This window comes from Anopheles coustani, chromosome 3 (genome assembly GCF_943734705.1).
Source record: "Anopheles coustani chromosome 3, idAnoCousDA_361_x.2, whole genome shotgun sequence".
NCBI lineage: Eukaryota > Metazoa > Arthropoda > Insecta > Diptera > Culicidae > Anopheles > Anopheles coustani.
The window spans coordinates 91,370,428-91,429,377 of NC_071288.1; the positions used below are offsets into that span (position 1 = coordinate 91,370,428).

Sequence of the window (58,950 nt, forward strand, 5' to 3'; positions counted from 1 at the left end):
CAGTGCAAGTGCGTTCCAATAAAAAATGTTGGACATAGTCCCCTTTAGCTATCGCACACATCCATCCGGGGGGCTTTCGACACACCCTTGCACAACAAAGTTTACATGCGTGATGTCAAAATCAGCTGACGGTAAGAACAAAAAATCACCATTATCACACAATTGTTGGAGTTCGTACTCAAGTTAAACTGTCTGCTTATTGCGCAAATCTATTACACCGTTTGGCATTTTTTCTTGTAAACCTTTAGAACTTGAGCACGTAGAGGTATGAACCATTCAAAGTTGGCACGTTCGAGATTAGCGCCTAAAGGTCGCTAGTACAGACGCGGTTATGAACGAAAACGCGCTCCACGTTAGTGAGGCACATTTAAAAGGCTAACTTCAAAAAGTACCTTAAAACCACACTCGTCAACGGTTAGTGATCGAGTCCAAGAAACACCGAAGAGTACTGGCGACAGAAAAAAAAACCACAGACTCTCAACACGACACAAAAACGATAGCGATCCTCCCGGCGAACACACGACGATCTGCGCGGTTCGAAGAACTGAGCCAGACTGACGCGATCGCGAACGCGCCCGCGCACACATCGACCGATCGCAGCTGCACTCGGCGGTTCCGCCGCCGCGTGTGCTCTTTTCACACACTCACACACACGCGGGCAGGCGCGAGCATCGCGAACCAACACGCGCAGACGGCGGAGATAACACACAAAGGGACGCGAATATGTGGCCGTTCCGCCAAAAAGGGTTACGCCGTTTCGGCCCGTAGCAGAGCGGTAGGGTGTGGGGGTTAGCTGAGAGGCAAGGAAAATTAACCGGCCATCCGAACTGATCACCTGCGCTCTGCCCATATAGACAGAACAACCAACGAAGAAAGAAACAATTCCAGTGCGGGGGATCGTTTTGATACAACACATCCGAATAGGAACAGGTTATGCTTTCCCAATGTGGTCGTATGTAAGGGGGTGCTGTAATCGACCGTCTGTGCAGCACTGTAATAGAGGAAGGAGCTCAGTCAAATTGTATACAGAAATAAGGGACCCCATACCCAATGCCGGGGCAAAACGTTGCGAGTATGTTCATAATGAATTTTACAATTTCCAAATTACATCCCCAGTTAGCATTTCTTTTTTCGGCTTATTATTACGTAATAATAAGGTATTACAAGAGTTTAAAAAAGAATAAATCTTTTAAAGCCTCAACGAAATCTCTCAAACCGTCATGAAATCGGCTGCTAGTACACAACTATGGGACTGAGAAAAATTATTAGTTTACTGAAGAGGTTGCAACTACCCCCTATTCCCCTATACGCAAGTAAACCATCCTATCTGCATTACCAACAAAAGTGTGTGTATGTCCGTGCATTGACACGCAACAGCACATCGCTGACGATATTGTGTGCCCGCGTGATACACATTATTTTCTTATTGCTTAGACGACAGACATTGGAGCATGTGCGGAGAGAAATGTTTCTAATTTCACACCCCCCTGGGCCAGAGAACACGAAGCTGGGCTAAGCTGGAATAGGCCGACAGTCCTACGATTTTATACATCATCTTCGACAATGAATTCTTTTTACACGAATCCGTTCCTGTTCCTGTTCCAGATACCGTTTGGCAAGACGAAGATCTTCCTCTCACACTGCCCGGCAACACGCGTTCGAAGTGATAATTATGGATTTAAGAGATACCGGATCGAAAGACACCACTTACTAATTAGCGAGGTTATTCATTCGATTTCTTATCTCTTTTTACACGTTTCGTTCTCAATACAACAAAAAGCACAATCATCAAGCATAAATTAGCCAAATTAGAGGTGAAAGAAGTAAAAGGGGGCAAATGTGAATTATTTTCTTTTTTGCTACAAAGGCCCGGTACGTCTATATTCATTTTATGCCGTGAGTACATAATGAATGATTCGGCGCAAAAAAAACACAATCCCAAAAATGAAAGTTTGTCTTCAACACGAAACAGATGAATTGTTGTCTTCATGAGGGTATGGTTATTTTTGCAAAAAAAAAACTGTTGTATCTGCGTTAGATTTTTGTAATGGATAATGAATAATCACAACGCCCGCTCTTTCGGACACATTGATAAAAATACGTATGTTTTATCAACGTTCCACGAAAACACGATATGCGAAAACATATATGATATGTTCGTGGGTTATTTATTATAAACTCCAACTACTTAAGCTTCTGAATGCGAATTGCTGTATCTGAGCCTCAGTCCGTTCTTATATAGTATGCTATCCTATATCCTAGCCTGCTACCACATCATAGCATACTATAACACCTCCCCTTTTAGGATTTTTTCAAGACCTTATTTTTAATTCGAGAAGATCTTCGAACCATGTTAAACGGGGGTTTCAGTGATTCATTGGTTTCAACTGGTTGGGACATCACCGATGATTCTGGTTTGTTTGTTTCTCTCGCTGCAGGCGCTGTTTCATCAATCAAAATCTGCCATGGTAAAGCAGTTAATTGTGGTGAATGTTTGGTTCCACAATCAACATATCGCCTACGCATTTGATTGATATGTGCCCAAATTACTCTTGTTCGTCCGTTGATTTCCAACATAATTGTGTAATTTACCGAACCTTTTCGTTCAATGACTCTTCCTTGTTGCCATTCGCTATTCAGTCCTTTGGTTCTATATTTTACATAGATTAAATCATCTGATCTGAAATCTCGATAACTCGCTCCATGCTTCTTATTAAATGCTTCATTCTGCTTTATGTTTATCGAATGCTCGAACGTTGACTCCTTTCTTTTTAATAAATCCAAAGGAATTCGGATTTTACGCTGAAGAAATTCTTCTGCCGGAGATTTACCATTAGGAGTATTTCGATTTGGAGTTGATCTATAAACTGATAAAAATGTTTGTAGATGTTCAAGATCAGGGCATTCTCCTTTGCTCAGCTTCTTCAGACCACGCTTCAGTGAATCAACAAATCGTTCTGCCTGACCATTAGACTGTGGATGGTATGGTGCAGATCGCAGATGATTTATGCCATTTGTTCGACAAAATTCTTCAAATAAAGCACCAGTGAACTGTGTTCCCTTATCCGATACCAATGTGTCTGGGTTTCCATAACGAGAAAAAATTTCACGTAAAATCTCGACTGTTGTACTGGCAGTTATGGAGCGTGTGCGGAATATTTCTGGCCATTTGGAAAATGCATCCACTATAACCAAATAATAGTATCCATGGATAGGTCCAGCAAAATCTACATCAGGGTGTCCACTCAGATTATGATTTCAAATTCCCGGTTTTTTCCCGGTTTTTCCCGGTTTTTTCCCAGCTTTTCCCGGTTTTTTCTAGTTTATGCAGGTTCTCTACATTTCGATTGCTCATAGTAGATAAACTTATCTGTTATATGTCTCTATGACTTCTAAGGTAGTTCAAAACTGCATCTAAGTTATGTGCTGAAGAATGCTTTAAGGAAATAACTTCAAAATTTTTAAAAAAAAATTTTTTGATACGGCTCAAAATTAGAAATGAATAATGATTTTCTTTCGCTCATAGAATTTGCTCAATCATACAGGGTTTACCATTTGATAAGACAAAATAATCAGATGATTTCACAAACGCAGTAGATGATTCCACAAACGTGAAAGATGACATGCCAAGTGAGGCATGTACACCACAATCGTGGCACATGATATCACAATTGTGGGAGATGATAGCACAAGCCCGTACGGATGGTGTCAGTGAAGTACAAACTCGCGCGTATAAACGAAAGTCAACGCGGGTCTACAAGTCTGCCGAATCGCTGTGGATTCGTTTATACGCGCGATTGACAGACCATCCGTACGGGCTTGTGCTATCATCTCCCACAATTGTGATATCATGTGCCACGATTGTGGTGTACATGCCTCACTTGGCATGTTATCTTTCACGTTTGTGGAATCATCTACTGCGTTTGTGGAATCATCTGATTATTTTGTCTTATCAAATGGTAAACCCTGTAACATTGTTCAACAAAAGAAGGGAGATGTAGCATATCTTTTGTACATCTTCTAATATTTCTATCAAAATATACTTTAATAAACACGTCGATACAAATGATTCACGTTATCAAAATTTCAAGCAAACACACCAACAACTTAAATGACCTACATTTCACCAAGATTTAAAACTGACCAGCACACTCGTCTAGCGAATGCCGCCATGCAATAAGATCCCATACCAAAACGTTAAACGTAAAACAAATAACTTTATCCATATCAAACCATTGCTGACAAATAGAATGAAACATACGTAATTATTTCCGTGAGAATAATAATCATCACACCGCGACTGAAATTCCATGCAAAAAGGCAAATTTGTTGCAAGCATAGAAATCGATCAGATCACATCCGAAAGTTACATCCATAGTGACACATTCATAGCAAGTGCAGCAAGAGATTGCACAAGCAACACATTTACGCGGGACAAGAACCGTAAGTTCTTGTTTATCGTAAATTTACTGTAAGCAACCTTATAAACTCAACAGGATAACAGGTTTTTTGTATGTCTTTTATTATCGACAAAGATTGAGATCACTGATAAATTCTAATTCAGTATTTTAATCAAGGGAGAAAAAAAATAACAAAAACCATTTCATTTTTAGCAATACGATTAACAAAGTCAGGTAACAAAGAAGTGCTACTAAACCTAACTTATTTATCCAAATTTTCCATTGCCTCATCTATTAATGCCACTTCTTTTTGACAGGTTGCGAGTATTTTCGCCTTTTTCGATTCCAGTTCCTTCTTTGCTTGGTTCTTTGCCCTTTTCATAGCACCTTCTTTGTCTTTTTGATCCTTTTCATTTTTCTTCTGCTGCAAGCTCTCGAGATAGCGTCCGTGGGCGTTTCGAGCGTACTGGATGATAGATTTATTTATGTCGACAGCTAGAACACCACCAGCGTTCAAAACGGCGTCGTACACCATTCGCTGTGCTACTAAACTTTCTTCGATAAAATTGACTTCCAGGCACGCTTTATTTACAGAAAATCCTCGCTCCAATGTTGCATTGCCATGCGAAAGAATCAGGATTTTTTGCAAAAAATTTCTGAAGTTTGCGAAATCTTTCCCTGAATCCTTAAGAGCACTCATCCAAAATGTGTCTAACCTACAATCATGTCGTTTATAGCCTGCTAACGATGATTGTAGGCCAGAAATTTGCAATACCTTTGAGAATTCCTCACGAACTTTGTCAGCGACAGAACCCGGTATTTGCTCTTTTTGAACCATGTCATCCAGGCAGAACTCCAATCGTTTCAGTGCGACATCACGCGAATGCGTTATGGTCTCAGGATTTATACACGAAATAAATCGAGTAAACCTGTGTACTAGTGGAGACCGGTCACAAATTTTCTTTAAAAATGCAATATAGTACGCTTTGCAATCGTTCTTGAGTTGCAAGATCAGCTTTTCCGAAATTTTATCGCGCGCCAAGGTTGCTTTAATTGCCGCTTTGGCTCCAAAACCGATGTCTACTTGCGATGCCAATAGAGTGGTGTTGTCTGTTAACTCTATATCGGTAATCTCTTTTGCTTTTATATTCAAGAATTCGGGTTTTAGAACTTTTCCCATAATTGAACGAATTAGCGAAGTTAATTCCTCGAACAAGAATGGTGCCATGGGAGCATCACTCTGGAACTCTCGCAAAAAAGGTTCCACCAATGCAGCAGATGAAACGAAAAACGCAAGTTTTGGGCTCAACATTGGATCAGAAACGGCCTTTTCTACTAGAGCGAAGGGCTTTGATTGAGCTACTGCTGCAAAACTCCTTTTAAACAAATGATGGCCTTCTTTGAGCTTTTTGTCACGCTGGTTTTTAACTGCATCCACATACACCTTCAAATGAGGAACCATTTTTGTAGCACGCTCAGCAACAATCAAATTCTCAATCCATCGAACAGGACAAAACTTCAGCGGGAATATATCAGATCCAGTGGTTTCTTTGTAGTCCGCACGACGCAAAGGAAAATCTTTCAACATGTGATAAAGCGATGCCAAAAATTCGTCAATGCTCCACTCAGTGTGCTTCATACCATCTTTGAAAGCATTGTGCACAGCATGCAACCCACAGCTACCGATGTTTAGTAGATCAAAGGATGGCACACCACGTAGATTCCGTATTTCCTCATTTAGGTCCTTCATTAATCGCCAATTGACGTTTGGTCCGTCCATGCTGAGTTGACACACATTATTAAGAAGAGAGGGTCTTCCTTTCGTACATTGCTTCAATCCGTTTAGAAGATCACACGCGCGCGAGGAATCCAAAAACGCCGATCCGAGGTATCGACTTTCTACCCGGTCGACGTTGTAGTTCCAAAATCTTATACTGACATCCATCTGTTGGCGCTGTGACACTTTGTTTAGTGTTTCATCGAAACCAATCACAAGCTCCGAACATGTATCGAGTTGCTTGAAGATTTCATTTTTAAAATAAGGTGCCAAACCGTAAGTTATGAGATAGGAAAGTTTTGTGCGTCCCATATCAAGCTTGGCAGCGATTTGGCTATCGGGAAACATCTTCCTAAAAAGATTCGAGTTAGCTGCAGCACTGCGATAGGAGTTGTGAGTGACAACAGTTTCCAGCGCCCACAAAATTTCGGCTTTTGCAACTTGATCGTTCAACAAGTATTTGTTCAAGACGTTGGGAGTCGTGGGGTCTTGATTTTTGGTGACGGTGGAAGAAGCTGAAGATGTGCTTTGGGCAGCCACTTCAGTGGAAGTTGAAGGTAGTGACGAAGATGAAGATGAATGAATACCAAGGTTTTGATCTAAAAAAACAAATTCATACAAATAAAATGAAATTATTATGCAGGATTAAGAAATTAAACACGCCGGGCTCCAGAGTCCAACACTTAACATTCCGTTCGGCCGAGAGCAAAATCACCGCTTTGCTCAGCGTGTCAAAAACAATTTAATTTCCTTACTTGCTAAAAAATGGTTGATTGGAAGGTTCGTTTTTTGCACCAACGCAAGTTTTTGATGTCCTTTGCTTTTCTCATGACTAATCAAAGCCACTCTGCCCATAGAGTTGATTTTTATTTTTTTACTGCACCATTTGCAAATCGCTGCATAAATGTCCTTCGGATCGGAGGAGCACCACGGAAACGAATTTTCGTAGCTGGGACAATGGTACCTATCGCGAAAGCAGTCGGTAAAATTTACCAACCCGTTTGATTATATCGACCGATAAATTTATCTACTCGAATTGGTATCGCGAATGTATTCAACTGAGCAGTCGGTAAAATTATAACAACCCATAAAAATACCTATCGAGTAGTTTCGCCGTCTGTCAAATTACCATGGAAACCTAGAGTTTGTTTACTTTTAACAACGTTACAATTAGTGCGACTTCTATCGTATCGAGAAGCATTTTAGTTCGTGAAGCATCCAAAAGATTTGAATGATAAATTCATTATTATTTTCAAATGATGCGGAGAATGAAGAGGAGATAAATCTAGCAGCATACCGTAGGCGATTGAAGAAGCATTTTGATCCGCTTGAATTATTGGATAAAACGTAAGCGTATTGGCTCAACAATCGTTGCCACTGTTTTAATATGTTCCTTTTTCAGCTTCATTAACAATTACCTAGTTCCGAAGAGGGTGTTTGAAGAAATCCTTGCCAAAGTGGAACTAGCATAAGCATAAGCGTGGGTTATCGGCGGAAGAAAAATTGTGGAACAAAGATTTTTTGCTCAAGGGTCGTACCAACAAAGTGTTGGTATCGATTTTACTATGGCAATTGCCCAATCTACTTTTTCTGAAACGCTAGATCAAACTCTAGCCGCGTTGGAACGTGAACTAGCGGATTTCATAACCATGGATATGACTGCCGACGAAAAAGCAGACGCCAGGAGATATTTTGTAAAAAATTACCTGTCCTTGTGTAGTTATGTGCACCGATGGAACTCACATCAGAATTGTCGCACTTTACGACAACCCAATTCAATATTTGAATAGAAAAGGGTTTTACAGTTTAAACGCTTTAATGGTAAATATTAAATTTAACACTTCTTTATAAAATGCTTGTTGATAATGATCTTCTAGATATGTGACCACAGGCAAATGATCCTATTTGTAGATAATACAATACAAGCCCAATATCTTTATACTTAGAAGAAAAATGAAACAGTGGTGAACGAACGATGAAGCTGTTGGGTTTGTCTATTTACATATGACATTCTTGTACCCAATATTTATGATTTTTTTTATTGTTGTTTAGGGGACTCTGCTTATCCTTTAAAACCATGGATGATTAAGCAACGAATATTTCTATTTTTCTATTTCTTTCTTATACATTCACGTACTTTTTTCTATCAAGTTTTTGACCTGCCATAATTCTAAGGTTGTCTTAGAGTGGTACAGGGTCAATAAGATTCATTTTGTACCAAAACCAAATTTGCCACAGCTTCGCCCCAATGAAAAATACTGGGCAATCACAAAACTTTGTCTTAGGCGAAGTGGTGTAACAGTTAGAGATGTTCTTGGCAAGCAGGAAGTGAACGGAAATTGCGAAAACGGTGTCTCCTTCCACGATACGGGCGCTAATGCAGGAACCAAAAAACAAAATACGTGAATCTATAAGAACAGGGAACACAATGCATAACTGTACAAAAGAAAAATACTCATTTTTTTATACCGTTGAAATTTTTTGGAACCTCAAATTAATATACTTAATGAATTTTTGAAATTATAAAATCGATCCGACATCTCTATAAAATTTAAATTGGTCCGAAGTACGAGAAATACGGAACGTTTGAGGGGTATCGACCGACAACGGCAAATAAAAATTACTTAAATTTGTTTAAAAACGTTTTTTTTAGCAAAACGATAGAAAATTACTATTTCTAGGCATTCTAAAAGTTTCACGCCGATACGACAATCCAATCAATTGTTTTTTCAATATAAAACTACAATAACTACCCGTGTAGGCGGTTAAATAAAAAAACAAATTTTAAAACAAAAAAAAATTTCACCAGAAAAATAAATTTTTTGATGGGCTAAAGTGGTTAAAAAATAATAAGAGAGCAAAAAATTAACACAGAATAACATTTTTACATTTTTTAAAATAAATCTTTCCACGGTCAACAGCTCTTTTCAGTATATCGGATGGGTTGAGGCAGTAGTTAAATATATCGGTCGATATAAAAAAAATGTTTCGTTCGCGATGCAAATTAAAGACTTTTTTAACAACTGCTCGATTTTTTCCCCACGATTTGTACGGTAGCCATGGCAATTGTACACGCGTTTTTACGGGTTGATAAATTTGATGCGTTGCGATACCATTCCGCCATTACTGTCATTATATCGGTCGATATGTTTATCGACCGGTTGTTAACTTGGTTCGCGATAGGTACCAATATGTGGTTGGCATGGCTAGCGATCTATGGAGAACATTGTTAATAGTAGTTAATAATTTACATCAAACCGTACGGCAGAAAGCTTACCTGATAGCAAACACAAGAATAAAAAAACACTTCAATAAACACAATAACAAGTAATGGAAACGAAAGGATGATGTAGAACGTTTGAACGTTTGGAACAATTTTAAAGTTTCCTTGCATTCACCTTCCCGGATGTCGCAAAATATGAATCGGACTGAGATAAACGATAGGAGATCAGTAATGAAAGAGTGTGCTAGCAACACCCGCATATTTCGCTCCCAGATTATGACTGCGTTGGCGATCCCGTTCTGGCACACTTGAACAGATAGCGTGCAACAGATCCTTCAGCAGCTCTCCCAGGAGAGCGCTGTGTGACGTTGAGAGATCGCATGTTGTGCTCTTTCGCAGCAGTGCTGTAGAACGAGAGCACTTCTTCAGTGCTCATAGCAAACGTTAAAACAGAATGCAGTCCTACTCTTACTCCTTGATAATTGGTACTCGGACATCGTGATCCTGTTAACAGCAAAGCAAAACGAGTTGCGCCAGATCCCGCAGTAGCAGGCAATCCACTGCCTGCTCTACTCCTTCCTTAAGTTTGATAATGATTTTAAGGTCGCAGTATCGCCTACGATAATCTCATGCCTCAATTGATCTTCTGAAAATTGATGTAAAATAACATTTACCACGCGTTTTTTCACATTCTACGCACTATTTATACAACAAATAGCAAAACACGATGTATAACAGCATCTTCCGCACTATTAAAAATAACAATAACTTTTGAAAATAATAATAACTGATGAATTGAATCCGTAAACAAAACAAGGAACGATTGTCAAAAAATTTTCTAAGAAAATCAAGGCGATTTTTTCGGGATGAATCCAACTGGATAGTAATCACTTTGAGAATTAAGAAGGATTGACAGGAAATATTGGTAGAGGGACAGAGGTTTTCAATTTCAATTGAAAACCACGGATTTGAGCGCTGTGAATATTTTCGTAGAATATCATAGGAGGCGATAAGCTTTTTATCTAGTAGATTTACTAGATTTAAAGTAATTGTTTTGGCTACTCTCTGAAGCATATACAAATACATTTGGTTGCTTTGCCATTTCATATCGAGTGTTTAAACAGATGATCAATGCTTTTGCATTTTCAACTGGAAAACCTTGTCACCATGTTACCAAAGTTAAACCCTTGATGCGTTTGTCATTCGCATGAGGCGTTCTCTCTCGTCCGAAGAAGAGTATGGCTAATTGCTTCCCTGGCGACAAAATCATCATGCTTTCTCGCTTTGCCTCTACGCCGGCACTACTGGAAGAAACGAGAACGGAATACGAATACATTGAACCTTCAAACAGTGGACAGAAAATGTGGCCCTTAACAATTGAAATGTAGTGACAGTTTTATATGATAATATAATTACGCTTCGACAATAAAATATAAAAATCTCAAAAAATAGCTATATGAGAAATATTCCCGGTTTTTTTGGCAAAATTCCCGGTTTTCCCGGTTTTTTTCCCGGTTAAATTAAATTCAAGGCTGATTCCCGGTTTTCCCGGTTTTCCCGGTTGAGTGGCCACCCTGCTACATGGATACGCTGCCATGGGCTATTTGTAAGAGGCCATGATTCTAGTGTTGATTTTGTTGGAAACTTCGCTGCTTCAGCACATGAATTACATTGGCGCACATATTGAACTATATCTTCGTCAGTATTTGGCCAATACACATAACTTCGTGCTAATGCTTTCATTCGTTCGATGCCTGGATGTCCACGATGTGATTGGTAAAGAATTCTTTTCTTGAACTTAAACGGGATGACAACTCTGTCACCGAACATAACGCAATTTTCGACCACTTGAAGACCGTCTCGTCTTAAGGCGAATTTCTTTATGTCTTCATTTGGTAACGACTTCATTTCTGGCCAACCTTCGTTGATAAACTTTACAACTTTTTGTAGAAGGGGATCTTTCTGAGTTTCTTCTACAATCATTTTGTTCGTTACCGGAAGATTGCTAATGGTATCTTCTAATATCGCTTTTACTTCAGTTTCGACTTGTACTGCGGCTATCACGTAATCTTCATCTGGTTTTTCTTGTGATGACATCAATCGTGATAAGAAATCTGCGCAGCCAAAATTATTTGTCGAAACGTACTGAATAGTGAAGTCATACAACATCAGCGTTAACGCCCAACGTTGCAACCTATTTGCAGTATAAACTGGAATTCCAGTTTTAGAACCGAAAACTCTAAGCAGGGGTTGATGATCAGTTTGAAGCAGGAAATGACGACCGAACAACATCTTATGAAATTTCGTGACGCCAAACACCAGAGCCAATGCTTCTTTTTCGACTTGCCCATAATTCTTTTCTGCTTGAGTCAACGATCTAGATGCATGTGCGATTGCCTTCACTTCTCCGGTTGGGAAACGATGCATTATTACAGCTCCCAGACCATATTGAGATGCATCTGCTGCTACGATTATTTCCTTTGATGGATCATAATGTGTTAGTAATAAATCCGATAAAAGAATGGATTTAAATTTTTCAAAGGACTTCTGACAATCCGGACTCCAATTCCATTTTTCATTTTTCTTGAGTAGGTCATCTAGTGGAGCTCGAAGCTGTTTCATTTGCTTGATAAACCGTCCATAATAATTTATAGCACCAAGGAATGACCTAAGTTCAGCTACATTCTTTGGAGGAAGCATCTTTGAAATAGCTTCTGTTTTAGATGGATCAGGACGAATTCCATCTTTATCCACGATGTGCCCAAGGAACTTGATCTGATGTAAAGCAAACCGGCATTTATCAAGACGTAAATGAAATCCATATTCACGCACTCGCTCAAGAACAGCATGTAAACGATTATCGTGGTCTTCTTTGGTTCGTCCAGCAATAAGAATATCATCCAAGTAAGGTTTCACCCCAGGAATCCCAGCAACCATGCTGTCGATGATGCGCTGAAATGCTCCAGGCGCAGACTTGATTCCAGGAGGTAATCGATTGTACTGGTAAAGACCTCTATGAGTGTTCACAGTGAGCATTTTTCGAGATTCTTCTTCAACTTCCACTTGTAGATAAGCATCCGACAAATCTAGGTGAGTGAAATAATGTGCACCAGCTAGTTCCACAAAAAGGTCATCTGGATGAGGTAAAGGATGACGATCACACTCCAGGGCATTATTCAGACCAGTTGAATAGTCACCACACACGCGAACAGAGACACCATCCGCTTTTCGCACAACTACGATAGGTGCTGACCAATCTGAAAATTTTACCGGTGAAATAATTCCTTTGTCCTCCAAACGTTGAAGTTCGTGTTCGACCTTTGGAAGTGCTGCATATGCCACAGGACGCTTCGGACAGTAAACTGGACGTGCGTTTTGCTTGAGGTACAGTTTAACATTTGCTTGAGTGCATCTTCCCAGTGTATTCTGAAAAACTTCGGGAAACTTTCGCTTAAGAAATTCCACGACATCTTCGCTACTTTGATGCACTGCATTGACCAATGTGTTGATCGGTATTGACCACAGATCAAACAGATCGATTGTTTCAATGCCCAAAACGTTAAGCTTCTCATTGTCCGAAATAAAAATACGTCCTCTTTTTATCACATCTGCTATCAAAATTTCAGTGAAGAATTCTCCAATCAGATTCAAATTATTTCCAGATGCACTAACGGCTTTTTCATTCGTTGGCTTAGCAATCGGTTTTCCAATACATTTCCATAAGTCCTCGGAGATAATTGTGATATCCGACGCTGAGTCAAATTGTAGCTGTACTCCAACACCATTTAGCTTAACTGGAATGAATTTCCGCTTGCTTCCAATGTTGCAGATCGTAAAAATTCCATTAGATTCCTTAAATGATGGTTTTGATTTAAAAGGCTTTACTTTGGAACAATAGCCTTCTTTGTGTCCTTGTTTTTTACATTTGGAACATTTATGGGAATTGTAAGGACATTCGCGTGAAAAATGTCTCTCTCCACATTTCCAACAAGGATATTTTGGCACTTTCTTCTCTGGACTGGACTTAATATGGCGATGCGAAACTGAATTTACATTTCGCATTTCGTTAGATTGTATCATCATAGTATCTTGTTTCAGATTTGTCAATCGATAACACTCTTCCACAAGATTATCCAACGTTAGATTGTTCACTCCTTCCGTAGCCTCATCATTTTCAAGTTTCTGAATAAGCCGTGTCCGTATGTCAGCATCTTGTGGGGATTGCAAACCACACACAAAACGAAGAGCTTTAAACTGATCTACAGAAAGCTTGGACAGTTGAAACGATTCACAATGTTTGTTCACATTCGCAGCAAACGTTGAAAAATCGTCCGCTTCATTTTTAACGTACTGCAAACAATGATACCTGGCATGAAAGAGTGATTTCTGCCGTCCAAACAATTTCGTTAGCTTTTTGACCGTTTCTACCAGGGTGAATTCTCTAGGATGCTTCGGAAGGATGGTGTTTACATATTTCTCGTGGACCGATGTACTCAATTTGCGAAGTAACAATCTTACCCGCGCCGCATCATCCAAACTCTCACCATCTTTCGTGATGACATCTTCGTATCGCCCGTACCAGCCATCGAAGAATTTTCCATTTTCCGGGTCGAAGTAAAAATCTTGAATGCCAGAAGCGATTGATTCTATAATTTTACCGCTGTGACTTTGGTTTTCTAGATTTTCGATTTGTTCTTGCTGCCTAACGATGAGTGCAGTCAACTTTTGAATTGCTTCCCGGAGATCCGCTTCAGACATCCTCGTCGCCAATTGATATGTTCGTGGGTTATTTATTATAAACTCCAACTACTTAAGCTTCTGAATGCGAATTGCTGTATCTGAGCCTCAGTCCGTTCTTATATAGTATGCTATCCTATATCCTAGCCTGCTACCACATCATAGCATACTATAACAATATACGACATCAGTAAAACATCTATAACGCAGCCAAGCCAACATAAAACTCGTTTCTCTCAGCTCGACTCTTAATATCCAAAAAGGCCGACCAAGGGGAAGGCACCAAATGGCTATCGTAAAACGACCAAACATCTTCCCAAAAAAGAACGCACAGATATTAGCATACCAGAAACTTTTGTTTTATTTTACCGTTCGTTCTTGAGCATAAATTTTATCTCGCATTCTTTGCATCAAAATTTAATTAATTATCTTATAAGTCATAAGATTAAGTATTATAAGAGGCGCATGATTGTACAACAGTCCCATGGTATAGAAAGTTCGATAAAATAATTCTGTTAATCGTTAAAAATGACATCAAAGCATGCCGTGACATGACATCAAAGCAACACAGAGAGAAAAAATGCCCTCACTTATTAGATAAATAGCTTACAGCATATCAACATCAATGCTAAAGTAAGCGAGAGCACACCACCACCTCCCATATCCATTTCACTACTAGCTACATTTACAAGGATAATAGAAAGTTTATTAATTACTGACAAATGGAGACTCAGGACATCAAATCTGCTCCAAAGTACAAGTATAGTGAAGGAACGTTTGGAGGTCCAATTAAGGAAGATAAAACATTACATTAACTTCCTGTCTCTTTAGCTCCAGCCATCTCAACCAACACGTAGAATAGGTAAAACCATGTAACACTTAGCAAGTAGTAGGAGTAAAATGAAAAATGTTGTTTTTACATTTACTCCTCACAAATGTCTAGACAGCCTCGAGACAATATAGAAAATAATCTATCGGTTATACACACGTGAGGAAAATGTTTGATGATGATGGCTATAGATTCTTTATTACTGTGGTTTAGATAACTCCAAACCAGGCACACAAATGCACTTGTGCATCTACACTGATTCGATACACGCTTCGATGCAACTGTGGGTGTCATTAGAGTTTATCGTTAAAGAAACCCAGCCCCTGTTTTCTAGGAAAAGAATCTGCAGAGCTACGTGATGTATGCGACCTTCTTCTCTTTTCATTGGGGTTTAATTGATCAATTAGGCTTTATACATGCGAATATCATTCACTTCATACAATGTTCGTTCAGGATTTAACGACCACAAATGAAGATAGTTATGTTTTCCGATCACAACATAAAAGAATCGGAATGTTAATGATGCCAACAGTAGATAGGAGGCGGCTTGGCTTTGCGTGCTTCTTTCAGATCCACCCGATCGAAACAAAATCGTCCACGCAGCCCATACTCTGGATGCAATGGAACAGACTTGTGCATGGTTAGACTTTTAATTTTATTGAATACAAAAAAAGCAGTTAACAGCAGTTTTTTAAAACAGTTTAAGGCCAGGCTACGCCTTCTTCTGAACCTGTGCTATCCAACTAGTAAAAGAAAGTCGACTGGCAATTGTTAAGTTAACATGTTAAGCACTACGCGTAATTTGCACTGCTTTCCATTTTGCCAGCGAATCGTAGCAAACCATGCAAAATGAATTCACGTTCAATCATGTCTCGACGAAACAGAACGAGGCAAAATAGAGAAATGAAAATACGATCAGACTCCTGCATCTGTGGCATCTGTTTTCTTTGGAATTAGAACAATTCTGTCTACAAAGCGATGTCTGACTACTAATAGAAACAATAATGTCTCAATAATGTAATGTTTTATTCTAGATTATGCAAAGCCTTATGTCGAAATTTTGTTCGTTTTCCGACGACTCCCAAGCAAATGATTCAAATAATGCCGCCGACGGTATGCTTTTGAATAACTTACTATGCTGTCGGTCCCGAAGCGCCTGTGTCCCTACCAAACCGGCTCTGTCGGTCCGAGTGGACCGACGCCGGCATACGGGAAAGAACGCTGTCGGCCTCACGGGACCGACGTAGCGCTTAACACGTTACCATACAATTTATCATTTAAATTGTAGTAAAATAATTTGACTTTAGAGCAAACAGATTAGTTTTCAGCATCCCAGCAACCTTTGACATTTTTTTCTGGAAAAAATATTCGATGTAAAATAAACTCAATTCCATGCAACTATCGAGCCGGCAGATGTAACAGGAATAATAAATACACAAAGAAACACGCAAGAACGTTCGTTCGGTTCGCGGCTTCCTTCGATCAAACTTTCGCTACCAACGCATACACACATATATGCGACGGAAACATCAACTTTACTTCGGTCCTGAGGAACCATACGGTACGGTGCCCCAGGCGGTTCCGGGTTTGATGGATCCTTGAAACAATGAAATAAGATGGAAGTAGCCCTAACTCTTTCGGTTTCTGTAGGTTTTTGACTAATATACTTTGGGAAGCCGGAATCCACATGTTTTTCTGACTATACTTCACCACTACAACAAGAAATGTTCTTGACAGGATACGTACTTACCGCCTTTGCAGGACTCGTTGGCCAACTGGAAAAAGTAACTTCCTTTTCACGAGTAACACTCAAATCACACACCTAGTCAAAAACTATACGACCGCGAAAGCACTGGTCTGCTTCAGGAAACACTCTAGTTTTCCGTTCTACAGTCCGGGATACTTTGATCGACGCGCTTTTCGGTCGGCCGTGAAACGTTTGTTTTCTCGATTCCAAGAATTGACATTTCCTACCGCAACGGTGCAGAATATTCTGACAGGTTTGATGAAACCAAGATTACTAGAACTAAAAGTTGGGTCGTCACAGCTTTTCATGTCTCTTTACCTTGTTGGTACTGATGACCAAAATGAACCAATTTTTAGGATAGAATTGCCGGGTGCTGTAGATACACAGAGAAGTGTTTGCCTTAAAGTTCAAATAAAATAGTTTTTCTGATACAGTGTTCTCGATTCCAAGAATTGACATTTAGTAACTAGAAAAAGATTCCTACCCCTCAGGAAAATGTCACTTTTTGTTTACTTTTCTGCCGATTGTCAGGTTGTTCCAGTGACGTATCTGTCTGGTGATTCTTTATTACACAATCGTTGCTGTGTTTTCTTGTGCGGTCTCGTTTTCAGCTCAAACTCAATAGTTTGTTTGGTATTCCGTTTATTAAACCTCGACCGACTCTACCACCATGACTGAAGCCAGCTCCTCGCTTCGTCTGCGGCCATTAACGAAGGAAAACATTCTTTTCTACTATTTTCCACTGAAGGGTATGGTCAGTTATGCGGCGTTGTCCGTCAACGTAATGAACCCTTCGATCGCGATCAAGTAAGTTTCTCTAGCTGGTTTAGCTCCCAATCGCGTATCGCAATGATGATTGTAAACCCGGTTTTCTTTTACAGATTGCTGCCCAAGCGAGATGTGACGAACTTCCTGTTACTGCATACCATTTTCGGCACCACGCTGTATATGTACAGCCGGCCGCATCTGAAAGCTTTGCCATCGAACAAACGTGTAGCGTACAGTATCTGCGGATCGGTACTGTTCAGTTTCGGTTCGGTGCTTGTGTGGGCAGTGCTCCGGTCAGCCATTCCCCGCAACCAGGGCCTTTCGACTGCGCTCGGCCTTTCGTCGGGACTGCTCATTGCAAAACTGTCGTACGATTATCTGGAGAACAACGATAGCCAAGCTGTCGTGAAGAAGAACTAATGCAATCATCAGTTGCGGATTATATGTGTCCAACTTTTTCATCCAGTACATTAAAACGCAATGCGAGTCAACTTCGGGGAGACAACATCTTTAGCCCTTTGTCATGTTTCTACCGAGAACGATGGTGCATAATTGTTAGTTTGAGCATTCGTAATTAAATACACCAAGATAATTGCTATTTCTATTACCCTATTCATTGGTGTATCGGGTCTATTATTGCGTATTGGGTCTGTTATTCGAAATGTGGTTCTCTATTTATACAGCAAGAGAAAACAATAAACAAAAATTGTTTTCTAAAAAGTTGCTCAATTTAAATATATAAACCTTGAGTGTGTTTACAATTTCAATGAAAAAAGTATGCAGCCATCAATAAACTGAGCTATTTCGTGACAGTGTAAACAAAACAACAGAAGTGTTTCAGTTTACTACAAAAGTTTGTCCACAAATTTATTAAAATGGGTAAAAAACAGCATCAAAAGGATAAAATGTAAATCTAAATATCGATTATTTGATCGTTCTGCGGTCTTCAGTTCAGTTGAAATGATGCTTTACACTCCTTTGTTCCGAACAGGTACCTTACGTACACCGAGTGGTCGGAGTTTTATGGAGGCCACAAACCTGACTCGGTCGAAAATGAAGCGATCAAATTCAAACGCCTTCCTTTCGATCACTGCTGCCTTTCGATGGTTCCCTTCGAACATCCGTACTGCGATAAAGATGGCAACGTGTTTGAGCTGGCGGCGATTGTGGAGTTTTTGAAAAAGTTCAAAGTAAACCCTGTCACCGGAGCGGCCCTCGACGGAAAGTCGCTGGTAAAACTCAACTTCACCAAGAACCACGAAGATGCGTACCACTGCCCGACACTCTTCAAGCCGTTCACCAAAAACTCGCATATTGTTGCCAACGGAAAGACGGGCAATGTTTTTTCCTGGGAAGCGATCGAACAGCTGAACATCAAGACAAAAAACTGGAAGGATCTGCTGGACGATACACCGTTCACGAGGAAAGACTTTATCACCATCCAGGATCCGGGCAATCTGGACAAGTTTAACATTTCCAACTTTCACCACATCAAGAAGAAGCTTCGCGTGCCGACGGAAGAGGAATTGGCGGAGCAGAAGGACCCTCAGGGACGCCTGAAGACCATCTCCCACGAAACAAAAGATATTCTTACGCAGCTCGAGAAAGACTACAAAGCGCCCGAGGAGAAAAAGGAAGAGCGACTGGTGGCAGATAAGTTCAATGCGGCCCACTACTCGACCGGTGCGGTTGCCGCCTCGTTCACCTCGACCGCAATGGTTCCCGTGTCGAACCATGAAGCGGCCATCATCGATGACGACATTGTGAGGTACGAGCGCGTAAAGAAGAAGGGCTACGTCCGATTGCTTACCAACTTCGGGGCGCTTAACCTTGAGCTGTACTGCGAACAAGTGCCGAAAACATGCGAAAACTTCCTACGACACTGTGCAAGCGGTTACTACAACGGGTGCCTGTTCCATCGCTCCATCCGGAACTTTATGCTCCAGGGCGGCGATCCGACGGGTGTTGGCAATGGGGGAACATCGGCGTGGGGTAAAAAGTTTGCCGACGAAATCAAACCGAATCTGTCGCATTCCGGCCGGGGTATTCTTTCCATGGCCAACTCGGGACCTAACACAAACGGATCACAGTTGTAAGTAATTTTCGTTCGACTTTGGTGAGATGGTATTTAGTAGCCCAATTCGATCGTATTTTAGTTTCATCACCTATCGTTCGTGCAAACACCTGGACGGAAAGCACACAATATTTGGCAAGCTTGTCGGTGGTTTGGAGGTGCTCACGGAGATGGAACGCATCGAGGTGGATAACCGAGATCGACCGATTGAAAACATCTTCATTCAGCGAGCGCAAGTGTTTGTGGATCCGTTCCAGGAGGTGGACGAGCAGCTGGCCAAGGAGCGAGCAGAAGAGTTGGAACGGGTAAAGCGTGAGGCCGAGGAAAAGCGGAACAAGGTGGCCGGTAAAAAGTCCGGCCAACCGTTGAAGGTGTTCCGATCGGGCGTGGGAAAATATTTGGACACGAGCGTAACAAAGGTATTACCAGAACCAAGTCCAAAGACTGGAGGAAGTGGCCTTGGGGAAACCTCGACGCAAGCTAAAAAGCGTAAAGTTGCGAATGGTACGAATGGCTTCGGAAATTTCAGTTCGTGGTAGAAAACGTAGAGAAAACACAATAAGAAAACGCTTAGTTAAGTAACTATTAAGATTATTTAATACAAACTACAAACAAATGAATCAGTCGTTTTCTCGTCACTTTTCTTCCGGAACACTTCCTCCAAACTCACGCTCTTTCCACGCCTTTTTCTGTGCCTGTAACTTTTGCTTGCGTCGGGTAGCTTCCGTCCGTTTCTTCTGTTCAATGCGTTGCTGTTGTGCCGCCACCGATTGCTCCCCGTTGTACAGCTGGTCCAGCTTACCGATCAGCACTTTGCGCGCCTCTCGTCGATTTTCGAACAGCGATCGAGTGGTATGACATTGTACCACAATGCCGGTTGGCTTATGCGTCAGTACGACCTTGTTGTTCGTTTTAGCCACCGCCTGACCGCCAGGTCCACTGCCCCTCACGAACGTTTCCTCTAGGTCTTCTTCCTGCAGAACCGGTACACGACTGTCGGCTATCGCTTTCGAGAACGGTCGTCCGCAGACATGATTACCAAAGAACGATGGAAAGCGAACCAACAGCGGAATACGGCGAACGTAATGCATCTTCCTCCGGTGTGGCGATTAGATAACACGAGCACGGTCTAGTAAGGCCCGACCTCTCTGAAACGAACAAAGTGTAGCGAACGTTAGAGCTAGTACAAAGGACATTAAAATAGCCGACTGGCGCACTACCTTGTACGAGAATTCTATCTCTTTCGGATCGGTCAGCGACGCCGACTGGCGGAATTCACGCCGAATGCGCGCTAAAAAGTAATCTTTATCGGTGTACTGCAGCTGTGCTCCGTAACGCAATAGATCCCGGTATAGTGAAAGTACCAACCTCTTCGAGGTGGATGGGATGTTCATTTTGCGATGGGTCTTTAGCAAACACGCGTGCGGAAGCAGCGACGAGTGATCTCAAAACAATGAACGAATAACAATTTTAGTTTGTTGATTTAAGTTTACGATCGTCAGCTTGTCAGATTTGTAGCTCAGCTGCTAACGTCAAACTTTAGGCTGCGTACTTCATTTCAACACACGAATTCAAGTAACCGTTGGTAACGGTTCTCAGAGAGAAGTCATAAAAAATTCTAGCTACCTTGACCATTTTTATGCGTCAGTGAGGGGAAAGGCGGGGGAAAAGACGCGCTTGAGTCATACACGAACGTTCATGTTGCTAAGCGTCGTTTCATGTTTACGATAATTATGAAATACTTTTTGGTATCATTCAGTGGTCCTGAAAAGGACCGATTTTGTTAAGACAGATTTGATTTGATGCTTGATTTAAGCACGCTCTCCGCGGATACGACGAGCAAGCTGGATATCCTTCGGCATAATGGTGACGCGCTTCGCGTGAATGGCGCACAGATTCGTGTCCTCGAATAGACCGACCAGGTACGCTTCGCTGGCCTCCTGCAGGGCTGCCACTGCTGCGCTCTGGAAGCGCAGATCCGTCTTGAAATCCTGCGCAATTTCACGCACCAGACGCTGGAACGGCAGCTTGCGGATCAGCAACTCCGTCGATTTCTGGTAACGACGGATTTCACGCAGGGCCACCGTACCCGGGCGGTAACGATGCGGCTTCTTCACTCCGCCGGTCGATGGCGCACTCTTCCGGGCCGCCTTTGTGGCCAGCTGCTTGCGGGGCGCCTTTCCTCCGGTGGACTTACGTGCGGTCTGCTTGGTACGGGCCATTGTAAATATTCACTTTCACTTTACGTGTTCACTATTCGAGAGACAATTTGAGAATGAAGCAAATTTTTTGAAACACTCTTTATATACCTTCGTTGAAGTTCTCCTTTTGTAGATGTGTGAGTGGCTGAAACTGCATATGTTACAAACAAAAAAAGGGAACTAGCTTACACAGATGTTCTAGCCCGCCAAAACATGCTTTATGTTGTTAGTTTTTACATATGATAAAGTTCTCATAAATTTATGGAATACATATATCTCCTGCAAGTTTTAGATCCTCAATATTTTCCTTCCTGATCTTCAACTTAACTGCCATCCATAAGAGTTGCCTGTACAACATTGTATAATACAAACATTACATGATGATGATGAAAAGTTGTTATTATTAAACATTCTGTTTATCTGGCTTTAAATTTGTAACACTTCCCTGTTTAGAACATCTGTTTTATCAAGGTTTAATCCTCTACTTTTATCGTAGTTATTGATTTGAGTTAGTGTGTTTCCAGAGTAAAATTTTACCTAACTTAAACCATCCATTATATTGCATTGAAAAAACGAAGTTAGGAGTGAAACAAAAAATCGAAAGAAATACAAACAAATGATAGAGCAAAACGAAGTTTTTTTTAAATGTATCTCCAACACAAAATTGTCATGCCATGGGCTTCAATTTTAGTTTTCAAAACACACAACAATCAAGGAACATTTCGTCATCCAGAAAAAGTCACAATACATAATGAACTATTATTTATGATAAAATCATTTACAGGCATCCTTTTTCAGTTTTTATTTAGATTTCGCTTTTGTGGAATACAATTTTGGTTTCACACGACTGAAAACTTCCTTCTATTCAGTTGTTGCTAAATTTTTACTGAGTTCAGTGCAAATAATAGGAAAATAGCTAAAGAACTTATGACTCAGAAGCGAAAAAGCAAGACAAAGATTTCTTTTAAAGTTTTTTATTGGTAGTCCCAAAAGGGACCATTTTTGGTAAGTAATTGAGTACAAAGATAATGTTTGAATTGGTTTTTACTTTATAAGGATCCGTAGGAAAATTGTGACACTGAAGAAAATTAAGCCCGCTCTCCGCGGATACGACGAGCAAGCTGGATATCCTTCGGCATAATGGTGACGCGCTTCGCGTGAATGGCGCACAGATTCGTGTCCTCGAATAGACCAACAAGGTACGCTTCGCTGGCTTCCTGCAGGGCTGCCACTGCTGCGCTCTGGAAGCGCAGATCCGTCTTGAAATCCTGCGCAATTTCACGCACCAGACGCTGGAACGGCAGCTTGCGGATCAGCAACTCCGTCGATTTCTGGTAACGACGGATTTCACGCAGGGCCACCGTACCCGGGCGGTAACGATGCGGCTTCTTCACTCCGCCAGTCGATGGCGCACTCTTCCGGGCCGCCTTTGTGGCCAGCTGCTTGCGGGGCGCCTTTCCTCCGGTGGACTTACGTGCGGTCTGCTTGGTACGGGCCATGATGTAGCTTGGTGATCAGCAAGAGAACGTGCGTTATGTGAAATGAAACTTTACAACTTCAAGCATAAAATCAAACTGGTAACCGTACATGGGAACGATAACTGTTTTATGTTGCTACAGGCAAGCATCGAGGAAGGGAATGGGCCTGTGGTGGAGTGGGTAGCAAGGAAAAGGACCTTCCTAATGGCCGTATTTGGCACTCCCCTCGCAAATCGAGTTCATTCCATCCCATTCTTTACATCGAAATGCTGTACCCTGTACTATGTATTGGTGCTGCAGGATCATTCTACGCACTTCCAGAAAGTACGGAAGGGTGCCAAAGGATAGGTCATGCCTGTTGGCCATCCGCGGGCAAGATTATCGAGGGTCAGGAAGAAATATCTAAGTAGGAGGGGAAATTTTAATGTGCACACACACACATGCAAAGAAAGATGTACCTATGCGGAGGAAGTTTTGAAGGTTAAAATAAATATCAGAATAGAATACAGGTACAGGAGAATAATTATCCATTACTTCAAATCTCATTGTTTCCTTTTACTTTTAAAACATAGTTTCTAGAAATAGACCATCTTAAAAATTCTACCTCTCGAAATTGCACGAAATGCAATTAAAAGGGTAAATATCCTTTTTGTTGTTTGTAGAACGTTTCCCTCCTTTTCGTAAAAACCGTTGTCACAAACACCACTTTACAGTGCATTTTATTCCCTTTTCTTTTTGCATTTCTTTGAGAACTGTTCAAGGATGAAAGGACGCTCGGCACGAGTACAGTTACATCAAAAAGTGGTGTGTTATGTTTTTTGGGTAATAACAATCGATGGATCGATTAATCGAATATGAGTACAGTAGACTCCTGATTATCCACGTGTTTAGTGGCCTGGAAACCCGTAAAGAAAATTTCTCTAAAATGTTCGGATGATCAATAAAACAGTACAATACTTTCCTAATATCATTCAAAGATAAGGGGGATCTTTTGGAAGGTCGTTCATCAGCCGGCGCATTTAATCCGTTGTCTTCTGGAACAACCTGAGAATTTGATTCAAACAAAATCTGTATTACGTTTTCCACCTTCCATAGTCACTAAACCAATAAGCGAACGAAATCACAAAAATATTAAAATAGTTTGTCCAGACAACTTCTGCCGGGTCACCCTGTTTTCAGATTTATTTTTTTTTTGTGTCATCAACTACAGTTGCGTTCATACCTGCATCGGATCAGATCAATCAGAATAAGATCAGATCAATGTGAAATTATGAAGTGGCAACAACACATATGTGTTCGTTCAAGTCTGTTTATCGAAATTTTGAATTCAAATTTTAGAAATTGTGATTTACGTGGTGTATCAATGTCGACACAAATGCCCGTAACCAGTGTGTTCGTTTTGCTATTACATCTAGTTACATCGTAACGTTGTTTTTAAACGAATTCGTCTTCATTACGTCTAGTGGAAGCTTTAAAGAGACAGTTGTAAACGAATCGTAGTATAGTTCAGTAATTTGACATTCGCGTCGAAGTAGTCATAGTTCCCGATTTCTTTTTTGGTCAAACGCTTTCATGGCCAACCATTAGTCTCATAAAAGCCCATACTGAAGGCATTGAATTGAATGATGAATTTAACTCTTTTAACTATGCGTTTGTTCGCCCTGATAAGGGCGGTTGGTTTTCGTAGTCCTTTTTCTTGATAGCCTTGGGTCGTCTCAAGGTATGGTTGGTTAGGCAGCAAGCAGCTGCTCGTAGTGTCGCCTGTCGTCCATCGCTCGGTGCCTCCCTTAGGCTTTCTTTTCCGTTTTCTTCGGCAGTAGCACAGCCTGAATGTTCGGCAGGACACCACCCTGTGCGATGGTCACACCGGACAGCAGCTTGTTCAGCTCCTCGTCGTTCCGGATGGCCAGCTGAAGGTGACGCGGGATGATGCGAGTTTTCTTATTGTCGCGGGCTGCGTTACCCGCCAGCTCCAGCACTTCAGCGGCCAGATATTCCATCACGGCAGCCAGATACACCGGTGCTCCGGCACCGACACGCTCGGCATAGTTGCCCTTGCGCAGCAGACGGTGGATACGACCGACCGGAAACTGCAGTCCGGCACGGTTGGAACGGGACTTTGCCTTTCCCTTCACCTTACCTCCCTTACCACGTCCAGACATGATTAATAGGTTCGAGTTGTAACAACAGATTTCTTGATTGTATCACACGACGTGCTTTGTGCAACGTTTTGTTCGCGATGATTGATGATTTAATAATTTATAGAGGTTTTGAGCCGGGAGGCTTCTTTCACCTCTGTTTTGTTCGCGACTGGGAAAAATTCCGTGTTTTTCGGCTTTTATACGGCATCAGGCGAGTTGCGCTGTCGGTAGGCGGAGCTTGGTATCTCCCCTTTGCCTCCTTAAAAGCAAAGTTTCGGTGAAATTTCTTCAGTGGCAAATTGAAGGTTGAGCATTGAGGTTGTCAAACCAAGTTGCGTTCGAAAAAGTACAATCATTCTTCAATTCTACAGTGAATAAAGTTATAGTGAATTTGCGGAAAGTCAAATACGACGTGAATTTACAACGATGGCACCGAAAACTAGTGGAAAAGCTGCGAAAAAGTCCGGAAAGGCGCAGAAAAACATATCTAAATCGGACAAGAAGAAGAAGAAGAAGACCCGCAAGGAAAGCTACGCAATCTACATCTATAAGGTGTTGAAACAGGTCCATCCGGACACCGGCATCTCCTCCAAAGCCATGAGCATTATGAACAGCTTCGTCAACGACATCTTCGAGCGGATTGCAGCCGAAGCGTCCCGGCTGGCGCACTACAACAAACGTTCGACCATCACGTCCCGCGAGATTCAGACCGCCGTCCGGCTGCTGTTACCGGGTGAGCTGGCCAAACACGCCGTGTCCGAGGGTACCAAGGCGGTGACTAAGTACACGAGCTCGAAGTAAACGCCCCGCTGAAGATGGAGGAGCCTTGGAGCCGATGGGTACGATAATGACGGATCTCCACGAGATAACTTATGCATGGGGGGCAACAGTCCGATCCGCATGACGGCTTCCGGATGTCTAGCAGCCCTTGCAGTATTAATTATTTTATTCTGCGAGTGTTCGGTTCTTTTCGGAAGTGTAGAATCGCAAGCACATATACTCTACTATTAAGGTTTAGAATGTAAGTTCCTGGATTATAACTTTTATGACATGTTTGCCGAAATAAATGTCATGTAAATGAATAATAAATTAGCAACGTCTCGCTATATTATTTGTAAAAAGGGTGAAAGAAAATGGAAACTTGAATATTTTATACTTAAAAAGTTACTCACAAGACCTTACGAAATCTACTTTCAACGTCTGTAAGTATTATAATCCCGTAAACCTTCAAATAAAAGTACAGAGCACCACATAACGCATAAGTACACAGAACTGTATTCACAGTAAATCTAGTAGGTTAATAATAGGTTAATATTAGGTTAGGAGTAGGTTAAGATTAGATTAAGGTTAATACTCTCATTCCCATTGGCATAACACCTCAAAACTTATGCAAAATCAAACTGCCTCTTAGGCAAAATTCTCATGTAGCGAATGAAAAGCGTGCGATCGCTAAATCTCGCAAAACACCAAAATGTAATGAATTATACAAATCAATAAAAGAAATTTTACTACTACTACTACTCACAGTAAATCATAAATTGAGATTGTTTTGTTCATATGCTTGTGAAATAAAGCCAAGGGTAAAATAAACGTAAAATATGGCAAGGAAGACCGAAATTGCACTGGCAGTAACGGGTTTAATTGTAAAATAATCTTGTGAATTAGCAGGGACCGTTTCAATAGTTAACATTTCAAATTCCGTTTCAACCAAACAAAATATACCATTCATAGCCAACTGTGTTAGTTTCCTGAGAATTGCCATTATGAGAAAAATTCAGTAAGCGCTTTTTTCGTAACTAAATTTGAATAATTCGAACCTTTTAAACAGCCAAAAACAAAATAGTAAAAGGTACCAAGATATTTTTAGTTATAAAAAATATACATATATTTTTCACTTTATTTAGTTTCATCACCCATCCTCGCACCCGATGCGAGTAAGATTCCACCTTTTCCCACCAAACGAAGAAACTGTGGACCCCAATGCGGATTAACATAATGTATGTAATCTTTGCTATACACCGGTACAACTTAACGAAACTTTAGGGTGCTATTTTATCTTTTAGAGTCTTTTCTGCTGTTGTACTCCTCTTCTATGCCAATATAATGATGCTTTAATAAAGTCTCACTTACAAGCAACTATGATTCTTTGCATTCTCTCTAGCTTATTCGCATCGACCTTCAGTAAAACCTCCATTGTGAGGCTGCTCAACACCGCACCGGTTAGTGAAGGAGTTAATAGAGTACAACAAAAATAACGAAACGAAGCTAACCACGGAAAAAAACCTGTCTAAAGCAAAACTAAAGTAAACAACATCATTTTTCGACTCTGAAGTCACGATTTGAGAGTTTCTATATGCATATCAACGGAACCTTCAATACCGAGGGCGTAAAAATCCGCTCCTTTTTCCTAAAAAAAATTAACAAACTGGGAAGCAAGGAGCGAAAATTGTCTTTGAATTTTGTATTTCGAAATCTTCTTCGAAAATCTCTCTTATGAATTCCCTTGCGAATTAAGATTTTTGGTTCCGAATGTTGTGGCCCACTTCGTACTTTTTCTCAATTGGGCTGGGAATACCTAGAAGCCTATCTTCTTGAAAACGTAGTTAAGTCTTCGCTTTATCGTAAGTCCCTTCGTCTTCCGCAACCAGTTCAGTAGGCCCAGCAGAGCGAGTAGGGCCAGCAGCAGAACGCCCTTCGACGTCAACCAGTAGAGTACGGTGGAGGGCCCGGAACCGGACAGGTCCTTCGCACCGTATGGCGGTGGTCGATTTCTTCCGCCGGTCAACTCGTCCGGCGATCTTCCGGCCGGTAGTGCTTGGTGATCGACGAGCGGCACGATCGGAGTACCGGCCGTCGGTGGTCCCCGCAGATGATTCACCGACGGGCTGATGAAACTGTTCGGTGGTGCGTTGGGTGGAATTTTATCCGTCTTCTTGTTCCTCCAGCCGGGCACGTCCGGTTCGTCGTTGGCGCTCAGCACGGACGCGGCTGTAACAAACAAATGCGAGTGCGTGTGGGTCAGGGTGAGTCTAGATATATCCGGACACTCGACGCAGGCCTACCTTTCTGACTTTCCAACTTACGGAAAAGGTTAACGTTGTCGTCCAGCTCGTTGCCGAATACGCCGCCGCCAGCCCCCGGTTGCACTACGCCCCCTTGCTTAAGCTGCCGCTGTTGGACCTTCTGCTGGAGTTGCGCCTCCTGCTGCTGCTGGAGCTCCTGTTCGAGCAAACGCTGCTGCAGGAGTATCCGATCGTTCGGCCCGTAGCCGTTCAGGGTGGACATGTTGAGCGTAATCGGTTGCTCCCAGGTTAGACGTTCGCAAGCCGGAAGCGGTCGCTTCTGGAAGGTGGTCGTGTGCGGTACGAGGACCTTCGAGTAGAGGTGTAGGTTGTTGTTGGGCATACGCTGGGGTGGTTTTTGATTTTCTGCAAGGACGAAGTAGAACGTTGTTCAAATCAAACAACATGAATGTACTAAGAGCTGACTTTTTATATGGCTTTTATGCCAACCCTCTCGGAATGACCTCAATCATTTACAATAAATGCAAGCACCGTTTGTATTATGAATGCAAACTTACCTTCCAGTATCTCCGACTTCCTGCTACTGTTGAGTTCTCGCAGTTCATTCGTGACGTGTGCAGTCATCGTGTACTCGAGCAGCGAGTCCAACAGCCAGAAGCATGGCTTCTCCAGGTGTGTTGAGTCGAGACAGTTCGAGTCACCGTAAACAGCAATCCGTCCACTGCTAGCGGTTGTGCCAGAACCACCATCGACGGATGATGGTGACGCACCGAGTCCTTTCGCCCCCTTCGTGGTAAAGTTGGTTGGCTTTGTACCCTCGCGCAATCGAGCGAGTTCTTCCGTTTTCAGGGAATCACCTCCTCCGGTGTCATCACCACCACCGCCACCGGTGTTGTCGTTCGTCGGTTCGTCAATCAGCAGGTGCTGATCAGCCGGATCGTCCTCTAGATGATTGCCAACCGGTGGATCCTCACGAAACTCACCACCCTCGTTCGGCACCCCATCATCATCTTCGTCTCCACCGCCAAGCGAATGCACGTTCAACAAAATTCGTTTGTTTAAGATTGAATCGCGATCGATTGCCGACTGGACGACGTCATCTTCCCCCCGGATGGGTTCGAGTTGCTCCTCGGGGTTTGGTGTGGCCGGTTGAAGCCTTGCGAACATTCGCCGATCCGTCTGCAGCATTCCGAGAATGGCCGTTGGCGTTCGCACCTTCGATCGAGCCTCGTCCGGTTGCGCAATACCGAGCCCTTCGTCCAGTAGATCGCGCTCGACCAGTATTGTACCCTCGCCGACCGGAAACCGCACAATGTTCGCCCCGGACGCGTAGTACATGCGATGGTTGTGCATACTAAAGTACCCATCGGCCACACGGTCACCCAGTGCGATGCCAAATCCGCGCAACAGCTCGTTCAGTGCGGGTACGTTCGCACCACCCGTGTCCGGCATCCACCATTGGCGTGTGTTTTCGTCGTAGAACTTGATCTTTCGCATGACGGACGTGTTGTACCAGTCGGCGAACACGATCACGCCCAGCTCGCGCTCCAGCACGTCCTCACGCAGCTTTGTGATCTCCTCCGGGAAGAACTCCTCCTCCGGGTCCACCACCAGCAGCGTTCCGTAGTGGGTCGCGTTGAAGCAGGTATACGGCACCCCTAGCACCTCCACGTAGTAGCCAGCGTTTCGGAGGTGCGTGTACATGTCACGAAAGTTTGTGTGCACGTGGTCCGCCCGCCAATCCAGTGGGTCGGATTTGATTTTGAGATTATCGCGCGGTAGATACCCCGGCGGGTACCTTAGGCTGTGGTACTGATCCCAGAGGATTCGCTTCTGGCGCGGAGGCTGAGCGATGATGCGTACCTTCAGCGGGAAGCTGACCGTTCCATTGCGGGGTTCTGTTTCGTTCGGACCGGGGGGACTTTGCACGGTAAGTGTTATGTGACCCTGGGCAGTGCCTTCGAACCTTCGGCCCGCTTCGTTGACGCCAATGTGGACCGCCATCCAGCCAGACCAGGGCCACAGGTGCTCGGAGTAGCTGATCGAGATATTCAGCAGTTCGCCGTGTTCGTTGCTGTACGGGTGCCAGGTTGGCTGGTTGATGACCCGCCCGGTCACACCCATCCCGTTCAGAATGGTGACGTTCGCGATGGCCGGCATCGCGCTGAAGTAGAGGCTTTGGGTTGTGTACGGCCACATGTAGTCCTCGGTGAAATCGAGGTAGGCTGGCGATAGTGTCACCTTCGGGCGGTACGTCGACAGCAGGCGCATGCTTCGGAGGATGTTCAATTTGCCATGACCCTGCTCGAACATGTTGTTGTCCTGGAGCCGCTGGGCACCCTCGATAAGTGCCTGCTTCATCGAGGCCGGATTAAGCTCGTCCAGTCGATCCAAAACGCCGCTTGCGATCAGAGTAACCGCGCCCGCTACCATCGGCGAAGCGACGGATGTCCCCGACAGCGACTTACATCCACCGTTCAGATTGCTTCCTTTCACCTGACTGCCGTAGGTGACGATGTCGGGTTTAAGCCGGCCATACCCACCCGGCAGCTCCCAGGTGGTCATACCGCGCGAGCTAAACTTGGCCACATTGTCCGCGTAGTCCATACCACCCACCCCGATGACGTCCATCTGGTCGCCGGGATTGTTCAGAGTCCCATACAGCGGCCCATCGTTGCCGATCGCCGAAACCATGATGACCCGGTTCGCCGATAGCTCCAGCACCTTGTCCACGAACGGTTGATCAAGAAAGTCCGGCCCGCCGATGCTCAGATTGAGTACATTAATCTTCTTCAGGATGGCGTAGTTGAACGCATCCAGAAACCACGACGTGTACGACACCTGGCTGTCGGTGAAGACGCGAAAAATGTGCAGTTCCGCATCCGGCGCAAATCCGAGACACTCTTTCGCGGAGGCAATCACACCGGCCACGAAGGTACCGTGGCTTACGCCATCGTCCAATGTTTTCTCGTTCGTCCAGTTCGTGCGCTCCTTGATGCGTTTGAAGTGCGGGTGCGACTTTGCGAGCCCCGTGTCGAACACGGCCACTTTGACACCCTTCCCGGTGATGCCCATGTCCCAGAGTACGTCCGCCTTCAGTAGCGATGTAATTTGGCGCGGAATCGCACGCAGTAGCCTCCGGTTGCTATGACGATTCGGTGGCTGAACCGATGCATCTTCTGTCGTTAGTCGTCGTTGGCGAAAAAACTCGATAAAATCGTTCGTTTCCTCGTCGTCCAATTCGAGTTCCGGCTCGTTAGGTTCGTTAGGTTCCTCATTTTCCTCCTCCTGTTGTTGTTCCACCTTCGACTGATGCACCGGCACGTACTTGAGCGCACGTTGAACCATCCGCTGGGGCGATATACTTTTGATCGAGGGATGCGATCGCAGCAGTATCAAACCATCGTCGGCAAACTCTACCGGTTCCTCAAGGGCAAGTACGTCAAAGTCGCTGGGAAAATCCCGGGCAGGATTGTTTCTCGGCAAGATGCGCCATTTTTGTACCTAAAAATCGAACGAAAAGTAGGCATGTCAAACATGTTCTCAGCGATACAAAGTTCTGTTGAATTCAGCATCATTTTTTGGCTTATTAACCCACCTTCGATCCGTTCAGGGCGGACTGGATAAAGTTTTCCCGCTCCCTTTGCTTGTAGTACCCATTGAACTGGATGATGTACTCGTTTTGGACGATGTTGGTGGAAAATTCTATCACCACTCGTTGCGATTGGTTCCCGTCGGGAGCCGGACTTTTCCCAACCGACGGGTCAGTACCATTAGTATCACAGCATGGTGTTGGGACCCCAAATGACCCATTACGGCCTTTGCTGGCCGCTTCCTCAACCGTACCGTCTCCTGCGGTAGAGCTATTGTATTTTAACCCGCTCGTGCCACCGTCGGTTGAAGGAGACGGTGGTGGTGCATTATAGTAGGCATTATTACTAGCATAATTTACTGACACATTAGCCGTAGCAGTTCCGTTACTACTAAAACTAGGTGACACGACATTTGTACAAGCACTGAGCAGCAGCAAACAGACCAGCGGAATTGTGGTAGGATGAAACGCTTGTGCTGTTGTTGTTGTTCCGATAGCGAAGCGGATTATCATCTTCGCGCTTAGCTTCCCCAAGTCCTTCAAAAGGATTACCGAAGGGAGACCGAAAACGATAACAATCGAACAGTTTTCTATTTTCTATCGGTCAGCGTTCATCGCAAAAACAATTTGCGTTTCTTGATTGCAGCTCGACGCATGGGGTGGCGTAAGTGTGGGATTGTTTTTTTTGTTTTGTTTCTAAAACGAGCGCGTATTCTTAGCCACCGGAAAGGTTATTTTCTCTTGTTTTCTTCACATTTTGTCTTTTGCTCCTTTGTTTTCATCGTATCATCTTTTGAAGGTTCGCGATTGTCGTTCGACTTATCGCTGGTGCCGTAATCTGGTTCGCATAGTTGTTTCCCCATTTCAGGACATACTTTGGGGTAAAGAGAACTTTCACTGGAAGTGGTATCACCGAAAAACGCTAATCAACAACAGCTTTAGGTAGCCTGCTGCCTGCTTTGATTGTTCGTTACGTTCGGTTGTTTTTGTCGCTTTTCACAGTAATTCGTACACGATACGCAAATAAAAAGATACCATATCACGGTTTCTCAGACGGGCCACGGAAAAGATGAGTCGCAGTACGTTATCAGTTCATTTTCACTTCACCAAATTACACAAATCACTCCTCCCAGGCAAGGTTTTACACACCGTACCGTAAGTTGATTGGATGGTCGACGATAGGTATTCCTGCTACTAGGGGTAGTAATCGTTTTCCTCATTTTCTTTCCTCATTTTTCGCGGCAGCAGAGGATTCCCGTTTCCCGATCCTGAGTTTCCCTGCTTTTCTATTTTGACTAGTGTTGGCATAATCGGGATTCGGAAGATTCGAAGATTCGATCCCTAGACGGATTCTAAAGATTCGAACCCATCTGAACGGACTCTAATTCGGACCTAACCGACCTGCTACACGAGCCGCAAACTCCAACCGCAAACTCAAAAACCGTATAAGTTTACGTCAAAATCTTTGCGGTTCATGTAGCCGCGTTTTGCGGTACCAATTCTGTGAGCCACGCTACACGAGCCGCAAACTCAAAAACTTTGCGGCGCAAAGAGGTTTTTGTTTTGGATTTTTCGGTAAAAGAGTAAATGAGGCCCCGGCCGCCATGTTTTCGATCGTGGCTACACCTCTTGTGGACGTTTAAACTGACCGCGTGACCACATTAGGCGTACCATACCAAAAAACTGGTACGCTCCTAGTGTCAAAAACCGATTTTTCTGTCAGAATCGAGCGATGCAAGTGTAGTCACAAAACCTCTCACTCCAACCCTATGCTTTGTCCTGCTCACCTTATGTATTCAAACTGAATCCAGCAGTTTACGGTTACAGATAGTAATTACAGGCAAATAAAAACAATAAGATTCGTTTTACCTCATTGTTTCACGACTTAGAAAACATGACAATAATTTTATCAACGTATTGAATGCTGCATAACTTCTTTCAAAAGGAAATAGTTGTTGGATTAAGAACTATGACCAATAGAGCGGGTAGAAGTTTTAAGCAAATACATCGTATCAATTATTATAAAAGAAAAAAAACGATGAAAAGAGAACGAGTATTTTTGTTTGTTAACGCCTGGTTGGAACGACAGTTGCAGCGCATTATTTTCATCCATGGACTAAAGTTGTCATGTCTCAACAATATTATGGTACGGAAAAATAATACTAACGGTTTTAAATTCCATCATGATTCTAAAATATGCTATTTTTTTCTATCAATTAACTTTTTGGAGATGCTTTTCACAAAATAACTGATAATTGCTCGACAAGTTCTTACCAATATGAAAAGTCGAGCACTTCATCGAGGTCTTTCGAGCACACCATCGTCAGCCAACCCAGAAGTGCTGGGTTGCATTTGGTATGGTACGCTGGAGCTCGACCGTACCAAGTTTTTGGTATGGTACGCCTAATGTGGTCACGCGGTGAATGTATGCAATTGGTGATACATTAATTCGTTAAATTCAACCTACGAGTATTTGAACCGTAGAGTGTACCGTTAATTTCGGCTACGCAATCAACCTAGTAGTGCGGTATGAGGGGGGCCCACGAGCCCCCCTTATTTCTCAAAACTATAACAAACTCTCTTTTTCGGTAGACCTAGCGCAGTCCGCTCGCTTCGCTCGCTGCGGGCGCGCCGCCGTTTCCAAATCATTTCTTCGGCTAAACTCATTGTTTCATGCTGTCTATCATGTGTGGTATAGTTTACTTACTAGTAACTTAACATGTAAAAGTATATTACCCGCATTCAACCTCCACTGCGTGATTAGTTTAAACCGTTATGTTCTTTTAAGCGAACCGTTAGCGTTCAAAAATTCGAAACGAATGCATGTGTCGCGCTTTGCATAGCTTCCGGCGCTTAATGTGAACCAGCTGGAAGAGGAGAATCTAGCCCGGGGCCTCATTTACTCTTTTACCAAGTTTTTGACCCATAAATAAATGAAAATGCAACATAAAAATTATTGTAATCGCCTCTTAAATTACTGTTACACCATGCCATGAGCTTAGATAGCAATAGCGTGGAAGGCGGGTGAAGGGAGAGCGAAAGTGAGATGCAGACAATTTCGACAATTTCGACGTTGAGCTTAGATAGCAATAGCGAAGGTGAACGAGCGAAGCGAGCACGTAAGCGAGATGCACAATTTCGACAATTTAGACGTTCCGGTTTTCCCACGCACTTTCCCCAGGTTTCCCCAGCCGCTGTGCTTTTGCTAAGGATACTATGGATGCAGGATGGTAGGGGAAATTTTTCTTGCGCTGAACGAGTTTTTGGCAGTCGATGGTTACTTTGCCGAAATTAAACAAAGCAAAACGTGAACGTGCTACACAGTTTCATTCAAAGTTTGCAGTACGAAGGAAATGAAACGTTTTCGAGTTTTTGGGAACACCTGTCAACGGACCTGCTTACCGGGCCTTAAAAACGGGCCGTATTACCGGGCCATGTAAACGGGACCTGTAAACGGGCCGTGTTACCAGGGGATGTAAACGGGACCTGTCAACGGGCCGACTTACCGGGCCCTGTAAACTAAGTCCTGTAACTGGGCCCTGTAAACGGGTCCTGTAAACGGGCCCTGAAAATTGGCCGTATTACCGGGTCCTGTAAATGGACCCTGTAAACGGGCTCTGTAACCGGGACCTGTAAATTGGCCCTGCAACCTGGACCTGTCAACTGGCCCTGTAACCGGGCCCTGTAAACTGAATCCTGCAACTGGGCCGTGTAACCGGGCCCTGTAAACGGGACCTGTCAACGGGCAATGTAAACGGGCCCTGTAAATTGGCCGTGTTGCCGGGCCCTGTAAACGGGCCCTGTAACTGGGACCTGTCAACGGGCCCTGTATCCGGAACTTGTAAACGGGCCCACTTACCGGGCCCAGTAACCGGGCCATGTAAACGGGCCCTGTGACCGGGTCCTGTAACTGGGTCCTGTAACTGGGCCGTGTAACCGGGCCGTTTTACCTAGTCGCCCTCTTAAATTACAGTTAGACGTAACGTTGGCATTAGATAGCAATATGGTGGTAGGCGAGTGAAAGGAGGGCGAAAGTGAGATGCAGACAATTTCTACGCGTCGAAATTTCCCCTACAGCGTCGAAATTTCCCCTAAGCGTCGGAATTTCCCCTTAACGCTGTGCTGTCGCTAAGGATACTATGGATGCAGGATGGAGGGGAAACATTTTTTTTTTGGTAATCGATGGTTACATTGATTATCGATGGTTACTTTGCTGGAAAATAAAACAAAGCAAAGCGGAAATCTGCTACCTGTGGGGGGGGGGTCCTGTAAACGGGCCGTGTTACCGGGCCCTATAAACGGGCCGTGGTAATTGGATCCTGTAAACGGGCTCTGTAACCGGGACCTGCAAATTGGTCGTGTTACCGGGCCCTGTAACCAGGACCAGTCAACGGGCCGTGTTACCGGGCCCTGTAAACGGGCCGTGTTACCGGGCCCTGTAAACGGGCCCTGTAACCGGGTCCAGTCAACGGGCCCTGTAACCGGGACCTGTAACCGGACCATGTAAACGGGCCGTGTTACCGGGCCCTGTAAACGGGCCGTGTTACCAGGCCGTGGTAAACGGGTCCTGTAAACGGGCTCTGTAACCGGGACATGTAAATTGGTCCTGTTACCGGGCCCTGTAACCGGGTCCAGTCAACGGGCCCTGTAAACGGGACCTGTAAACGGGCACTGTAACCGGGTCCTGACACTGGATCGTGTAACCGGGCCGTTTTACCTAGTCCACTCTAAAATTACAGTTAGATGTCACGATGGCATTAGATAGCAATAGCGTGGAAGGCGAGCGTAGGGAGGGTGAAAGTGAGATGCAAACAATTTCTACGCGTCGAAATTTCCCCTACAGCGTAGAAATTTCCCCTAAGCGTCGGAATTTCCCCTTAGCGTCGGAATTTCCCCTTACGCGCTGTGCTGTCGTTAAGGATACTATGGATGCAGGATGGAGGGGAAACATTTTTTTTTGGTAATCGATGGTTACATTGATTATCGATGGTTACTTTGCTGGAAAATAAAACAAAGCAAAGCGGAAATCTGCTACACAGTTTCATTTAAAGTTTGTAATAGGAAGGAAATGAAACGTTTTCATGATTTTGGGAATTATTTCGAATCGAACATTGCATTTACTCTTCGGAAAGGTTGTGCTTCACGTGATGAAAATGACCAACGTAGAATAAAATCAACAATAAAAGTACATCCATAAGGTTGGGCCTTGAAGCCGGGACCTGCAAATTGGTCGTATTACCGGGCCATGTAAACGGGCCGTGTTACCGGGCCCTGTAACCAGCACCAGTCAACGGGCCGTGTTACCGGGCCCTGTAAACGGGCCGTGTTACCGGGCCCTGTAAACGGGTCCAGTCAACGGGCCCTGTAAACGGGCCCTGTAACCGGGACCAGTCAACGGGCCGTGTTACCGGGCCCTGTAAACGGGCCGTGTTACCGGGCCCTGTAACCAGGACCAGTCAACGGGCCGTGTTACCGGGCCCTGTAAATGGGCCGTGTTACCGGGCCCTGTAACCGGGTCCAGTCAACGGGCCCTGTAAACGGGCCCTGTAACCGGGACCAGTCAACGGGCCGTGTTACCGGGCCCTGTAAACGGGCCGTGTTACCGGGCCCTGTAAACGGGTCGTGTTACCGGGCCCTGTAACCGGGTCCAGTCAACGGGCCCTGTAAACGGGCCCTGTCACCGGGACCTGTCAACGGGCCCTGTAACTGGGACCTGTAAACGGGCACTGTAACCTGGCCCTGTAAACGGGCCCTGTAACTGGGCCGTGTAACCGGGCCGTTTTACCTAGTCGCCCTCTTAAATTACAGTTAGATGTCACGATGGCATTAGATAGCAATAGGGTGGAAGGCGAGCGTAGGGAGGGCGAAAGTGAGATGCAAACAATTTCTACGCGTCGAAATTTCCCCTAAGCGTAGGAATTTCCCCTAAGCGTCGGAATTTCCCCTTAACGCTGTGCTGTCGCTAAGGATACTATGGATGCAGGATGGAGGGGAAACATTTTTTTTTGGTAATCGATGGTTACATTGATTATCGATGGTTACTTTGCTGGAAAATAAAACAAAGCAAAGCGGAAATCTGCTACACAGTTTCATTCAAAGTTTGTAATAGGAAGAAAATGAAACGTTTTCGTGATTTTGGGTACAATTTCGTATCGAACATTGGTTTTAGTCTTGGGAAAGGTGGTGCTTCAACGTGATGAAAATAACCAACGCACAATAAAATTTATAATAAAAGTACATCCATAAGGTTTGGCCCTGTAGCTGGGACATGTAAATTGGCTGTATTACCGGGCCATGTAAACGGGCCGTGTTACCGCCGTTTGCCGGGCCCTGTAATTGGGTCCTGGTAATTGGGTCCTGTAAACGGGCTCTGTAACCGGGACCTGCAAATTGGTCGTGTTACCGGGCCCTGTACCCGGGACCAGTCAACGGGCCGTGTTACCGGGCCCTGTAAACGGGCCCTGTCACCGGGATCAGTCAACGGGCCCTGTAACCGGGACCTGTAACCGGGCCATGTAAACGGGCCGTGTTGCCGGGCCCTGTAAACGGGCCGTGTTACCAGGCCGTGGTAAACGGGTCCTGTAAACGGGCTCTGTAACCGGGACCTGTAAATTGGTCGTGTTACCGGGACCTGTAACCGGGACCAGTCAACGGGCCGTGTTACCGGGCCCTGTAAACGGGCCGTGTTACCGGGCCCTGTAACCGGTTCCAGTCAACGGACCCTGTAAACGGGACCTGTAAATGGGCACTGTAACCGGGTCCTGTTACCGGGTCCTGACACTGGATCGTGTAACCGGGCCGTTTTACCTAGTCGCCCTCTTAAATTACAGTTAGATGTCACGATGGCATTAGATAGCAATAGCGTGGAAGGCGAGCGTAGGGGGGTGAAAGTGAGATGCAAACAATTTCTACGCGTCGAAATTTCCCCTACAGCGTAGGAATTTCCCCTAAGCGTAGGAATTTCCCCTAAGCGTCGGAATTTCCCCTTAACGCTGTGCTGTCGCTAAGGATACTACGGATGCGGGATGGAGGGGAAACATTTTTTTTTGGTAATCGATGGTTACATTGATTATCGATGGTTACTTGGCTGGAAAATAAAACAAAGCAAAGCGGAAATCTGCTACACAGTTTCAATTAAAGTTTGTAATAGGAAGGAAATGAAACGTTTTCATGATTTTGGGGATTATTTCGAATCGAACATTGCATTTACTCTTCGGAAAGGTTGTGCTTCACGTGATGAAAATGACCGACGTAGAATAAAATCAACAATAAAACTACATCCATAAGCTTTGGCCCTGAAGCCGGGACCTGTAAATTGGCCGTATTACCGGGCCATGTAAACGGGCCGTGTTGCCGCCGTTTGCCGGGCCCTGTAAACGGGCCGTGTTACCGGGCCCTGTAACCGGGTCCAGTCAACGGGCCCTGTAAACGGGCCCTGTAACCGGGACCAGTCAACGGGCCGTGTTACCGGGCCCTGTAAACGGGCCGTGTTACCGGGCCATGTAAACGGGTCGTGTTACCGGGCCCTGTAAACGGGCCGTGTTACCGGGCCCTGTAACCGGGTCCAGTCAACGGGCCCTGTAAACGGGCCATGTCACCGGGACCTGTCAACGGGCCCTGTAACTGGGACCTGTAAACGGGCACTGTAACCTGGCCCTGTAAACGGGCCCTGTAACTGGGTCCTGTAACTGGGCCGTGTAACCGGGCCGTTTTACCTAGTCGCCCTCTTAAATTACAGTTAGATGTCACGATGGCATTAGATAGCAATAGCGTGGAAGGCGAGCGTAGGGAGGGTGAAAGTGAGATGCAAACAATTTCTACGCGTCGAAATTTCCCCTACAGCGTAGGAATTTCCCCTAAGCGTAGGAATTTCCCCTAAGCGTCGGAATTTCCCCTTAACGCTGTGCTGTCGCTAAGGATACTACGGATGCGGGATGGAGGGGAAACATTTTTTTTTGGTAATCGATGGTTACATTGATTATCGATGGTTACTTGGCTGGAAAATAAAACAAAGCAAAGCGGAAATCTGCTACACAGTTTCATTTAAAGTTTGTAATAGGAAGGAAATGAAACGTTTTCATGATTTTGGGGATTATTTCGAATCGAACATTGCATTTACTCTTCGGAAAGGTTGTGCTTCACGTGATGAAAATGACCGACGTAGAATAAAATCAACAATAAAACTACATCCATAAGCTTTGGCCCTGAAGCCGGGACCTGTAAATTGGCCGTATTACCGGGCCATGTAAACGGGCCGTGTTGCCGCCGTTTGCCGGGCCCTGTAAACGGGCCGTGTTACCGGGCCCTGTAACCGGGTCCAGTCAACGGGCCCTGTAAACGGGCCCTGTAACCGGGACCAGTCAACGGGCCGTGTTACCGGGCCCTGTAAACGGGCCGTGTTACCGGGCCATGTAAACGGGTCGTGTTACCGGGCCCTGTAAACGGGCCGTGTTACCGGGCCCTGTAACCGGGTCCAGTCAACGGGCCCTGTAAACGGGCCATGTCACCGGGACCTGTCAACGGGCCCTGTAACTGGGACCTGTAAACGGGCACTGTAACCTGGCCCTGTAAACGGGCCCTGTAACTGGGTCCTGTAACTGGGCCGTGTAACCGGGCCGTTTTACCTAGTCGCTTCTCAAATTGCGCTTAGACGTAACATTGGCATTAGATAGCAATACCGTGGAAAGCGAGCGAAGCGAGTGCGAAAGTGAGATGCAGACAATTTCGACAATTTCGACCTTGAGCTTAGATAGCAATAGCGAAGCTGAACGAGCGAAGCGAGCACGTAAGCGAGATGCACAATTTCGACGTTCCGGTTTTCCCACGCACTTTGCTGCTGTAGCTAAGGATACTAAGGATGCACGATGGAAGGGGAAATTTTTCTTGCACTCTGATTGGTTGCGCGGTTTGATGAACGTTGAATGAATTTTTGGTAATCGATGGTTACATTGATTATCGATGGTTACTTTGCCGAAAAATAAAGCAAAGCGGAAATCTGCTATACAGTTTCATTCAAAAATTTGAAATAGTTACGAAATGAAACGTTTTCGTGATTTTGGGGACCATTATGAATCGAACATTGCACTTAATCTTGGGAAATGTGGTGCTTCAAAAAAATGAAAATAACCAACGCAGAATAAAATCAACAATAAAACTACCGGGCCCTGTAAACGGGCACTGTAAATTGAACGTAATACCGGGCCCTGTAAATTGGCCGTGTTGCCGGGCCCTGTAAACGGGCCATGTAAATTGGCCGTGTTACCAGGACCTGTAACCAGGACCTGTCAACGGGCCCTGTAACCGGGACCTGCAAACGGGCCCTGTAAATGGGTCCTGTAAATGGGCCCTGTAAACGGGCACTGTAACCGGGCCATGTAAACGGGCCCTGTGACCGGGTCCTGTAACTGGGTCCTGTAACTGGGCCGTGTAACCGGGCCGTTTTACCTAGTTTTATATAAATTTTTGGGAAGTTATGTTTTTCCTTGGCCTTCGAAAACAATCGGTTTAACAAATATCGCCCTCTTAAATTACTGTTACACCATGCCATGAGCTTAGATAGCAATAGCGTGGAAGGCGGGTGAAGGGAGAGCGAAAGTGAGATGCAGACAATTTCTACGCGTTAGGTTCCCCTACAGCGTAGGAATTTCCCCTAAGCGTATGAATTTCCCCTTAACGCTGTGCTGTCGCTAAGGATACTATGGATGCAGGATGGAGGGGAAACATTTTTTTTTTGGTAATCGATGGTTACATTGATTATCGATGGTTACTTTGCTGGAAAATAAAACAAAGCCAAGCGGAAATCTGCTACACAGTTTCATTCAAAGTTTGTAATAGGAAATGACAAATGTTTTCATGATTTTGGGGACAATTTCGAATCGAACATTGCATTTACTCTTCCGAAAGGTTGTGCTTCACGTGATGAAAATGACCGACCTGTAACCGGGACCTGCAAATTGGTCGTGTTACCGGGCCGTGTAACCGGGATCAGTCAACGGGCTCTTTAACCGGGACCTGTAACCGGGCCATGTAAACGGGCCGTGTTACCGGGCCCTGTAAACGGGCCGTGTTACCAGGCCGTGGTAAACGGGTCCTGTAAACGGGCTCTATAACCGGGACCTGTAAATTGGTCGTGTTACCGGGCCCTGTAACCGGGACCAGTCAACGGGCCGTGTTACCGGGCCCTGTAAACGGGCCGTGTTACCGGGCCCTGTAACCGGGTCCAGTCAACGGGCCCTGTAAACGGGCCCTGTCACCGGGACCTGTCAACGGGCCCTGTAACTGGGACCTGTAAACGGGCCATGTAAACGGTCCGTGTTACCGGGTCCTAACACTGGATCGTGTAACCGGGCCGTTTTACCTAGTCGCCTCTCAAATTACTGTTACACCATGCCATGAGCTTAGATAGCAATAGCATTGAAAGCGAGTGAAGGGAGCGCGAAAGTGAGATGCAGACAATTTCTTCGCGTTAGGTTCCCCTACAGCGTCGGAATTTCCCCTTAAACGCTTTGCTGTCGCTAAGGATACTATGGATGCAGGATGGAAGGGAAACATTTTGTTTTTGGTAATCGATGGTTACATTGATTATCGATGGTTACTTTGCTGGAAAATAAAACAAAGCAAAGCGGAAATCTGCTGCACAGTTTCATTCAATGTTTGTAATAGGAAGGAAATGAAACGTTTTCGTGATTTTGGGGACAATTTCGAATCGGACATTGCATTTACTCTTCGGAAAGGTTGTGCTTCACGTGATGAAAATGCCCTACGCAGAATAAAATCAACAATAAAACTACATCCATAAGGTTTGGCCCTGTAGCCGGGACCTGTAAATTGGCCGTATTACCGGGCCATGTAAACGGGCCATGTTACCGGGCCCTGTAAACGGGTCCTGTCAACGGGCTCTGTAACCGGGATCTGCAAATTGGACGTGTTACCGGGCCATGTAACCGGGCCATTTAAACGGGCCGTGTTACCGGGCCCTTTAACCGGGCCATATAAACGGGCCGTGTTACCGGGCCCTGTAACCGGGCCGTGTTACCGGGCCCTTTAAACGGGCGCTGTAATCGAGTCCTGTAATTGGGTCCTGTAACCGGGACCTGTCAACGGGCTATGTTACCGGGCCCTGTAAACGGGCACTGTAACCTGGCCCTGTAAACGGGCCCTGTAACTGGGCCGTGTAACCGGGCCGTTTTACCTAGTCCACTCTAAAATTGCGCTTAAAGGTGACGATGGCATTAGATAGCAATAGCGAGAGTTGAGCGAGCGATGGGAGTGCAAAAGTGAGATGCACTGTGCTGACGCGTCAGGTTCCCCTTTACAGCGTCGGAATTTCCCCTTAACCGCGCTATGCTGTTGCTATGGGAAACCAAATACCGTATGCGTGATAATGTTTGCACCACCGTGTACCCCATATACCGTATGTGTAATAATGTTTGCACCATCTTACTGAAATAGTTTCCGTTTTCTCTGGGCATACAAAAGGAAATGAAACGTTTTCGTGATTTTGGGGACAATTTCGAATCGAACATTGCATTTACTCTTCGGAAAGGTTGTGCTTCACGTGATGAAAATGACCAACGTAGAATAAAATCAACAATAAAACTATATCCATAAGGTTTGGCCCTGAAGCCGGGACCTTTAAATTGGCCGTATTGTCAGGCCATGTAAACGCTCCATGTTACCGGGCCCTGTAAACGGGACCTGCAAATTGGTCGTGTTACCGGGCCCTGCAACCGGGATCAGTCAACGGGCCCTGTAACTGGGACCTGTAAACGGGCCGTGTTACCACCGTTTACCGGGCCCTGTAAACGGGCCGTGTTACCGCCGTTTACCGGGCCCTGTAAACGGGCCGTGTTACCGGACCCTGCAGCCGGGTCCTGTAAACGGGCCGTGTTACCGGGCCCTGTAAATGGGCCGTGTTACCGGGCCCTGTAACCGGGTCCTATAACCGGGTCCTGTAAATGGGCAATGTAACCGGACCCTGTGAACGGGCCGTGTAAATGGGCACTGTAACCGGGCCCTGTACATTGGCCGTGTTACCGGCCCTGTAACCGGGACCTGTAAACGGGCACTGTAACCTGGCCCTGTAAACGGGCCCTGTAACTGGGTCCTGTAACTGGGCCGTGTAACCGGGCCGTTTTACCTAGTCGCCCTCTAAAATTACAGTTAGCCGTAACGTTGGCATTAGATAGCAATACCATTGAAAGCGAGTGAAGCGAGTGCGAAAGTGAGATGCAGACAATTTCGACAATTTCGACCTTGAGCTTAGATAGCAATAGCGAAGCTGAACGAGTGAAGCGAGCACGTAGGCGAGATGCACAATTTCGACGTTCCGGTTTTCCCACGCACTTTGCTGCTGTAGCTAAGGATACTAAGGATGCACGATGGCAGGGGAAATTTTTCTTGCGCTCTGATTGGTTGCGCGGTTTGATGAACGTTAAATGAATTTTTGGTAATCGATGGTTACATTGATTATCGATGGTTACTTTGCCGAAAAATAAAGCAAAGCGGAAATCTGCTATACAGTTTCATTCAAAAGTTTGAAATAGTTACGAAATGAAACGTTTTCGTGATATTGGGGACAATTATGAATCAAACATTGCATTTAATCTTGGGAAATGTGGTGCTTCAACAAAATGAAAATAACCAACGCAGAATAAAATCAACAATAAAACTACCGGGCCCTGTAAACGGGCACTGTAAATTGAACGTAATACCGGGCCCTGTAAATTGGCCGTGTTGCCGGGCCCTGTAAACGGGCCATGTAAATTGGCCGTGTTACCGGGACCTGTAACCGGGACCTGTAAACGGGCACTGTCAACGGGCCCTGTAACCGGGACCAGTAAACAGGCCCTGTAAATTGGCCGTGTTACCGGGACCTGTAACCAGGACCTGTCAACGGGCACTGTAACCGGGACCTGTCAACGGGCCCTGTAAACCCACTAGGCAAAAACTTGCATGCTAACTCCTAATTTTGTGTCACCTCGATTTTGCCCATACAAAATTGAGGAGTTTTGAGGAGTTTTGAGGAGTTTGAGCCACGGGCTTATGAGCGTGTGTGAGTGAGAACGTGCAGCCCAGATCTATGCATGTGTTGGTGAGGACCATGGGATTTATGTATGTAGTAGTGATAGATATTTTCTTTCGGTTGGCGCCACAAAACACGAATGTCAAAACTAAAATTCCATCGAATTTTTATTTATTTATAACGCAATCGCAATTTGTTTACGTACAGCTTTTAGCTCCTACTGAAGAAAGGTAAGATTTCCTCACTTTGCATAAGTTAACCATTAAAAATAATACAATGTAATGTTTACAATTATACATACCCAAATTTCAGATGGCTTCACCAAAAAAAGAGATCATTCCGAATAATCCGGTGCCAGACTTTGCAAAAGAATTTCTTTCGATACGCAGGAGCATGGCGCAGCTAAAAGTACAATCGAACATTGTTACTACGAAGGTTGAAGAGCTACATGAAAGCTTACCGAAATGATGGATAGACTCCATAACGCCAGTGCATCCGTAACTGCTAGTGATTCAAAGCCAGTGGTTACCTCATATTCAACGTTGGAGAGCTTCGAGGCGATGAATTGCCTGGAAGAGCGGTTGGAGGACGAAACAGTCCATATTAGTTTTAAAAAATGGGTGAACCGTAATATTCGCGGAGGCAGTGCGAAACAGCGAGCCTGCGACGCACTAACTTTAATCATCTACCTGCAACTGCGGCTTCTCGAACTTGTCATTTTTTCACTGACCTTCTTTCCACGCACGGTTCCACTAACACAGACAAATTTTTGAATCGCTGTGTCCAGACACGGGAAGTTATGCTTATACCACCCGGGTTGGATCCGACAGAACATTGATTTATACAGATGAGCGAGACAGACGATGCCGAGCTACACGCTAAAAAGAGATAGCATACTCGACAACTTGTGTGCAAAGACCGAAGTATGGGCCAAGAGGGATCGGGGGTGGGAAAACTTGTATGGTAACGGCTAAATTGACTAGTGGGAACGGGCCGTGTTACCGGGTCCTGCAAACGGGCCCTGTAAATGGGTCCTGTAAATGGGCCCTGTAGACGGGCACTGTAACCGGGCCATGTAAACGGGCCCTGTGACCGGGTCCTGTAACTGGGTCCTGTAACTGGGCCGTGTAACCGGGCCGTTTTACCTAGTTATAAACAAATTGTAATTTGAAAAATTGTACTAAAAATTGTGCTAAAACGCTTGGTACGCAACGTGTTAAAATTAATTTGGTCAACATCTACTTTGGGTTTCGCGTAATGAAACTACATTTGGCCTCCGTCTTTACCGAACAAGAAGCACGCGTTCGGGTTTTGTTAACGGTAGGGCTCGCTATATTGCACAGTTTGATGATAATGTTACCTTGTTGTGTTGTGGAACTTAAAACTCTAACTATTTTCCCCTAGAGAACAAAACAATGCTAAACACTACTTGTAACTTGTTTGCGAATTGGGGAGTTCTTCATTGCAATCGAGAAGTCGTTGGAAAAGATCATACTTATAGCGTTTCGCTCTAACGCGGAGTGTTGGACTTGCATTTGCCGCGGCCTGCGTACGGCCCGAAGGAGGTTTTGCAGTTCGACACACGTCCACAATGGGAGATTCACCAACTCACATCACTCTGATGCGGGGTTAGCTACGGTAATTTGACTAGCACAGATACTTTTTCTTAGGTTTCAGCAATTTAGTCCGTCATTTTGCGGCGGACGCCGTACCGTTCGATGTACTGTTGCTCTGCTGCTGGGGCGTGGTGGACCGGGACGCGATGGACGTGCGGGTGCTCTGGGTGTGCTTCTGGAAGCTGTTCTCGGCGCGAGAAGTTCCACAAACCTACAAGGGGAATCAGAACCTAAGTTAGAGCTGGGAATCTCCACGCCAAACCGGTTTATCCCTAACCTGATGGTGTTGGTCCCAGTCCTTGTGCTGACAGAAGGAGCCACAGTATCGTGCCAGGTTGCACCCGGAGCAGGTTTCGTTCGCCTTCTGTCCGCAGTTCCAGCATGCCTGTAGGTTATAGACGATCGTTCGTTAGACAGCCACGTCCGTTCCCGTTCTGATGAATTCTTACATTTTGACTTCCGCTCGTGATCGGTGGCTCCGGTTCGGCATCCGGTACGGTGCGATGAATGTCCGCGTACATTTTCTCCATCTTCAGCCGCTCCTGGGCGATCATATCCAGGGTCCTCGCCTCGGCAGCTGCCACCGCCCGCTGGATCTCGATTACGGCTTGACGTTTGGCCTGCGAAGAAGGAATTCGTTCTTAGTTCTTGGGATCGTACAAGGGGGATCTTCCTGCGTACCATCCATGATTCACGGACTCTTCGGCGGTACGCCGGAACTCGGAGATCTTCTCCTCCGTCTGCCGCTTGATGTCCGCCATCGAGGTGTCCTGATGATCCCGGGGGTGATGAAACATGTTAGATATTGAATGTGGCTTTTTAGAACGGTAATGTTGCCATGCCATTGATGATGCGTTGTTGCCATTATAGAGCGCAACTTGTCAGATGAAACCTGCTACTTGTTATTGTTTTGATGAGACTTTGGAATAAAAACCCGGGAAATGCTGTAAGAAAAGTAGTTGCTACCTATGTTGGAACTAGGAACCCGTTGCCGAAGGATAATGGGAATCAGCTGGTCGGACAACGGACTTAAAAGTACTGGCGGTCACCAGGCACTGGCTTACGCAAGAAGATTAGGAATAAATTAAATGAAAAAATAAATTTTCAAAACAAAAGTTTTTCCTTAAACGTACTAAAAAATAAAAAATAATTTAAGTTAAATGACATATGTATTTATGTATCAGTTTTTCGTTTTTATCGTTATTCGCATTGCATCGAGATTGCTCTCAGTTCGATCGCCATCTACGATGCTATGCGAATAATGACAAAAACAAAAAACTGATACATAAATACATATGTCATTTAACTTAAATTATTTTTTATTTTTTAGTACGTTTAAGGAAAAACTTTTGTTTTGAAAATTTATTTTTTCATTTAATTTATTTTATACTTTTACGTATTACATGAACAGAGAAAACAGGATTTATTCTTTTATATGAAAATTGTCATTAAGTTAGTTGAGTCGGAGTGTACTTAAGGAAGGAGTAGAAATCCACTGCCTGTTACTGCAGGATCTGGCGCAACTCGTTTGGCTTTACTGTGAACAGGATCGCGATGTCCGAGTACCAATTATCAAGGAGTAAGAGTAGGGCTGCATTCTGTTTTAACGTTTGCTATGAGCACTGAGGAAGTACTCTCGTTCTACAGCACTGCTGCGAGAGAAACAACATGCGATCTCTCAATGTCACACAGCGCTCTCCCGGGAGAGCTGCTGAAGGAGACCAGCACGCTATCTGTTCAAGTGGGCCAGAACGGGATCGCCAACGCACAGTCATAATCTGGGAGCGAAATATGCGGGTGTTGCTAGCACACTCTTTCATAACTGATCTCCTATCTTTTATCTCTGTCCGATACAATTTTTGCGACATCCGGGAGGGTGAATGCAAGAAAACTTTTTAAAAATCAGTAGCTGTGTTGCAACGTAAACGTTGCTGGTGGCAGCAAAACGGAGAGCCATACATCCTGTGGAAGTAGAATGAGGAAATGTGCAGTTTCCACTCGTGCTTGTGTTTGGTGAATTTAATTAGTTGTATTTCGTTACATTTTCCGCGAAAGGTTTTTGAAAGGGTTTCCAAAGAGTATTTTCAAAGTGTTGAACAAAGAACGAAAAACGAAAACGATGATGAAATTCGTGCCGGCTAAATTTATTGGTGTGCGTGAAGCCACACCCTATGTACCAGTATTTAATGATAACAAGATAACACTGCGGATGGATTATGCCTAAGTCGGACGTACAGCTACGTTGCGTACCTTGAGCGGATCTGTAGCAAGGCATGTTGGGCAGTCGACGAGTAGACCTCGAAGCAATCGATCACGCCTCATTTTTAGCACCTTCAATACAGTCACCAGATCACACTGTTCTTGCCAGAGAAACGCGTACACCGAGTGCCAATATTTTGGGTGACCAGTGTTTTCAACACGGAAATTTCAACATGACCTGAATTGTGGCTTGGTACGAACCATCCTCATCCAGAAGAAGTGCGCCATCTGGGATTCTTTTCCATTCGATTTTTCACTGCGAGTAGTTGTTAAGTGAACCTAAAAGTGAAATATCTGAAAATTGCAGAATTATACGAATCCGCATCGAAAAGACTAAAGTACAATCTTCAACATCAGCTTAAACACCTACAGGCGTAAGTGTTTTGCACGGTACACGTGGAGCATAAAGTGGAGCCAAACGTCCTCTAGAAGCTAAATTCGCAATTGTACAATTTTCGTTCGTCTTGTGTTTGGTGGATTTATTTGGTTGGCACCTTATTTGCGGCGAAAGGTGTTTAGAGTGCTTTTTTACCGTTTTCGAAGTGTTTTCATTGCGATCGTGACTCAGGGAGAATAAACGAAAAATATGACGAAACTTATGATCGACCACACCCAGTGTCGTACGTGACTTTGAAAGCCGCTCCGTATAGTAGTCCGCAAGTGATATCGAGAAAATCCTTATTGAAATCGAAATCAACTGGAAACTGTTATCTTTGAAACATTGATAACAAAGTGTTTGACTCAAAGTGTCCTATCAGACTCGAGTTATGGTGGATCAAGCAAGGAAGAGATAAGAAGTGCTTGCAAAGATAGCATCGAACTCAAAAGTAAAATACCTAAATACCTATAAAATTATACGAATCCCTATGGAAAGACTAAAGTAAAATAAAAGTTAAATGCGCAAATGTACAGATTCCATTTGTCTTGTGTTTGGTGAATTGATTTTGTCTTATTTGCTGCGAAAAGTGTTTTAAAGCGCTTCCTTGCTTTAACTACGTGACGTTACGTGTACGTGACTTTGAAAGCCGCTCCCTATGGTAGTCCGCAAGTGATATCGAAAAAATCCTCTTACGCATGTAGCAGTCGATTATCAACCGGAAACTGTTATCTTGAAAACATTGATAACAAAGTGTTAAAGCTACTCAAAGTGACCTGGTAATAATCAGACTGGGGTTTTTGGTGGATACGGCAAGGAAGAGATAAGAAGTGCTTGCAAAACAGCATCGGTTGTATCAGCGAGCTAAATGCTGGAAGTCATTCTCTGGTAAGCCCATCAAAGCACAGCGCAATCTCAGACCAGAACGGTGCTTCTTATTTATGTGATTTGTAACGTACATGGCCATATTTCCGAATCTGACGTGATTTGGTGATGAATCAGCGATCTAGTGACGTAAGCAGCAACGTTGAGTGCAGATATTTCTAAAAGACAAGATCGTGGGACACACCACTTCTCCACAACGTGCTAGAAGATCGTGGCCTTCGTACATCGTTAAAATTTTAATGTAAGTAAAACAAATGCAAACTCGGTATGATCTTCGCCGATATGTTTGAGGAAGAATTATTATATCTAATATATAAAAATCACCGTTGTCTGTATATATATACAGTGACCGGCAGGAAAAAGTGCCCACTTCGAATTTTGTTGATTTTCGCTCTATATTTTTTTCTCAATCCAACTAAATATACTGCAAGTATTTTTCGTTTATTGATTTACATATTTCATATAAGATCCACTAATGAGTAAGCGAAAACAAACATATTTTGATTTTGAGAAAAAAATAATAAAAAAAAGTATCTAAAAAAACAGTGACAAGAAAAAGTGCCCACTTCAGTTATTTATTATTATACATAAAAATAAGAAATAATAAATGCATTTTATGCATTTTTTTTTACGAAAAATACTTGCAATATATTCAGTTGGAATGAGAAATAAATATTGAGCGAAAATCAACAAAATTCGAAGTGGGCCCTTTTTCCTGCCGGTCACTGTATTATATATATCATATATATATATTTATTTATTTATTTATTTTTATTTACTTGTCCGCCATAAAGGCCCCACAAGCCATTTCGTATACATTTACTTAATTCTAACACACAAAATTCTTAATCTAATTGACGAATCTCAGTCCTTCTCTCGTAATGTCAGTGTTAGTATGAAAATCTATTGCGCAGTATAACTTGTTAAAGCTTTTCGTCATTGCCGTAATTGGTTCGTTGCTCCCATATGTTGTGTTATGCCGGGTAGTAGATAATAAATAATGGTGTCGTGTGGCGGTCCGAGGTAGATGAAATTGAATTTTCTCTAAAATGCACGGTGCATCAATTTCTCCTTTCAGTAATTTTAGTATAAATAATGCCTTAGCGTTTTCTCTTCTTTTTTCTAATGTCTCCATTCCTAACAGTAAGCAGCGCGTGTTGTATCTATGTTGTATATCTCGCTTTCGCACTCGCTTCGCTCGCTTACTTACATATTGCTATCTAATGCCATCGTCACCTTTAAGCGCAATTTTAGAGTGGATAGCGGGAACGAAATCCGTTTTTTTTTCATATGGAGTTTCCCGTCGTCCAGCGGGATATTCGTGCGAATACCGCTGTGTCTAGCCGTCGCTTATGTGCTCGCATCACGCAAAATCTACCGGGCCGATTTACACCAAACTTGGCGGGAAGGTAGCTAATTTTCCAGGGTTGAGTTATTTGAACTTCGTTTGTTGAAATCTTCATACCTCCCTACCCCTCCCGAACATCTTTCCTCTAAAATTAATGAAAAACAATCAAAGTTCAACAATTATTGAACGAATTTTCACAAAAATTAGTACACATACTGCTTACATAAGGATATATCATGGGTTAAAATTTCATCTTTCTAGGGGAAGAGGAAAGGAGGGCTCCCATACTACCCTCTACCTTAAAAGTGGTAAAAATGCAATATGGGTATCAATTTCGCAGTATTTGTGGTCTATAAATTGAATGACCTTACTCTTAATGTGCAATATTAGCCCAGATTCCCTCTACCCTCCTCCTCTTCAGTAAAACAATAGCAATGCTCAAAACGAAAAACGGTAATTCCTATCACATGCATGCAACGCAAAATCTACTGCGTCTATCTGTACTAAACTTGGCTGGAATATTGCTAATTTATTATTCTTTCGAATGTCCTCCTTCCCATCCCCTTCCTCCAATTATGAAAAAGAGTTTACAAAAATTTGGTACACATACTACTTACATATGTAGCCATCGTGTAATAAAATTTCATCGCTCTAGAGGAAGGGGTAAGAGGGGCTACCATTTTACCCCCTAGCCCAGCATTTTCGTAGTATGTGGGGTCACTAAATCGAATGATCATAGTTTGAGCGCTCAATCTCATCATAGACTTCTTCTATCTTCTTCTACGTAACAAATATTTTCAATGACACAGAACTGGTCTAATCAATTTACACCAAACGTAATTATAAGAAAGCAAATTTTTCAAGTGTGAAATGTCCGACATTTTTATGCCTCCTTCCTGCCTATATCTTTCTGTCACCAGAACAATAAAAATTATGTAAAAAATTATGATGCCATCTTACGACGGATGGCCTCAGTTCCAATATGCAATCCCTTTTGTTTTTTCCTTCTGTTCCTTTTCTTCAACTAATCATAATGTTGATTTGATTCAGAAAGCTTTAAGTCGGTCTTAAGCTTTAAGTTGATTTGATTCAGAAAGCTTTAAGGGACATATATACAACTGTATTACGCAAAATCTTTTGGTCTGGAGTGCACCAAGCTAGATTTAAGGGTAGCCAATTTTGTTGTTGAACTTTATTTTGTAGATGTGATCACCCTTCGTTACCTCTCCCGCAAACTTTCACAAAACTTTATTACCAAACGACCAAGCAAAAGAAATTAATGTAACCTTAAATCGTGCTAAAAACATAGTACATAAACTCTGCAACTCTCATAATTGACTTTACTTCATGGATTGGCTTTTCATTTCTTTCAACTGCCGGACGTCAATTATATGTTGTCCTGGGCCAACTGAGGTTTAAGCACAGTTTTACTCATACTAGCTTCAATTGATTAATTTTAAATGGTTTCACTAAGCTGGAAGCACTTTTAGATAATGAATGCAAAATGTATTTTAACATTGTTTCGTCGACTAAAGGTAATACTAAAAAATAGTATTTTCAGCAAAATTTAAGTTTGTAAAAATCGAGATATTGAATGAAAACACTCTTTTGTTTGGAAATTATTTCTACCCGGATGAAATCGGGTTAATCAGCTAGTTTTTAGTAATTTTATTTGAAAACATGCGATAAACCAGACACCATTTCCACAAAAGTTGAGCTCAGAAAGATCGTGATCATCGTAGAGTTTTTCAACTGCAATGTGAGAAAAGTGAAGAAAATGTGGTAATTGTAAAAGTTTGCTACGAAAAAGTATATTTGAAGGAAGAACTATTTAAATCATGCCACAGTACTATACCATGAATTGTTGATTCGACATGAACTAACAAGTATTTTTCTGAAAAGGGAAATTATTTCGCTGAAAAAATCATAAATGTTTCAACTGTTTGATCCTTACATTCTTTGTTTTGTACGTGTTTTGCCTGAAATTGGCTAGTAGAGTATTTGAGGGATACAATAAAAGCATTTCATGTACATGTACATTTACATTTATTTGGTACAATTGTTTGCCTCAGGGGCTACACACTACAAAACTTCATACTAGTTTAAAAAGGATAAGGGGTAAGGGAGAGGATACTGGAACTGAATTGGAAAATGGAGATATTGCAGTCAAATAGACGGTTCATTGCATTGAAGGCCGGTAGCGACCGAAGCAACGGATCGTTCTGGCCAGAACTTGTCCGGCTGGTGGGAAGCAGGAAAGGAGTTCTATGACGAAGATGACGCGAAGGAATGTAGAAGGGTAAAGACGATGGAAGGAGAGGGGCATCAAGGTTATGGAGGAGGAGGTTCGTGATGAACAAGGATTGAGTGATCGCATGTCGTTGCTGAATGGTACATGAAGCCCGAGTGGGAGAGATGAAGGAAGTAGATGAAGATTCGTTTATAAAACGTCTCGTAGCGAGGCGGGTAAACTTATGCTGCACACCCTCCAGCCTGTTCATTGCATTGCTGTATTCCCCGCAAGGGACCACATAACACTTCAAACGACACAATGTTACAGAGCACTAGACCGTTTACGGTACACCAAAGCTGAGAGAATGACAGTCAAGGAGGGAGGAGACAGGAAAGAAGATTTTAACATCCACGGCATATAGTAAGTGACCATCATCAGGGAGGTCGCACCCACGCAGTCGTTGTTAAAATGGAGAGCAGGACAGGACTCAGGACGCTCCCCTGAGGGACCTAAGATGGACCCACAAATGGGAAAACGCGTTGAGCACGTTTCATGTCGGCCTTCAATACACGAAGATGCCCATAGGACCATAAAGTACTAGGAAGGGATTCCTGGAGAGGGCAACACTGAGAAAGTAATAACGTTATCACAGAGTTAAAGTCGGAGACTCGAACGCATCATCGAACGTTTCGGCATCATCCAGGAAGGACCAGTCGGTGCTGAAAAGCAGGCGGTTAAACTTCTCTTTGTCGAGCTTCCGGAAGCAAAGCGATCATGGCTCAGGATGTCGGCTAGGCGCCTTGCTATGGTAACTGATGGTATTAACAATGCCAGGTCGAGGAAGCGGTGAGGTGAGAACGGGAGAGCAAACAGCGGCTCAATTGCGATGATGAGATCCAGGTTGACGGCCTTGCAAGTTCACACTGGAAAACATGTTTAAAATATTATCTTTTTTGGCCTCTCAGTTGAACTTATAGTTTTTCAATGCTAACCTATGAAACGTGCGCCAAACAAATGACGTTCTAGCTGCGTGGCCAAGCAGAATGGCTTCCTAACTATCGGCTTAAACTTTAAACTATTGTTAACGAGGAAAAGCGATGCGCATGCGATGTAACCTGAACTCGGGCGGCGTCTTGGCTGGTGTGACCTTCGGCGTTTAGCTGACGCGTGGTCCGACTTCCGTGGTGTCGATTATGCGCTTCACCCGGGGTCCACACTACAGCGCGACGTCGCCTGACAGGTGCTGAACTCCATATAAAAAAAACCTATCGCGATGTCGCACAAATCGCGCTAGGACTTTTTTGTATGGAGTTCAGCGCCTGTCAGGCGATGTCGCGCTGTACTGTGGACCCCGAGTCACGGTCTGCTTAGCGGAGTTAGGGATGGTTGCTTTCTTTCAGGGTTGTTGCTGACAAGTTGTTTTGTTCGTGTCTTGCATTGCGTTGGTCGTGCGTTGTCAATGAGTACGGCTGAGCGGGCGCGGGTAGAGGTGGCAGGAAGCGCTGGAGGAGGCAAAGTGGTGGACCAGCTGGGTCGCTTCATCTATCAGGCGCCTCCATTATACTACTTGTACACGCATTTTGTTCAGTAAAGTGGTTGGATCTAAGACAATCTCGTTTCTCTAATATTGTGCTTTCCAAAACATCTTTTAGTTGAAAACTAGGAAGTAAAACTTTTATAATGTGGTGCTAATGTTTCTTTGTTAACTTCCCTAAAAATGTAATAAAACAACATGTAACTAATCCAATTGAGTGAACAATGATTAAAACGTTATTTTCGAGATAACAATAATTTTGTTTTCTTTTCTAAACACCGGTAACACATCTGATCTTGTTTCTATCATACTAAAAGGCACGACATGAAAGATCTGTTTTTTATGTCTCATTCTATGAATGTGCATAGCCAAACTTTATGTAAAACATCTGTTAGAAAGAAGTGAAGTAAGGTGCAAGAGCACATTAGTCTGACCTATGGTACAACGATTGGGTGATCACGACTATAAATACCAATAAATATGTTTTGTAATACATTTCAATATTTGTGATGCACTTCAAACTCCTCCTCACCGTAGAAATAAAAATTTTCCAAGATACCAAATTAAGAACACTTCAACTGAACTGATTTAATACTACTTCTTTTATTCATTAGTTGTAAAACTCCTGGAAAGTTTCGGTAGCTCCCCCATAGGAATATAATAAACCAAAAGCGAGTGAACATACTTTATTGGCAATTTTACCCTCTACAGTAGTGAGTCATTGTACGGGATCGATGAATTTAATTTTAATGCACAGCATTATGCATCTTAAAGGACGTCTAATCAACATTGTATTTTTTTTATTTCATTTTAGAAACCACAACCTCGTTTTTAGTTTTTATACTAAACGTCAAATAAAATGGAAAATAAAAAACGCTACCATGGTCAACAAGAAACATCATCGTCCAAAAAAACCAAATTTAATGATGATGGAGTTCCGGAAGAGACACCCGAGTCCAGTCTCTACAACAATGATAAATCACAGCAGGCAAATAAGTCGGACATAGTGCCAAAAAGAAAACTTTCAGTTAGTGATGCTGATGCTCCTCCAGCAAAACGGGAAAAAACATCGGATATAGGAACAACTGATAAAGGTCATGGTTTGAAAAACACACTTCACGGCGTTACATACCAGCTAAAGCTACTGATACTGATACTGCTCCAAGCTGCTAAGGAGATGAAAGACAACAAGGAATTTAAATGCTTCATTAGCACTGAGGAACCAGACTGCGGAAAGTTTGATGACATCGTTTTCCGTTTTACAAAAGGCGATCAATGGTTCCTTCTATGCATCCAAGCTAAGCACAAGGAAGATGTTACCAAATCCATCACATGGAACGACCTTATATCGACTTCAAAGGATAACCCATATTCGATTAGTAAGTACTTCAATTCTTACCTACAACAAAAAACGGACGGAGCCCAAAAAACGAATTCGAAACCACCTATGCTTGTTCTTTGTACTAACATTGGTCTGGAGCAAGAAGTAAAAGATTTAATGGTAAAACACTCCTTTGAGATTAGCCTAGTGAGCTCTTTTTTTAACTTATTAAATAGTGAAACCTACACATTTGACCTCAATAAGATAAAAAACGATGGGAAGCTATCTGAGTTGTTGGCGGAAAATTCAGATTTTAATCAGTTGCCTAAGCAATTAGCAGAATGTATTTTCAAACAAGAAACTGTTGATTTTCGTAATCCTCTGTTTAAAAGAAATCGTGGTTTTATACAAAATAAAATTGCAACAAACGATTTTTTAACATCAGAAACAAAAAATATTTACAAGATCAATGAAGACTTTTTCAATAATCGTGAAAATGAAGAATTAAAAAAAAAATTCGAAACAGAGTATCGAAAATTTATCAAAAAAGAATCCGAAAAGACAACCAAACAAGAACCAAAAAATCAAAATATTTGGCCAGATGTTCAATTTAAAGGCATAAGGGTAAATAAGGGAACAAAAACCAACGAAACTATTCTACCTAAAAAGATAGAAGAATCGCATATAGAGAACTTTATCAATTCATTTATAATTGCTGCAAATACATTGAACGAGTCGGAGTTATCTGAACTAATTGAGGATGAGCTAAAGAAATCCGGTTATTTACTAAAGGATACACAAGAGACTATTGCATCTGAGTTTGCGCGTGACCGTCTCTCGAACTGCATATTGGAATGGATGAAAGATAAAGGAAGCAATCCTTTGAAAGAACAAGATATTAATGAGTTTTTTGAATATTTTAAGACATCGTTAAAGTTTTTTCACTATGAAGGCATGTCACAAGATTATTGTAGAAATATACAAAAAGATAAACTTGAATGCAAGACGGAAATATTAAAGGAGAGAAGATTGTACGAAAAACTCGCTCTGAGGCTCTCTAAGCCTAGCAATGGTGGGCATGAAGTGGATATTTTGAAAAGCAACGAACCTTCGTGGGTTGTATATGATACTTTAGAATTATGCAAGTCTAATCTGACCTATTTATTTTTTGAAGACGGACAGTTTAACGCATCAAAAGAAGAAATAATGAAAGTCTTCATGGATATTACTTTTCCGCTTATTTTGGTGGTTGAATGCAAACAGAATCCCGATATTGCTAAATATTTTGAATTGTGGGATGAAGGAATATCAGAAAACAAACATAAAACTTTCAAAAAGATTATACTTATTGACCAAACTAATAATGCTACAGAGATTGAAAGCGATCTTTTTGTCCGAGATCTAACGGACGACAGCAGAAAAACAATAATCAATCAAACCAACAGCATACATTTCTTTGGAACCAGAACATCAACCAGTGAGCTTTTACATGACGAAGATAAACTTAATTTTGTTTCAGATGTCCTACAACTTTCCAGTGGGACAGGTATAAAATATAACAAGTTGAAGGATAGTTATGAGAAAATTAAAGAATTATTCATTAATAGAAAATGGGAGCGATGTGATGAAAACGAATCACGGGAAACTTACAGTTGGAGCTTTTGGAATGCTAGAGAACAAGGTACAACTCTTACCAAACTATTTCCTGACAGTGAAGCTGGGGATAAAATCACTTATAAAACATTTTTGGATCATAACAACGAAATGTTTGACGAAATTCGGTTGCATAGAAACAGTAAATACACACATCCACCCGGTGTTGATGGAAACACTCAGAACCAAGTACAGTCCAATAAAAATGATCAGAAAGTGCATGTAATTTTCAACGAAGCCGGATCTGGGAAATCATTCTACCTGACTTGGTTAGCTACGTATCTGCAGGATAGGAGTCCGTCATGGTGGATTATTAAGTTCAATCTAAACGAATATTGCACGGTATTCGATCAATTTAAAATCAAAAAAGAATGTGAAACTATGGATGAACTGATCACGATCAGATTTCTTTTTCAGCTTGTTTACTTAGCTTGGTTTGTCGATAACATGTTTCTAATGGATTCAAATGAGAAATCCAATAATGCTCAGTCAATTGCGGAAGCACTTGATTTTTCGAACGGTTGTTTGAAGCTGGACAAAAACAAAATGGAAACCGTATCATCTGAGGAATTACTACTGATCCGAATATTTGTACATAAATTCAACAGCAAACTAATCGTCATTTTAATGGATGGGTTTGACGAAATCGCGCCACATTACAAGACGGTGGTGCTTAAATTATTATCCACGCTTGAAACCTTTGATGGAATT

The 58,950-nt window shown here is 43.4% G+C and overlaps 9 protein-coding genes and 1 pseudogene across 10 annotated transcripts; 4 read left to right on the forward strand and 6 right to left on the reverse strand.

The window, feature by feature from the left end:
- The first annotated feature begins 7,408 nt into the window (after positions 1-7,408).
- Positions 7,409-8,028, forward strand: LOC131269401 (putative nuclease HARBI1; annotated as a pseudogene).
- Positions 8,029-17,280: 9,252 nt separating this feature from the next.
- On the forward strand, positions 17,281-18,097 carry LOC131272867 (uncharacterized). The gene is made up of 2 exons (XM_058274739.1): positions 17,281-17,520; positions 17,595-18,097. Exons 1-2 carry the CDS (start codon positions 17,384-17,386, stop codon positions 17,899-17,901), a joined length of 444 nt encoding a protein of 147 aa, XP_058130722.1. The 5' UTR covers positions 17,281-17,383; the 3' UTR covers positions 17,902-18,097.
- Positions 18,098-18,304: 207 nt separating this feature from the next.
- On the forward strand, positions 18,305-20,290 carry LOC131261383 (RING-type E3 ubiquitin-protein ligase PPIL2). The gene is made up of 3 exons (XM_058263404.1): positions 18,305-18,388; positions 18,473-19,573; positions 19,638-20,290. The coding sequence occupies exons 1-3, from the start codon at positions 18,357-18,359 to the stop codon at positions 20,092-20,094; spliced, it is 1,590 nt and encodes a 529-aa protein (XP_058119387.1). The 5' UTR covers positions 18,305-18,356; the 3' UTR covers positions 20,095-20,290.
- On the reverse strand, positions 20,130-20,646 carry LOC131261384 (mitochondrial translation release factor in rescue). The gene has a single exon (XM_058263405.1). It carries the CDS (start codon positions 20,644-20,646, stop codon positions 20,191-20,193), a length of 456 nt encoding a protein of 151 aa, XP_058119388.1. The 3' UTR covers positions 20,130-20,190.
- On the reverse strand, positions 20,567-20,994 carry LOC131261385 (mitochondrial ribosome and complex I assembly factor AltMIEF1). The gene is made up of 2 exons (XM_058263406.1): positions 20,776-20,994; positions 20,567-20,703 (listed from the first exon to the last, which is right to left on the reverse strand). The coding sequence occupies exons 1-2, from the start codon at positions 20,947-20,949 to the stop codon at positions 20,665-20,667; spliced, it is 213 nt and encodes a 70-aa protein (XP_058119389.1). The 5' UTR covers positions 20,950-20,994; the 3' UTR covers positions 20,567-20,664.
- Positions 20,995-21,327: 333 nt separating this feature from the next.
- LOC131269409 (uncharacterized) lies at positions 21,328-23,321 on the reverse strand. The gene is made up of 3 exons (XM_058271761.1): positions 23,305-23,321; positions 22,851-23,262; positions 21,328-21,780 (listed from the first exon to the last, which is right to left on the reverse strand). The coding sequence occupies exons 1-3, from the start codon at positions 23,319-23,321 to the stop codon at positions 21,367-21,369; spliced, it is 843 nt and encodes a 280-aa protein (XP_058127744.1). The 3' UTR covers positions 21,328-21,366.
- A 1,572-nt stretch (positions 23,322-24,893) lies between these two features.
- On the reverse strand, positions 24,894-25,465 carry LOC131260471 (histone H2A). The gene has a single exon (XM_058262201.1). The coding sequence runs from the start codon at positions 25,394-25,396 to the stop codon at positions 25,022-25,024; it is 375 nt and encodes a 124-aa protein (XP_058118184.1). The 5' UTR covers positions 25,397-25,465; the 3' UTR covers positions 24,894-25,021.
- Positions 25,466-25,666: 201 nt separating this feature from the next.
- LOC131260472 (histone H2B-like) lies at positions 25,667-26,464 on the forward strand. Its single transcript, XM_058262202.1, has one exon. It carries the CDS (start codon positions 25,802-25,804, stop codon positions 26,174-26,176), a length of 375 nt encoding a protein of 124 aa, XP_058118185.1. The 5' UTR covers positions 25,667-25,801; the 3' UTR covers positions 26,177-26,464.
- A 771-nt stretch (positions 26,465-27,235) lies between these two features.
- LOC131260470 (membrane-bound transcription factor site-1 protease) lies at positions 27,236-33,274 on the reverse strand. Of its 2 annotated transcripts, none has more exons than XM_058262200.1 (4): positions 31,997-33,274; positions 28,956-31,902; positions 28,459-28,803; positions 27,236-28,363 (listed from the first exon to the last, which is right to left on the reverse strand). In XM_058262200.1, exons 1-4 carry the CDS (start codon positions 32,501-32,503, stop codon positions 27,951-27,953), a joined length of 4,212 nt encoding a protein of 1,403 aa, XP_058118183.1. In that variant the 5' UTR covers positions 32,504-33,274; the 3' UTR covers positions 27,236-27,950. The 2 variants fall into 2 exon arrangements, with proteins under 2 accessions (XP_058118183.1, XP_058118182.1); XM_058262199.1 differs by having other exon boundaries at positions 28,438-28,803.
- Positions 33,275-46,703: 13,429 nt separating this feature from the next.
- Positions 46,704-47,427, reverse strand: LOC131269419 (protein CBFA2T2-like). Its single transcript, XM_058271772.1, has 4 exons — positions 47,326-47,427; positions 47,080-47,250; positions 46,908-47,015; positions 46,704-46,841 (listed from the first exon to the last, which is right to left on the reverse strand). Exons 1-4 carry the CDS (start codon positions 47,425-47,427, stop codon positions 46,704-46,706), a joined length of 519 nt encoding a protein of 172 aa, XP_058127755.1.
- Between the last annotated feature and the right edge of the window lie 11,523 nt (positions 47,428-58,950).

Excerpts from the sequence above, each read along its gene's own strand:
- LOC131272867 (XM_058274739.1), top strand. The coding sequence starts at position 17,384 with ATGACTGAAGCCAGCTCCTCGCTTCGTCTGCGGCCATTAACGAAGGAA. Across the intron at positions 17,521-17,594 it reads AACCCTTCGATCGCGATCAA|ATTGCTGCCCAAGCGAGATG; the intron begins GTAAGTTTCTCT and ends TTTCTTTTACAG.
- LOC131261383 (XM_058263404.1), top strand. The coding sequence starts at position 18,357 with ATGGGTAAAAAACAGCATCAAAAGGATAAAAT. Across the intron at positions 18,389-18,472 it reads CAGCATCAAAAGGATAAAAT|GTACCTTACGTACACCGAGT; the intron begins GTAAATCTAAAT and ends TGTTCCGAACAG. Across the intron at positions 19,574-19,637 it reads AACACAAACGGATCACAGTT|TTTCATCACCTATCGTTCGT; the intron begins GTAAGTAATTTT and ends ATCGTATTTTAG.
- LOC131261384 (XM_058263405.1), bottom strand. The coding sequence starts at position 20,646 with ATGCATTACGTTCGCCGTATTCCGCTGTTGGTTCGCTTTCCATCGTTC.
- LOC131261385 (XM_058263406.1), bottom strand. The coding sequence starts at position 20,949 with ATGAACATCCCATCCACCTCGAAGAGGTTGGTACTTTCACTATACCGG. Across the intron at positions 20,704-20,775 it reads AGATAGAATTCTCGTACAAG|AGAGGTCGGGCCTTACTAGA; the intron begins GTAGTGCGCCAG and ends TGTTCGTTTCAG.
- LOC131269409 (XM_058271761.1), bottom strand. Across the intron at positions 21,781-22,850 it reads GTCGTATCCGCGGAGAGCGG|ACAATGGCCCGTACCAAGCA; the intron begins GCTTAATTTTCT and ends AAGTGAATATTT.
- LOC131260471 (XM_058262201.1), bottom strand. The coding sequence starts at position 25,396 with ATGTCTGGACGTGGTAAGGGAGGTAAGGTGAAGGGAAAGGCAAAGTCC.
- LOC131260472 (XM_058262202.1), top strand. The coding sequence starts at position 25,802 with ATGGCACCGAAAACTAGTGGAAAAGCTGCGAAAAAGTCCGGAAAGGCG.
- LOC131260470 (XM_058262199.1), bottom strand. The coding sequence starts at position 32,503 with ATGATAATCCGCTTCGCTATCGGAACAACAACAACAGCACAAGCGTTT. Across the intron at positions 31,903-31,996 it reads CCGCCCTGAACGGATCGAAG|GTACAAAAATGGCGCATCTT; the intron begins GTGGGTTAATAA and ends TTCGATTTTTAG. Across the intron at positions 28,804-28,955 it reads GAAGTCGGAGATACTGGAAG|AAAATCAAAAACCACCCCAG; the intron begins GTAAGTTTGCAT and ends TCGTCCTTGCAG.
- LOC131269419 (XM_058271772.1), bottom strand. The coding sequence starts at position 47,427 with ATGTTTCATCACCCCCGGGATCATCAGGACACCTCGATGGCGGACATC. Across the intron at positions 47,251-47,325 it reads GGCGTACCGCCGAAGAGTCC|GCCAAACGTCAAGCCGTAAT; the intron begins GTGAATCATGGA and ends CCTTCTTCGCAG. Across the intron at positions 46,842-46,907 it reads ACTGGGACCAACACCATCAG|GTTTGTGGAACTTCTCGCGC; the intron begins GTTAGGGATAAA and ends TTCCCCTTGTAG.